Raw genomic sequence first — 71,352 nt, 5'->3', positions numbered from 1 at the left:
AAGATCGACTTGGTGAGGTGGACGATCAAGGTGGTGGACTCCGAAAAAACTTCAGATGCTAAAGATAATGGAGTACGTGTGGCTCAGATGACACCCTTACGACAATTATGCCAATCATCTACCACCAAGCCAGTTATTTCAACAAAACACGTTGAAAGACAAGGGATTTGACGCTGATGCCATTGGAAATCCATTTGCAAAAAGCTAAAGTGCATCGACAAAACGATAATGTCAACTGCGGTATGTTCATGATAGGGTACATTGACGATATTTTGCAATCAGAAAATATCAAAGTTAAGCAGAATATGATTGCAAATATGAGTCGCCAATACACTCTAGAAATTTTCCAACAATTGTGAGAGCAAAACCTGAACATATCGACCCTTGTATGTGCATCATTTTTTTATATATACAATTAATTTTATTAATTTTAATATTCATACATTTTATACATTACTTTACCATTACTTCTTCTTTATCAATTCAAACACAGTGCTTATAAATATTAGAAGCTGATGTAAATTTTAAATTAATACTACAACCACGTGGCGTGTCACCCTATTGGGGCGTGGATTGTCACCCCGCAATACTGTAACAAGTCAGCGTGTCACGCCAGAAATCTGCATGCACTCAGCGTGTCACCACAATTAGGGAGTGGCGTGTCACCCCACAATACTGCAACAAGTCAGCGCGTCATGCAAAAAGTCTACATGCACTCAACGTGTCACCACAATTGGCCCGTGCCGTGTCACCTCACAATACTGCAACAAGTCAGTGTGTCACACTAGAAGTCTACATACACTCAGCATGTCACCACAATTGGCCCGTGCTATGTCACCCCACAATACTGCAACAAGTCAACGTGTCACACCAGAAGTCTGCATGCACTCAGCGTGTCACCACAATTTGGGCATGGCGTGTCACCCCACAATACTGCAACAAGTCAGCGTGTCACACCAGAAGTCTGCATGCACTCAGCGTGTCACCACAATTGGGGCATGGCGTGTCACCCCACAATACTGCAACAAGTCAATGTGTCAAACTAGAAGTTTGCATGCACTCAGCGTGTCACCACAATTGGCACGTGCCATGTCACCCCACAATACTACAACAAGTCAACGTGTCATGCCAAAAGTCTGCATGCACTCAGCGTCTCACCACAAGATGTCATTGACATCTACCAATTACAGCCTAATCTCAACCCCCACACCAAATGATCAAAACTGCCACGTGGCATTTTTTTTATTAGTTTAGCATAATATATTTTAATTTAAATTTGTTAAGTGATTGGCTTAAAGTTTTATATGGTAGTATTAATAAGATAAAGGATAAAATAAACGTTGTAATTAAAAAATTACAAAAAGAATTTGAATATTAGGATTTAGAAAGCTACTAAATTTAGATGAATTAATTTAATTTTATATCTCTTAAGAGATTTGATTGTAAGAGCATAAATGGTTAAATCAAATGAAATAGAAAGGAATTAAATCAAATCATTAATTGTTTAATTCAAGTGGTAATAAAATGTGAGAAAAGGGGTAATAGTATAGGGACTTCACAAGTCTATTTAGTGTTCAAAACTACGAACAAAATGAAATGAATACTCAAATAATATATCTACAAAATTAATAAAAAAAAATAATGACTCATATACAAGAGGAAACTAACAAACACTAAAAAATATGAATGAATGTAAGATACTGCAAGAGGAAATTGTGAAAAAGGTATTGCACATGGGTTACACATTTAGTTAGGCGAACAAGTTATCTTCATCCACAACACACCTTACATTTTCAAACATTATCCTTCGTATTGGACAGTTGTTGCGTGTGTGATCGGTTTGTCTGCAACTTGAACATGCTTTGGGTTGGCGCACTCATGGAGGCACCGATTGACTTGGAGATGGTGCCGGATTTGTGGATGGAACTACAAATAGGGATGGGTAATTTTGTCTGTTATGCCCATATTTCTTGCATTGCAAACATCTTCGTGTTCGACTACTTTCACCAGCCGATGGAATCCTTCTCCTCTTAGGGTTTCCCACTTGGCCTCACCAAGGTGGTGGCAAGACGACAATTTGTTTCACATGAGGGGGGATGTCCCACTCACTAGGATGCCCTACCGGGCGAATGGACCCTGAATAACACTCCATTAAAATAATTGTCTTGTAGTAGTCAACGCAGAATTCAATGGCTTCATGTTTGCATTTACTAAAAAATACAATGAACTCAATCTTCAAGCACAATGTAAATGCTATGTCAATTAGGGTTCAAATAAGAAATAAAGATATTCTGACCTTATTGCTGCAATGGCATGGTTGCATGGCAGTAAATTTGTTTGGAACTCACAACATGAACACGTCTTCCTGGACAAGTTTACAAGTCCGTCTATTTTCCCGTCTTTAACTTTGAACTCCACTCGATTGATAGGCTTAACTACAAAGCAATGTGCATCATTAAATCGTTTGCTCAACTGCTTGGCAACCTAAGGGCTGAGGGATGTGGTCACCTTGATGGCTTCCTCGTACTAATCATGGAACCAACACTGGAACATGTCTCTGATGAACTCGATCAAAACAGTGATTGGCATTTGTCTTGCATGCTTCAAGCATGAGTTAACACATTACGCAATGTTGGATGTCATCATTTGGTATCGCCTTGCCAGTGAACATGCACGTGCCCATCTTTTAGGCCCTATTCTTATAAGGTCAGCGTGGGCTCCCGCATGAATCTACTTGAGCTGGTTCATATGTTTGTTGAAATCAAAAATCTTATAGCAATCTCAAGCAAAGGTGAAAATCATAAAAACATCGTCGCGCTTGAACTTGTTTTTAAAGTTTTTTTTCAAGTGGTAACCACATAAATCGTAGTGCGCTTTTAGGTATGCATTTTGGATTGCTTTCTTAATACCGAGATGCTGATCAGAAGTGAACATAGTGTTTTCAGGACAACCAATCTCATCACGCAGCTTGCTAAGAAACCATGTCCACGTGTCTTCGTCCTCAATATGGTCGATGCCAAACGCAACTGGATATACGCATTTGTTCGCATCTTTGCATACAGGGACAAATAGAACACCCTTGAACCTGTCTTTCAGATGTGTTGCATTAATTGCAACCATAGAACGCATTACATCCCTAAACCCCCGAACACAAGCCCCGTATGATCAGAAATAATAGTTGAATCTTTCTGCCTCATCAATAGCCACTGCAGTCATTGTGCTAGGATTTTCTTGTTCCAACATATAAAAATACGAGAGTAGTAGTTGAAATGACTCATCCAAGGGACCGAAAACAAGCCTCTTCGCATACTCCTTCGATTGTCAAGCCTTACCATACAAGCATTCCAATCCCCACTGAACCCTCATCTCACAAATTATGTCCTTAGGTCTCAATGCTACTCTATTAGCCAGAAGCTTGTGTGATATAAGTTCACCAGTTATCTTCGCACTCGTAGTTGGAAATCACCCTTGCAAACCATCAACAGTACATGTGTGTACTTTTATGGAACGTCCGAACTTGCCAATATTCTCTTCTGTCAAGCAACTTTGTTGCACACTCACTGAACTTGCATGCCTTGTCCTTATAATCAACCTCATAACGAGCTTTAGATGACCTTTCTACTTTTATCCCAAACTATTCTTTTAGAACCAACATGTTCAAAGCTCATTGCAACTCAGTTTTCGAGGAAAACATTATTCCTTTGTATAAGCGATCATCGGCACATGTTGACTCCTCAGTGGTAATTGTTTGAAAGGAGAACCTTTCTGCACCTACAATTAGCCACATATGAGATATCCCTGCATTTCTCCTTTCCTAATAACTGTCATCGAGCAATGTATCAAGGGAACGAATCCCATTCTCACCAGCGATAAGGTTATTGTATATAGGGTCATCACACTGAACATCTCTTACATCAATACCTCCAACAGGTTCCGTTTCGCCTTCAACATTATTACAAATTAGAATGTCACTGTCATAAAGTCAGTCATCGTCTAAACTGTCATCATGCCATTTATCAAGCCCATCATTTGAATTATCATCAAATTTATCTTCACCGGCAGTGAACAAATCCTCATTTCCCTCATCAGATGCAATATTATCCTTCAACGTTGTAGTGTCACCCTCCAACCTCATAGTGTTATCCTCAAGTATCGTATTCTCATTTGATAATGGCATTACACACTCTACCGTTTCACCTGATCGTTGCATTTGTTGGACAAAAACAAATAATTGGTTTGATGCACATCTTGATCAAAATTGTGCAACCAATTGTTCTGTGAATGTCGTCTGTCTACCAGGTTGTACAAACTCTTACGCATACCTCAATTACCATGGTTGTGGGTTATGGATCGAATGTTGTGGTATATGTGAAGCATTGTAAATCTCATTTTGATTGAGCTGATTACCATGTTGTTCAACTTCTTCATGTGACATAACATTTGTTTGGCGTCCCTTAATGATGACATACACAGCCGGAACATTCCTCTGTTCTAGCAGAATTAATGCAACATCCTCATCGTCCTTGATAATTGGCCGTGATAGCTCTCTAGGTGTACTGATCAATGCATGTAACTCAATCTCGTCAATTTCTGAGTTTACCCCAACAACATCTTCAATCAGCTTCATCAAGCCTGCAAACGACAAATCACTCCTAACCCCCTACATTCGTGACTCATCACGCTTATAAATGCCATCCACCCACTGACCACCGTGTCTTATCACAAGTCGCACAATTGGAACCCCACTGAAATTTTGAAAACAAAAAAAATTTGTCAATCATTTTACACAATACATGCCGTGTTCAAAAATTTATCAGTCATGTTGTTACACGCCATTTTTAAAAAATGTTACACACCATGTTTAGAAAATGTTACACGCCATGTTCGAAAATGTTACACGCCATGTTCACAACATGTTACACGCAAGTTCAAAATTTGTTACACGCCATGTTCACAACATGTTACACGCTATGTTAAATAAAAATGTTACACGCCATGTGCTAACACATGTTAATTCAGTATATTTGTTACACGCCATCTGCTTTATAAATGCATGGCATGTAATAAGTTTGTGTAGTGTTTTTAATCCATGTTCTAATTTACACAAAAAGTTTCACAAATTTATGTGTTGCAGCAATAAACCCAATAACATATCTTGCTGTCATCTCCGCTATAGGGTCTGTTTATCGATGACAATATGGCCAGATGCTGAGAGATAAACGACAGCATAAGCATGATGGTGCTCAACAGAGAGTTCACAAAGCTCATACAGTTCAGAGAGGTGAGAGAGCTGAAGATGATGGTGCTTAACAGAAAGTTGACAGAGTTGATACAATTCAAATAGTTGAGAGAAAAAGATAAGCGAGCTCAAATAGCTGAGCATTTATTTCTAACAATTTCCTCTTATTTTTATTTTCTCTATCGCAAGAGGGAGATTTCAGGAACTTAATTTGCCACGATGTTTTTTAAGGGCATTTTCGTCTACTTGTGCTTCTTTTTGGCTAGAAACAGATAACTTTATATGGGTGGTTATTTTTTAAATCACCTTATCGATGTATTTCTCATAATTTCCTCGCATAATTAAGGGTTTAGGGTTATTACGTATTTAATAGTCATGTATTATTATTTTTGAACAATTAATAAATTAAGTCTGTGTTGACTTATTTGATCAAATGTTGTTAATTAATTAAGGCACATATCTAAGATTATTATTGTCACCTGGTTTTATAGATTGTTCTTCTCACATGGAATAATCACCCTAATGCTGTGGTAGCATGTGGGATGAGACTTAAATGATCACAAGTTACCAAGTGTTTTGTGATCTTCTTGTCACATGAGTTGTGAGCAAGGATCTTAGCAATGTCACCTTGACTTAGAGTCAAGATGAGGCTCATAAGAGTCGAACATGGAGATCATCCACACTCCATGGAGCCAATGATAATCGGATTTGAATCTTAGGTGAATCAACTCAATCCTTTTTATAAAGATTAGATTGAGATCTATATGGTGGTTTTGATGTGACAAACCCTAAATGGAAGATCCACCATGACATACATTTGATACTTTATGTGTTATTAGTTGACCAATGGAAGGAAGTGAATGAATAGATCCATGCTTCATCATTATGTGAGCCCTAAGGACTTATGTAGTCAAAATCTTATACCTTTTGAGACTTGGATCTATGATATAAAGTTGAGATCTGGTGTTGCTACTTTAGCATGATTTCCAAAAGTCAAAAATGATATGATCTAGCGGAACATGACTAGGAAAGCAATCAGATCCTAATGGATTGACATGAGTATCCGAGGAAGAGTCATTATCCATCTCACATAAATGGTTTATAACGCAATGCTTGGGTGGTTGTAAAACATTAGTCGTTAGATATAACCATGAGTTTAGACACATAAGGAGATCTTGCATAGCTTTTACATGTATGAGAAATTAAAGATGCAAAATCTTGTGTGATTAAAATGATTTGGGGTATGACGAGAACTTGAGCGATGTTATGTTAGTAAGATGGTAATTTAATATCTCATTGCTCACCGGTACCTTTATTTTCTCGTTGGTTGCATATTCCATTTTCGATGTATGACAATGAATGGAGAAAAGTTAAACTGAGAATGGTATAAGTTGATGCCAATATGTACGAGTGGGAGATGTTTCCTTTCAATGTGGTGCATCCACATGGAATGCAACTTTGTTAATTATTCATAAATAATTAACAAATGTTCAATTAATTAATATTGGATATTATTGTGATATTTTTTAATTCAATAATTAAAAAACGTATGAGATAGGATAGAAATTTAAATTTAATTTGTATAAATTTAAATAAGGATTAATTACATTTAAATTTAATTTGTTTAAATTTAAATGTAATATTTTATCTTTATATCCCTAACACGTTTACAAATAGTGAACAGATGTACTGGTTTTTTACACACACAAGAATGAATGTGAGTTATTCTGTAAATAAAAAAAAAACCAAAAACTCTTTTCTTTTTATTCTTGAGACACCATTAAAGGCTAGAGTGTTTTGAAATGTGTAATTTCTTATGGAAGACTCTAGCAGCCACTCCATGACAACAAGAATGAAGAGATCATTGTGTGCACACAAGAGGATTCTTAAGGTAAGTTTTTTCTATCAAAAAGGGAGTGGAATATTTATTCGAAAAGATATGCCCACTTCCCAACACTAATAAAAAATTTATATACATTCGCCTACACATCAATGGTCAATAATTAGTAGCATTCCTACATTAATAATAATTGAATATCGAGCAATACAATGAACTTTGTTAATTAAGAAGTAATCAATGTAGTATGAAGATAAGGCAAAAAGTAAAAAATAATGATCCATATGGAAAGAGTGTCCCAATTCATATCCAAAAACATATCCCATCGGCAAAATTTAACCTCATAAAGAATAATTAATAATGCTAAATCGGCTGATGACAGTCTGTTCATGCATCCGTAATGTTGACCCACCTAAAGCAAAGAAAAGAAAAGAGAATCAGAAAACCAAATAACAATAAGAGCAAAAAAGATGGAACATGCATAGAAACCAAAGATAGAAAGAGTAAAGGAAGAGTCGAAAATGAAACAAAGTAAGAAGATAATTGTACAATCATGTAAAGAGCAAAGAGACAAAGAAAACAGAGATAGAAATAGTAAAGGAAGAGTCAAAAAAAATGTAGCAAGAAGAAAAATCTATCCGGATGGAAAGACGCAGTTGCCAAATATCGAAATAGCTACCCTGAAATAAATAAAAAAAATTCACCAAAACAATGTAAGTAGAAACAGAAACGAAACAAAAAAGGGAATGGAAATCAGAAAATCAAAGAACAATGAAGAACAATGGAAATGAAAGAGAACAAATAAATAGACAAAATAAAGATAGAAAGAGTAAACAATGAAACCAAGGGAGAAGAAAATTCTAGAATCATGTAAATAACGAAGAAGTGGAGAAAAACATAGATAGAAAGAGTAAAGGAAGCAGTAAAATCTATGATAAGGAACAGACAAAAATATCAAAAAGAGATAAAATGATAAATGGAGTCTTGACTTTTTCAAGAATAGCAAGCATGCGTCAAGGTTTCAATTGGTCATGCCCACGTGACTAGCAATTAACCCTTCAATTATCCTCTTCTTGAAACAACTTTTAATTTATGTAAATAAGATATGATTTGTTTTGATTACAGATAATATTTAACACATACGATCTTAAAAGTTGAATGAATATTTGTAACAGATTAAAAAAAATTAAACATGCTAAATTAAAAATAATACTAATACTCTACATAATTTTGTAATACAGAAAAATGCTATTGACATGGCAAATATTATTGGCCGCGATAACCGAAAAAATTAAAAGACAAGAAAGGCAACCAGGCCATGGCCAATGGACCAGGTTCGACAATAACCGACAAAAGCCCGTGCTAGCATTCTTAAAAAAGAAAAAAAGAAAAAACCATGGAGATGGTATGGAGCTCATTTGCTGTGAATACAAGGGGGATTTTTCATTTTAACCCGTTGAGAAGAGAAGCGTAATATAGACGCCAAGCAAACAGATTCCCTCAGTCCGTGTTTCGGAACATTCACTTCCATTCTCTTCTCTTATTCCCACAACTATAAATACTTCAAGAAAACCCACACTGACAACTAGGCAATCTACTTCTTTAATCCCTTGCTGGTTCTGGAGAGACGAGAGAGAGCAAATGGCCAACCCGCCAAAGCCATGGAAAGCCGAGTATGCCAAGTCGGGTCGATCATCTTGCAAAACTTGCAAGAACACCATCGACAAGGAGGTCTTTAGGCTCGGCAAAATGGTCCCAGCCACTCAGTTCGATGGCTTCATGCCCGTACATTTCCCTCCACTATTTCTTTCTGCACTGATTTCTTCTTGTGGGTATTTCTTTTTTTGGAGAATTCAGGGAATGTTAAGTACATGCAACTGCAATTCTCATTTGGGATTGTGGGATATTGCTTAGTTGTTTGCCTAATCTTTTCTTTTTGTCAATTTCAATCTTTTTGGGCTTAGGCATTAACTTTCACTCCCATGTACTTGTAAAACTCAATGTCTTCATATTTGTATTGTTATTTGTTACCTTTTACATAAATTTTACTCAATGCATTATTATGGATGCTTGCACCTTCTAACTTTATACTTATGTTTGTCTGTCTTGTGAACTAGATGTGGAACCATGCCAATTGTGTGCTAAAGAAAGCAAACCAGATAAAGTCGTACGTATTCTTCCAATTGTCTTTTGTGATTTCCGTAAGATAATCTCTATTAGATGCAGAGTTTAACTCTTTATCTTTTTATTGTGTAGCATTGATGATGTTGAAGGCATAGAATCACTTCGATGGGAAGATCAACAAAGAGTTAGGAACTATGTGGAGGACGGCGGACCTGCAAATACAAAAGCTGTCACTCTTACAGCTATGGAATATGCTATTGAAGTTTCACAAACTTCTCGTGCTACTTGCAAGCATTGCGGCCAAAAGATTATGAAAGAAGAGGTGGATTTTTATGTTTAATGCTTTTCTTTATCTATTTATGCTTTTTATGTACTTGGTTTTGACTTTAGTTACTGAATTGTGGTTTAGTATAATGGATCTATGAATTAATGGCTTAATGTGTGGAAGTGTATAAGGTTGAAAGTCTGCTTCAAGGACCCAGTAAACATACTCTTATTTTGGTTCTTGGCATTGGTAAATATTTCATGGTGATAGAAACTTGCTTCATGTGTGAGGACAGATCGAAGGTTTTTTTCATTTTGGTAGCATGATGAACTATTAGATGTTGGATGAGTAGGATAAAAATGGTTTCACATGGTTGGAGCATTGTTCTGAGATAAGGGCTGGACGAGGTGCATATGTTATTATGCTACTAATGGTTGGGGTGATAGGATAACTCTATTTTTTTTTTCTGCAAGGTCTTTCCAAGAGCATTTAGTTGTGTGCACATTTTTTCATTTTTCATCTTTGGAATCAGCCTGTCTTGTACCCTTGTTTTCTCTCACAAATTGTTTTCAGGGTGGTTTCTTCAAATCAAATCTAATGTGAGATCTATGTGCTTGTAAAGTATCTATCCTTGGCTTCTAAAAAAAAGTTATCTTGTACCCTTCTTTGTTTTCTTGCAAAGGATGGAGTATTTTTTTTTTCCATTTTTCAGACAAATTAGGATTTTTTTTTTAAGTGTATGATGTGATTCCCTTTTTTTAGTATCCCCACTCTAAACATGTAACATTTTTTAATAATTCCATTCTCTTGGGAGTTAGAGAGTTCTTGGTAGCAATATGAAAATTATTTTATCAGTTAATTCCTAATGTTGCAATTGATCTTAAATAAGATTGATATATCAAAGAACGTGGTAGAAGCAAGAGGTAAATTTTGAAATTCATTTGTGGTGTGTACTGATAGCTTTTATGCTGTTGCTTAAGATTTAGGTATTCTTAATATTTTAAGTATTTTTTCAGGACAGCATTGATGATGCTAGTTGTGCACAAATGAGTTTTGACATTTTTGTGCATTGATTTTTCTAATATTGTTAGGTTCGTATATCCACCAAGCCCAAGGGCCAAGGATCCAAGGGATTGGTGTGGAATCATGCCATATGTTTCATGGAACTGTCTCCTGCTACTCAAGTGGAGAAGTTTCCTGGATGGGAAAGCCTTTCCTCTTCTGACCAGGCAACTGTTCGTGCACTGGTTAAGAAGGTTCCTTCCTCTGCTAAGAATGGTATGGGGTTTAACTATCCTTGGTTTTCTCATTTTAATGCCATAGTGGTCTCTAAAGTTTGATTTAGTTTCTTTCTCTTTGAATCATGTTGTCCCTTCAGACAAAGGAACTGAGGTACCAGAGGATAAACAGCTACAATCAACCTCCAGAGCTGGCACAAAACGTAAAAAAAATGTTGGTGATGATCAGAACTCAAAAGTCACTAAGTTGGAAGGTGATGTGCCAACTAGTAGGGTCGGGTCTACAAAGAACACCAGTGACTTGAATAAAAAGCCAAAAGATTCTGATCTGGAAAGTAAAATGGAGGCCCAGACTAAAGAACTGTGGGCTTTGAAGGATGACTTGAAGAAGCATGTGACAACAGGAGAACTGCGTGAGATGCTTGAAGCCAATGGTCAAGATGCAACAGGATCAGAACTTGATTTGCGTGATCATTGGTAAGATCTTTATTATGCGATGATTTTTGATATTGCGTTTTTCCGTTAATATAATCATCTAGTCAAGCAATTTCATGAATGTTTTATGAATGATTTTACTGTAGTGGATGATTTTACAGATTCCTGTGCTTGATCTGTCAATGGATGCAATTACATTTTACCTATATCAAAAACTTGATAGTGGAATCTGTTGTTTCGAATTGTTTTTTGTTTCTTTTTTGTGTATCTAGATGTAATTTTTTTTATGAAATTGCTGAATGATTAACACCATGCTATGAACATAAACTTCTAATTGTCAGCACTGAAATTGAAAGAATTCTTTTTGTGTAATTTTGTCCAGTGCTGATGGGATGATGTTTGGAGCCCTTGGTAAGTGCCCCATGTGTTCTGGCAGTCTTCGATTTTCTGGAGGCATGTACCGTTGCCATGGCTACCTGTCAGCATGGAGCAAGTGTTCTTACTCTAGTTATGAACCTGAACATGTTAAAGGGAAATGGAAAGTCCCAGACGAAACGAATAATGAATTTCTTCGCAAGGTATTCAACTAAGATTCATTGATATAGGTTTATGAAACTGTAACTTTTTCCTGACTCAATTTTTTTCAGTGGTTTAAGTCACAAAAAATAAAAAAACCTGTTCGCATACTGCCTCCATCTGCTTCTTCAAGTCAAGCTGCTAATGGCCAATCCCAAACTTCAAAGGTTGAAAGCTTGGCAGATTTGAAAGTTTCTATCGCTGGATTACCTCAGGAGTCCATGGTAAAATCTCTTGCACTATATTTATAATTTATTGAAGTTATATTCAGTTTGCTTGGAATAAATGTGAACATGTGTTCATATCTTGAGGATATTTGCTTCTCAGGAAGAGTGGAAGGGCAAAATCAAGGGAGCAGGTGGTATTGTTCATGCCAAGATCAAGAAAGGTATGTGCTTACTGGCTGGATTTTTAATAATTGCTTGCTTTAATCGGTTGGTACCTAACAAATCATGTTGCAGATACTAACTGCTTTGTTGTGAGTGGGGAGCTGGATGGTCATGATGCTGAGGTCAGGAAGGCAAGGTAAAGCTGCCTTCATATTTCTGGTCTTGAGTATGTATCTTGTTCCATTCATTTTAGTTCACAAGTGTTTCTGTTTTCAGGAGGATGAAATTGCCAATTGTTAGGGAGGACTACCTTGTTGATTGTTTTAAAAGACAGAAGAAACTTCCCTTTGATTTGTACAAAGTTGAAGCCATTGGTGAGGCCTCTAGCATGGTCACTGTTAAAGTGAAAGGCCGAAGTGCTGTTCATGAAGCTTCTGGTCTGCAGGATTCATGTCACATACTTGAGGATGGGAGAAGTATATATAATACAACTTTGAACATGTCTGACCTATCAACTGGTGTTAACAGGTGCATGTTGCGCATCTGTCTCTTTGGCTGGCTGTTTAATCTGTTATGTTTTGCTGTGACTTTCCTGCTTTGAAATTTGTGCTGAATGCTTTTTCTTGTTGCCTATTGAAAGATACAACGTAATGATTATATGTTCCTTGCTTCTTCAGAGGATAATGAGGGGCATTTTCCCGCCTCCCCTCCTCTTTGAATGCTCTGAGATATTTATTACTTTGGAAACTTAGCTTTTTCACCCATTACTTTTTTGACTCTGTTTTGTATATCAACTTATTGCCACAGAATTTTGCCCCTTTGCTTTTGTAATCTCTTACTTTATGCTTTCTTTTGATTATTTCTCCTCTCAATGAATATTAACTCCTACTTGTTTGGCATATGAAGTTATTACGTCCTCCAAATAATCCAAGAAGATAAGGCGTCAGATTGTTACGTGTTCCGTAAATGGGGTCGCGTTGGGAATGAAAAAATTGGTGGAAACAAACTAGAAGAGATGTCAAAATTGGATGCAATCTCTGAATTTAAACGTTTATTTCTTGAGAAGACTGGAAATACATGGGAGGCATGGGAACAGAAACAAAATTTCCAGAAGCAGCCTGGCAGATTTTTCCCATTGGATATTGTATTGCTTATTTCCTTTCCATCTCTCAGCAAATGTATTATGCCCCTTGCTTGGGTAGTGGATTCTCATTTCTTATAGTTCTCTTTCACATGTTGGAATTTGTAGGATTATGGAGTTAATAAACAGGTGTCAAAAAACAAGCACTCTGATGCGGACAGTCGACTTCCTCCTCCGTTACTTGATTTGATGAAGATGCTTTTTAATGTGGAAACATACAGGAAATGGCCCACTTTCCAAGCATACTCTCCCCTCTCCCCTCTCTCTTACTCTGTCTGAAATTATTTAGATGTCTGAAAGACCCATTCTTGACTGCAGGGCTGCAATGATGGAGTTTGAGATTAATATGTCTGAAATGCCATTGGGAAAGCTTAGCAAAAGTAATATTCAGAAGGGTGCGTAGTTGTAAAAATTTCATTTATTTTTCTGTATTATGCTGAACATCCTTATTTGCTGCCTTATAGGAGTTAAATTTCTGTTGCATATGCAGAGTAAAATTTTAGTAACCATATCTCCTTGGCACAGGTTTTGAGGCATTAACAGAGATACAAAATCTATTGAATAGCAATGCTTATGATCCTTCTGTCAAAGAAAGCTTGATTATTGATGCCAGCAATAGATTTTTTACTGTTATTCCTTCTATCCATCCACATGTCATAAGGGACGAAGATGATTTTAAGTCTAAGGTACAGATTCTCCATCTTGTTTCCTTTTCCTGATTTTTGACCCTGTTGTGTATTCATGCGATTCACTTGTGAATAAGGGTACTGCCTCACTGTAAGTCATATGCTTTCATTTCCTTTGAAATGTTTAGTGCAAATTATAAAATTATGTTACACCTGAAATAAGGCCAATTTATGCTGTATTGAATTGTCTGGGGACTGATTCTCAAATTTTGTATAAAGTGGAGTAGCCTTTTTCATTTACTGGTATGCACCTAGTTGCTTTTACTTGTTTGGTTCCTGTATGTTATGTTTAAACGTTTATTTATTTCAAGCAGTCCCCATTTTGTCTTGTTTTGAACATTGGCATTCACATGTTCAATTCAGAAACAAACTCTCGTGTAGGATCGATACTTAATTGCCTTTTATATTTTTTCCCCCTGAAACACTAAAGGGTGTTATGCTGTTTCCTTAAGACATCTCAACTCTTTGGCTGCAGATTAAGTAATTAGGTTGTAGCTTTTTGTTTAATTTGTGAATTGATTGTCAATAGCAGGGCCTCTAGCTTGTAGCTGGACTTTTTCTCCTTGTGGTTGTAGCATTATGCTGTTGGTAAATAACATTTTCATTTCATAGAACCTACACTTTATCTGGCACTCGATAGTTGGATGTTATTTTGAGCCTCAGAGAATACCATTGCAAATAAAAAGAAGGAAAATAGGAAAAATGTTATTGGCTTCTGGACTTCATGGCTGCTGTGTTCTAAAAGTGTGGGTGTTAGTAAGATATCTATGTTTATTGCACTTGATACATTGTATGCAGAAGACAGGAAGTTGGAGTTGAAACTTGCTCAAAACTCTTGCTGAAAAAGTGTTACTTTTTTTGAAGCGTTAACTGAACTTTGCAGTTTATTTCATCTTTCCATGTAAGGAATAATTTGTGATCCTCCTTTGTGCTTGAGAATGGTAGGTGAAAATGTTGGAAGCTCTTGAAGACATTGAAATAGCCTCAAGAATAGTCGGTTTTGACAATAACAGTGATGATTCCCTTGATGAGAAATATAAGAAACTCAATTGTGATGTTGTTCCCCTTCCTCATGATAGCGAAGAATATCGGTTGATTGAGAAATATCTCCTTACCACTCATGCCCCTACTCATACTGTGAGTCCATTTTCTTGTGTGAGGGTGACAAGCTCCAACTCCACTGGTTATGGGCTTGTTTATTGTTTGTCCTTTCTTTTTCTCACGCTCTAAAATAGGCTCAATTTGCATTAAATATTTACTACAACTATATGTTACTGCCAGGATTGGACTCTTGAGCTGGAAGAAGTATTCTCACTTGAAAGAGAAGGAGAATTTGATAAGTTTGCTCCTTATCGAGAAAAGCTTATAAACAGAATGCTTCTCTGGCATGGTAAGTGGTTATTTATTCCATGGGAGAGATTCATTGCTGTGATGCAAATGGCTATAGTTTGGGACAATTTCCCTGATGCTATTGTTTTTGAGATCTATTGGACCATTATGAGATATTCTCCTATGCAGGTTCTCGATTGACAAATTTTGTAGGAATACTTAGCCAGGGACTAAGAATAGCTCCTCCAGAAGCTCCAGCAACTGGCTACATGGTTCTCTTACATCCTCTTTTCATGAATGCTCATACATCATTGCATATGTGATATATCCACTTCTTTTGCAAGACTAACGGTTGTAATTCTTTTCCATTCCAGTTTGGCAAGGGGATTTACTTTGCTGATTTGGTCAGCAAGAGTGCTCAGTATTGCTATACTCATAAGCAAAGTCCTGTGGGCCTAATGCTTCTCAGCGAAGTTGCCTTGGGGGAAGTCTACGAGCTAACAAAGGCCAAGGTTAGTTTACCCTTTTTTGCCATTGGATAGAGAACTTGGCATTTCTTCAATATTTCTCTGTGCTTACTTTTCCTTATTCACATTTAGTATATAGAAAAGCTACCAAAAGGAAAGCACTCTACAAAAGGCCTTGGCAAGAAAGTACCTCAGGAGTCTGAATTTGTGAAGTGGAAGGATAACATTATTGTTCCTTGTGGCAAACCAGTTTCATCTAGAGTGAAGGCATCTGAGCTGATGTATAATGAATACATTGTTTATAACACAGCTCAAGTAAGTTCTGAGATTTTTGCTGTTAAATTTCTCAAAAGCTTTCCTTGTAGTTAACTAGAGTTGCAGTTTGGACTTGATGTGTTGTCTACCTTTGGGGTATGAAAATGAGTTAGACCTTTGGTTCTTTGCAATGTGCATTAAGCATATCCATCTATGCATGATAAAATATGAAGGTTGTTAGAAAGGCAAATATACGTTTTCCAAATTCTCTCTATTCCCTTTCCCAAAAAATGCCATCATTCTTTTTCTGTTTTTGGTGCTTTGAAGGTTTTTCTTTTCCCTCTTTTCTCTTCTAAAGAAGTGGTTCTAGTTAAATGAACAATGGATTTAATCCTTGGAAATCTAAGGGTTGGAAAATGCCTGAAAAGGTTTGAGGTAAGAATTGTTGGCATTCTTCAGGAGGAAAGACTAAATGGCTTAGTTTGAATTAGCCTCTGACATATATCCTTCTGGATGTAAATAAATGGCCTTTGTTTGAACCTGATTGGACTGTGTTATTATTATTATTATTATTATTACTATCAATCTACCACTGCTGCTGCTCCTGTTTTTACTAGTTATATCATTGTTATTTATTGTTGCACTTGATGTTTTTAATGTGATTTTGCACTTACCATGTACATATTGTTATTATGGACAGGTTAAGATGCAGTTCTTGTTGAAGGTGAGGTTTCATCATAAGAGATGAGGGGAGATGATGGATGTTATATGTACTTTCGGGAAGGTCACAATCTGTAAATGCCAAAAAAATGAAGTTGGTCTTATTTTGGATTTTCTGAAGGAAGGTTGGGTCTTGTTAAGGTCTCTTTTTGGGGTTGGCTTGGAGTTGGAGATCTTTTAACGTGTCTATTATCAATGTGAATGCTGTTTGTAAATTATGGAAAAACACTTGCAACTTCGATCTTGTAAGATTCCATCATCTTTTCGCCCTTCATGGTGGGATTAAATGGTAATGAATCTACCAGCTTATTTCATCCTTACAACATGAGCAAATTCAATGTGCATGACATTTATGGAGTTTAAAAGTGTATTCATATGACAAGCACTGATAGCTTCGCTTTGAAGAGCCTTGAGTTCTATAGCACGTTGTCACAGGTTGAGAATTTAGGCCTATTTCGTGCATCTCTAAATTGACCAGTTTAAGTCGGACTCCACCTTGTATCTATAGTTTGCTAGAACTTACCAAAGACACGAAGAGCATAACAAAAGGGTATTGTTTATCACTCCCAGCTCCTCAACCAGATATGTTATAATCTAGAGATATCTTATTACTGATATAGAAATTGTTAGTTTGCTTGTGCATGTGAGCCATGCGCACGGATGACGCTGTAACTTGTCTTAAAAAGTATAAATGCCGGTAACATTGAGTGGCTAGAAATGATATGCAATTTTCCATGTCAATGCTAAGCCTGGTTATGGCAGAGGGTTGGCGAGGAAGATGAAGTCAGGAGTATGACAGTGGAATGTTCTTTTTGGTGCAAACTGCCATGTTCCTCTGTTAGGGAGTGTAGAACCTTTAACCCAGCTATGCTTTCTTTGTCTCTGTACATGTTTGTTTGGGCTACACGGCAGTTGTGGCAACGCGCCACGCCATTTTTATCCCTGGTTCCAGCAGTTTTGGGTAGATTGATATATTTCCACGTCTGCTGATATCGGATGCAAACATAATAATATCTTTTAAGGTTACCTTTTGTTAGCATATGGATTGATTTGAAATGCAATTGATTGTTATTATACTATATTGTTTTGTGGAATTCAAAAGGATACTTGTGAAGATTGTACAGGTACAATAGGGGAATAACGTATACCGTACCATTTGGCTCTTTTCTTTCTTTATCTTTTGGATGAGATAATCCTTTTACAATCATTTGAACAATCAGTCCTGCTAAAGAGACTCGTGTTTTGATTGCCAGTTTATAAACTGTCATCACAATTAATGATCCATCCAAACTCTGTTTATGTTTTCCAGATAAAATTCCACATTTTTTGCAGCTCCTATTTAGAATGGAGGATAAACTGAGCTCATTAATTAATTGGTAAGAATCTTTAATGGATGGATGGATGGATGGATGGTGATCAGCAGTCAGCCAAGCTAACTTGTATCAGCAATTTGGTCCAACTTTACGTTGGATCAATTTTCCAATTATGGGAATCTATGTTGGATGTACTGCAACTTGGATCTTTGATTGAACAGAGAAATTATTTTGTTGTTATACATGGAGAGTAAACGTGCATTGGCGACAAGAAACATTGAATCAACAGACCTTTGCGATCATGGGGGACAAGAAAAGTTGCAAAGTGTAAAAGGGGTTTCGCAGTTAGGAGGAAATGGCAAAGAGAATGAAGTGAATGTGGTGAGTGTATCAAGTTAAAAGTGATAACTTTCGATGGCTCTGGTCCAGCAATAAATGGTGAAAATAGTGCTGTCCAGAATAATGCCCTGCACGCATAATGGTTTTTGTTATATCATGTGTCTGCGAATCCCACAGAAGATTTGTGCAATTTAACTCAAAAGCCAAAGCCAAAGCCTGCACCTTTTAACTGTTTGATTCTCCAAAAGCCATGATCTTTCCTTTGCACAGGCCTCTAGTAGCATAACGCGTATTCGTTTGTTGGGCTCTCTTCTTTTAGGGTTTCAGGAAAAAATGATGGCCTCGCTAGGAATTAGGTTACCCTTTGTTTTGTTTCCCCGTCTTTTGTATCTCGTGTGATCAATACATGTACACGAGGGTGAACTTTAACTTCATTACTAGTAGGCAGAGGAGCACTAGTTTCACGAACCAGCTAAAATTAAGTCGATGTCTATGTTTCCAAAGTCCAAACAGCACCACAGGCAAAAAGTATCTCCTTTGCTTCACCTTGCCTCAAAGTGAAAGGAGCCATTATGGAGGTGCAAGAAAATTAAAACAAAGAAAGAAGGAAAGAACGAAAGTGTAAACAGTTGTTCAATACAATGTAAAAATCCAATGGATTTGTCATGTTCGAAGTTGAAAGACCCCACAATGTCAATATTCCCATATTACACAAATTAAAATGTAAAACTCGTTTAGAATCATTTATGCAAAACTGAAATTAAAATGATTATCTTTGAAACAAAGGGTGATACCTGATTGTCAAACAATAATACTACAAACAAAAGTGTTTCTCATAACACAGCAACAACATCAACCAAATGCACCAAAAAACACCGTCGTAATTCACCCTAGTGGTTGTCGGTAGGCTTTACCAGCAGGTGGCAGTAGGAGCAGCGCCCACAAAGCGACAAAGAGCGGCAGTTCCAAGGTGCGGCGATCGGCGGAAAAAAAAATAAATTTACAAACTTTTCTTAAAAACCAACCCCAAAAATCAAACTTTGTTGAATTAAAAAACACAACTTCTCATAAATAATATAACTAAAGTTCAAATCATATAACTTGTTCTAACCCATTAAAATACAATCCCCATTTTTGCACAAACCATTAATAAATGTTCCCTCTGAACCGTACACACAGGCCTACAATGTCCCCCATTCACACTTCTTATAAGACCACCCCCTTTTGTTGTGCCCCTCAAGGACCCCCCCCCAACAGCCCCACTCTCTCGCCTACCCAGCCAACCCTCGCCAAACCCATATTTTCTTTTAGCACCATTTCCTAGTGTACTCGTGTGCCTTGAAAATTTTAAGATTATTTCTCCTTGTCCTCCATCTCTAGCTGCTCTCTACATATTTGTTTTTTCCCCTTCCCTCAAAGCTCTTTCTCTTTCTCTCTCTGTACTCTCTGCCATGGCATCATCTGGCTCTGCCACTGCCACTGGCTCCCCTTGTGGTGCATGCAAGTTTCTGAGACGAAAATGCGCCTCTGACTGTATTTTTGCGCCTTATTTTTGTTCGGAACAAGGCCCTGCAAGGTTTGCAGCCATTCATAAAGTTTTTGGTGCTAGCAATGTGTCCAAGTTATTGTTGCATATCCCAGCTCATGATCGTTGTGAGGCGGTTGTCACCATTGCTTATGAGGCTCAAGCAAGGATTAGAGATCCTGTTTATGGTTGCGTTGCTCATATTTTCGCCTTGCAACAACAGGTTAGAAGATTTTTTCCTTTTCAAGGAAGGTTTCATAGTTGGAACAAATATTTTCCCATGTTCTAATTTGAACATTTCTAAAAGTTTTTACTTGTCGGCTAAGATTCATTGTGGAAAGATCAAACTTCTTAAATTCTTTGACTCGAGTTCCGTTTTCCCTTATTCTTGTTTCCTTTTCACCGGTTTTCTTCATTACAGATGAGTTATGGCAATGATACATTTGCTGAAAAAAATTAATGCTACAGATCTTGCATTCGAGAGTTTTTGGTTTTTCCAACCGAATTTCCTTTTGTTTTTGATTGGCTTTACTTTAACAAGAACCAACATACAGATACCATTATGCAACCATTTCCTAATCTTCTTGCATATTCTCTCTTTTTTATTTCATAGGTGGCATGCTTGCAAGCTCAATTAATGCAAGTCAAAGCTCAACTGGCTCAAAATGCTATGAATTCACATAACATAGAGAGTCAGTGGCAAGGAAACCTTTCTGGGCTGCCTTCCATTCCAACTTATCCAAGCTACATGAATCCAATCTCCCCACAAAGCTCACTTGAGTCAGTTGAACTCAACAGTGCCGATAGCATGAATATGCAAGAAATACAAAGCAGAGACGAGTTTTCTTTCCAGGGTTATCCTAAGAAGAGACCATGTAACAGTGATCTGGGTGAGCTTCAAGCACTTGCCCTTAGAATGATGAGGAACTGAACTGAAGCATCCTTTTTCTTTTTTTCTCTATGGAGTATGGTCCTGCTTCTGTTCTGATGGTGATCTTTTTCCAAAAGAATGATGTATATACCGAGCTTGTTCCCAAAAAGAAAACTTAGTATAACTTTGATCATCAGCCTAATGTTGGCATGTTCCTTTTTGTTCAACCAAAATTTTTATTACAACTTGGAATTCAGCTCTATCTTCTGTGCACTCATTCACTCATAGCTGGTGCAATAAATTACTGGGGGTGGTTAATTCCCTTTATAAGGATAAATTTGTCTGTTCTGATATCTGAATGATAATTTGTCCTGGAAACTTATAGTTTACTTGGGGGGTGGTTAATGAGGATAAATTTGTCTGTTCTGGTATCTGATGATAATTTGTCTTGTCCTGGAAACTTATAGTTCACTTGGGGAGGTGGTTAATGCCCTTTATGAGGATAAATTTGTCTGTTCTGGTATCTGAATGATAATTTGTCTTGGAAACTTATACTTTACTTGGAGGTGGTTAAATTTTCTTTTGATAGTCTACTGTTCAGGGAGCCACAATAATGGAGCAACTTCATTTGACAATGTGATAAAGGCCTTGGAATTCGGGTTATCATGAGTTGTTTACTTCCCTTCTTTCACACCTATCAGTTCACGACCAATGATAGATTACACATAAACATACAAATTTGAACCCTATGGTGTCCTTTCCTACAAAGGGATATTAATTAAATTAAGAAAGCAATTGTTAGGGGGTTTCTAGATGACATTCTTATATTATATAAATTATCAGCCTGAAATCACAGCATGCAGGTTCAATCTATTTCTTCCAAGCCAAGCTTGATTGCCTTCAACTATCGTCATCATCGCGTAATGTAAATAATTTTAGCTTGTTATAGGAAAGCTCTACTACACAGCATTGCTTCACTGTGTTTTTCTCTTTTGATTCTCTTTTCATAAGCCTAAATTTTTTACACACACAAAAAAAAAAAAAACATTCATTCTAATAATTAAAATGCTGGGAAAGAGAACTTAAGCAAAAGGTCCCCAAGGATTCCTTCCAACATCCCTTTGGTCCAAATGCAGATCACCGGGAATGACTAGCATTATGACTTTGCTTTGAAAAATTTCGTGTCAATAAATAGGGATCAGGGAAGAGGCTGTGAGTGCTATCATGGTGATTAGAGGCAAGCACACCCTTGGGGAAGTATCCTTGGGACCCACCCACCTAGGGTTTATGTTTTAATTAGTAGGTTTACCTAACATAAGTATTCTTTCTAATTTTAATACCAATAACCTATGGCCTTGTATCCTTATTTATAGACAAAATGTTCCCTTGATTGAATGCACAAGGCTACATTATGAGCTAAGAGCTTTGGCAACTTTTATCTAACCAACTGAGCTAACTGTATACTTAAGCATATTAATCTAATTTGAGGATAAGATTATTTGTTTAAGGCTCAATTTATCATTGAAACAGATAAACTAACCCCTCCTATATTTTGTTAAATATTATTTGTTTCGTAAAGCATAGAGCATAGGCTAGTTAACCCTCATAGATCAAAAAATATTTATCAGATATGATTAAGACACAACAAAAATGATCGTGAATTGAATTCTTGAAGCTTGACCATCGACCAAATTATGGAGAAAAAGAAAAAAAAAAAACAAGTTGTGAGAGCATTTTTAGCTTGATGTTGAAGTAATGAACTATCATTCTCTTTGATAATCAGGCTTTGCTTCTAGATATTCTAATTATTAACTTATCTCCCCTATATAATCAACTAGAGAAAAGCTCCAGCCTTGGGTTGATCTTTATGGTTACAACCTGTCCAACATTGTACGCGTCCTACTTCATGGTTTGCAAGCTTATCTTCTAAATTTTAAGTTTGCATAGATATTTCCATTAATAATTTTATTAATCTGTTTTGTACGAAATATCGAATTGTATGGGTTAATACAATTGCAACTAACCACTATGTTGATATCTACAAAAAAAAAATTATGTTAGAGTTGAGGCGGTTCAACTGTCCTTTTAAGCAACTTGGTTAGAAGGACATGTCACAGAACAGGAGGTTTGGGAAACGATATGTAGTTATGAAAGCAACAAGGCACGAGGTCGAATGGATATAACCTCTAGTTCTTTAAAAACCAATTGTCAATGTTGAAAAAAGATGTGATGGTGAGAATAAGAAGATTCTTTGAGGTTAGGGAATTAGAAAAGGGGGCAAATAATTCTTTGATCACTTTCATACCTAAGGTGACCAATCTTATAGGTATCTCAAAATATAGCCAATTAACTTAGTGGGAAGTCTATACAAGGTGGTCTCGAAGGTTCTTACTAATAGTCTCTGGATGGTCATTGGAGAGGTTATAAGAGAGAAGCAATTTGCCTTTGTCAAGGGAAAACAACTTATGGATTGTGTGCTAATTGCCAACGAGATTTTAGATCTCATCAAAAAAAGGAATGAGGGAGGTTTTATTCTCAAAGTTGATTCTAAGAAAGCTTACGATAGCGTTGACTAGGGGTTTTTGCAATTCATCATGACCAATATGGGATTTGGGGGGAACTAAAGGAGATGGATCATGGGTTGCGTTACCAAGGCTAAAGTCTCGATGCTTGTGAATAGGGTGGCTATGGAGCCTTTTAAAATAGAAAAAAGATTACGGCAAAGGTGTCCACTATCCTCATTCTTCTTCACTATGGTGCTTGAAGCGTTTAGTCAATTGATGGTGAAAGGAGGGGAAAGAAAACTATTTAGGGGTATTTCGATTGGGTCGAATGTACTAGAGATCTCGTTTTTGAAATTTACCAATGATACTATGATATTTTGCAAACTGAAGGTCAAAAATCTTGCTAATGCTAAGAGAATATTAAGGTGTTTCCAAGCTATCTCGAGGCTGAAAATTAACTTTCAAAAAAGTAGCTTTATTAGTCTTGGGGTAAATGTGTAAGTTGTTGAGGAAGGTGCAGAGAGAATTGGTTGTAGGGTGAAGGAACTTCCTTTGGTCTATTTAGGGATGTCGTTGGGTGGAAACCAAGGGTCAATGCAAATGTGGAGGCTTGTGATTGAAAAATTTAAAGATAAGACATTGTCTATCAGAGGTAGGATAACATTTGTTAAAGCTATCTTTAGTCGCCTTCCCATTTTCTTTATATCTATTTTTCAAATGCCAAACGGAGTTATAAAGGAGCTTGAAAAAATTGAGAGAAGATTCTTGTGGTGTGGAAATGATGATAAATACAAAAATTTACTACATAGAGTATAGTAAAGTTTGCAATTACAAAGAGAGTGGAGGATTAGGGATTGTGAGTCTTGAGCTGAAAAATAAAGCATTACTAAAAAAATGGCTCTAGAGATATGGGAATGAGAGAGGAAACTTATGGTAAGAGGTAATTGTGGAAAAAGTATGAAGGAATCTCACTAATCTTTTACCAGAGGCAAACACTAATAGAGGTGTTCTTGAGTGTGGACTAATATTGTATAACCTTTGACTTCTACTAATGAGTTTTCCTTGCAAGTTACTTTTTCAATGCAACTAGTTGTTGGGGATGTAAATTGTTTACTTTTTTGGAAAGATAAGTGAATCGAGGGGATGACTTTGAAGGAAAAATTCCAAAAGATGCATGCACTTGCTTACAATAAGGAAGGGTGCATTCGAGAATACGATAAATGGGAAAGGGAAAGTTGGATATGGAACATTGAATTGAGGTGATAACCTTTTGGATGGGAATATGAGCAGTAGGAACAGTTACTGGAAATAATAGCTGAATACCATTTAAGTAAAACAATGGAGGATAATATAGCTTGGAAAGGTTCTGCTATAGGTCGGTATTGTCGTAACGTGCGGGTCCAAGAACCCGACTGCTAGACGTGGTTTGGTTTGGGAGTCGCCACTAATCTTTTTTCTAGGTGTGATTGGCCACCCTATTTTGTTCTACTCGACAAAATCTTAAATTAATTTTAAGTTTGTCAAAAGAACGATAAACTGGTCTACGTATCTTTTAGATTTGGGTTCAAGAGTACGGTTACGCACGGGGAAGGATTAGCACCCTTGTGACGCCCCGTTCACGAACGGTACCATTTAATCATATATTATCCTAACCCATTAGTTTTATTCTTATGTTTCCTTAATTGCTATTTATTTATTTCATCTTTTATTAGAATATTTTATTTCATTTTTTACGGGTTTAACATGCACATGATGCAATTATGAAATGCGTGGCATAAAATCAGGATAATGCCAAACAAAAATCCTTTATTGAGTGCACTTTCCGAATCCACCCATCGTACTGGTGGGATCCAGAAGTATTCTCTCACCTAGGAAAATACCTTAGTAACTCGCCTTCGCAAGTTTACTTGGTAGATCCCATCATCGGGATAGTCGTTTGTGAGTAAAAAAAACAGTGCTTTCATGAATGCAAATCCTAATAAGGGTAAAAGACTTTTATTAAAGATATTTCTCAAGACCCTCCCATCGTACTGGTGGAGTTCGGAGGTATCTTTTCACCTAAGGAGTTTACCTATGAAACTCGCCTTCGCAGGCTTTCTCGAAAAGTCCCATCATCGAGTTTAGACCCGTATACCAAATATATCTACATGTCATGACATTTAACAATGCGACCATGACGCGTGATGCACTCGTAGGTTCTATGTTCGTTTCTTATTTTTCACAAAATTTACTATTTCTTCTTTGTGTGTGTTTATTATAAATAGACAATTTACGTTTATTATTTTTTTTATAACCATTTCTATGTCGATATGTATTTAACTATATAGGTACTTATTTATTATACAAAACTCAAAAATCAAATTTTTAGACCAAGTATTATTATTTTTTATTATCCGTAATTTGTTATATATTTTTTTGAATATGTATTTTCCGCTTTTGTATTATGATTAGCGAATTTATTATTATTGCTAATTTCCTATTTATTTTGTTTTGTATATTTTGATTAATTGGTGATTGAATAAATAGACTTTTTATTTTATTTAAAATTAGGAACATTGGAATTCCAAATTAAGACCCTCCCATCGTACTGGTGGAGTCTTAATCGAAACCCCTAACCTAGAGAAGTTTACTCAGAATTACGACTTCTAGTGCTCCGAATGGACATCCCATCATCGGTATTAAATTAATCAATTATTTTATTAATAATAATATTCTTTTTTACCTTATCCTATTTTCGATTTCGCCTCATTTGTATTCCTCTTTCTATTTTATATAAAGCTATATTATTATTAGTATTTTTTATTATTTTTTAATCATTATTATTATTATTATTATTATTTTTTAAAAAACTCAACTAAATCAATTACTATAACTATGTTTTATCTTAACATATATTCCCTATTTACATGTATATTTCAACTTACCTAACTTCTCATATTTTTATAAATATATATATTCTTTTAAGTCCCAAATTTTTATGACTAAAAATATTTAAAACATTTTTCATGCTTATACTATTAGCATAATTATTTATATTCTTCTGTTCATTTTATATTTCTACATATTCTTATTCTTGGATCTATTTTTATAATCAAATAACCCTTTTTTTTTACCTAAGTTTGCTATTATTCATTACATAATTAAATATATTCTTGTATTTTTACCTTATCCCATTTCTTGTATATAAAATTTTAATTTTATTTTTTCTAACATAACTAAAATAAGTAAATAAATAAAAAAAAATTACAAATAATTCAAAATAGACATCAAAGATTCAAACCCAATAGTTGTAAAGCCCAAAACATACCAAAGTCGGGCTTGGACTAGCCAAAACTGAACCCACGGATGCCCACAACAGCTTTAGAAGCCCACTTCTCTTCCAGTCAAAGTGCATTGTATAGTGCCTTGCTTCAGCTACCCTTTGTGCACCAAAACGGTGCTGTTTGGAAGGATTAGAAAGGTCTATTGGTGGGTTACAAAACGACGTAGTTTTGAGCCCTCTAAACACTAACTATAAAATCCTATTTTTCTCACCTTTCTCCATTTTCTCTCTTTTGTTTCTCTCTCTAACCGCCGACTGCTCACTCTCTTCCCTCTCTGTCGTCGTCGGCCAGTGGAGCTTCCTACCGTCTGCGACGACGGGACCCCAAATGACTGAATCTCTCCCTTCTCTCTACCAAGCCGCTGGCCTGATCTTCCCTTTTAACCCAATCGGCTCTCTCCCTCTCTCTATATACCGCCGACGATGGGACCCAATGACCGGATCTCTTTCACTCTCCCTAGCCGGCAATCTTTCTTTCCCTTGCACCGGCAGCCACCCGAGCCCAGCTCTCACTTCCTTCCCTGTTGGCGATTCAGATCTAAGGAGCTCGAATCTCTCTCTCTTCCTCCCCAACTAGCAACACAACCCAGAGGACCAGAATTTCTCTCTCTCTGCCTCCCCAGCCGGCAGTTCAGATCTAAAGAACCTAAAGAAAATCAACCAAAAATCCCCCCCAAAAGGAAACCCAACCGTTCTCCCTCTCTCACTATGCATATTTTTTTTGGGTATCTCCTCTTTTGATTTTCTTTGGATTATGGTTTTGTGCTGTTAGAGAACTAGGAATTCTTTCGATTTGTGGGTTATTGTGGCTGCTAGAAAACTAGGACTTTTTTGTTTGCAGGTTTTTGGCTCTCCCCCGAAATTGTTTTCCCCCTTCTTATTTTTAAGAACTAGATTGTCCAAAAATTTGGGTCCAATCCAGAAGTGAAATCATGCTCTTCTGAGTATGATTTCACATATCTCTGGCAAACATGAAGGGTTGGTAGTTGGAGGTGACCAGTCCTCCCCAAATCCGGCTACCTTTCAATGGCATTAATGCCCTATAATGATGGACTAGAGAACGGGCTGAGCACATGCTCAGTCCCTTCCTGTTCATTCATCATCATTTTTTTTATTTTTTATTATTTTTATTTTTTTAAATAGGTGTCTACAGGTATATAGTGGGGTCATATTGTAAACAAAGGCTCAGTTCTAATAGCAATAAAGATAATGTGTGGAGGAAAACATGGTCTAATCTTGCTTTGCACTAGGTGGAGGTTTTTTGCTAGTAAACCCTTCATGAGAAGGTAGTTGTGAAATTTGAACTTGCAAAAAGAAGACTACTAAGTTAAGAAACAATGGATGTGCTCTATGCAACAAAGGTATGGAAACTGTCAAACATTTATTCTTCCATTGTGATGAGGTGTGGAAGATTGAATGTGTTGGAACAATGAGTAAGGAGTGAATTGGGTTGTCTCAAATAGAGTTCAAGATATCTTTAGTTTATGGAATAGAGCCTCTATTAAGGAAAGAGATGGACATATTTGGGACATTGCGTTCTTTGTTATCACTTGGTTTATGTGGCTTCCAAGAAATGAAGTAACTTTTAGAGGTGCAACTTGGGATGTTATTCAAGTATGGGAAGCAAGTAAACTAAGAGTAGTGGTGTGGGATAAAGCAAGATGGCCAAACAAGTATAGGGCTATTCTTGATACTTATAGAGACCCAAATCTTGGTGGTAGCAAGACAACGAATAAAATACAAAAAAGTGGAAGGGTGGACTAAATCACCATCGAGGACGATCAAGTTTAATGTCAATTAGGTTGCTAAAAGGAGCCCTAGTGAAGTGAGGATTGGTGGAGTATTGAGAGATGAGAATGGGCATGTGAAAGTCCTATTTTCAAAGTCCATCAGGGTAAGGGATGCCACTTGGCAAAAATTTGAGCTGTGAGAGAGGCTCTAATCCTTTTTATAGATTCAAAATTGGGACAGACACATTCCTTAGTAATCAAAAGCAATTCAAGCAATGTCGTTAAATGGGTGAATAATCCAACTGAAGGGCCATGAAGACTACATAAGTGGATCCTTCATATTGAAAGGTTGAAAAAAGATGTGATAGGGTGAGAGGTCAAGTGTACGTTTAAGGAAAACAACCAATTAGCTAACAGATTGGCTAAGGTCAAGGTCTAAAGAGCTCAAGATCTTATAAATGTTTTAGAATAGTTTGGCATAAGTTTATTCTCAGTTTGTGTAAAGGTTTTTGCTGAGTTTTGTTTTTTTTAGTGATGAGGAGCAATTCTGAATTTGGACCTTATCTTCTTGGTTTGTGGGTTATCAACCTTTTCTGGTGAGTTATTGTAAAAGGAAAGTGCATTTTGTAGGGTGGAATGTCCTTTGGTGGACTCTAACAAATGTCCTTAGTGATATCTTGTGGTGTTTTTCTATCATTTATGTTCATGGAATGATGTTGAGGTGTCTTCATATGATGTTTTTTACATGGGGCAAAGAATGTGTGATGTTATTGGTGTGGTGGTGCCTGGTACAGAGATATGATTTTGAGTCTGTAAGTAGGAAGGGTTACTGGCAATTAATAAAGAGTCTAGGGAACCTTGCTATTTTGTATAGATTTTTTGGTTTTGTTTGTTGTGCCTTGATTCAAGAAAGTTACTTCAGATGTGAAAGTAACAGCCGTGAATCTTGTTTTTGTCCCAGCCTTGGGGCTGAACTATCCGTCGGTTGCTTGTTCCTTCTCTCACCATTTTAATTGCTCGATCCCTTTACCCATTTAATTTCACAAGCTCCAATCAATGCACTAGACCGCACAAGAACACCATCGATGTCAAACTCAGGCCCTCCGTCGGTTGCTTGTTCCTTTTCCTATCATTTCAATTGCTTGATTCCTCCACCTATTTGATTCCCCAAGCTTTAGCTGGCGTCCTCTTCTCTATTGTTGCTCCAATCGATAAGACTTTTGAGGCATATATTTGAAACCTATTCTTGTATTTTAAAATTATTTATTAGAGTATGAAAATTTTTGAATCTAGCCATACAGTTACCAAATCTTAGTAAGTTGGTAACTAAGATACATTAATTAGGAGCCACTAGATGGTAGATTTGTGTGGACTTCAAATATACGTTGTTACTGCCCCCATTTTGTTTTAACTTTTGCTGTGAAATTGTGAAATTGTTGCTATCCCAATATCGTAGATTTTATGATTAATATATTAAATTGTGGTTGTTATTTGTGTGAAATTATTGTTATTATTTGAATGTTGTTTTGAACAGTCTATTGTTTGCTTTGATGAAAAATTTGAGAATAATTTAAACAATTATTAGAATTATGCAAAATAAATTAGGGTTTAGTTGTTAATCAATTGAAAAAACGTTTTATTTAATTAAGCATTTAAATAAATTAGTAATAGGATTTAATTTAAAATATATTTAAATTAATCAAGGTGTTAATAGTGGTGGATTCAGAATTTTGTATGAAGGGTGGCTAAAGAGCAATCAAGGTCATGGATTGAGTTAATGATTCGATTCAGAGTAAAAAAAATTAATCAATTTTGAAATAAAATTAAATTATAACATAAAATTTCGTTAACAATTTAAATATAAGTTTTAAACCATAAGAAAAAAAAGTAAAATAGAAAAAAAAAAAACTAAATTTGTGTCAATGGTCTTGGTAATCTTTTTCTCAAATAATTCTAGAAAAAAAGGGGGAAAAAGGGAAAACAAGTTTTAAACCCCAAGAAAAAAAAAGACAAGGAAAAAATAAAAAACAAAAAAAACAAGAAAACAAAATCTAAAATTTGGGCTTTGAATGGATTGAACCCAAGTCCTCTAAAATTTAGCTAAAAAAACTTACCACTATTCCAAAGCAATATAGTTTTTTTTGTTTAAGGGTGGAAAAACTTTACATTTGCTATTTTATAAACAAAAATATAAAAAATAAAAACTGAGGGGTGGCGGCCACCACCCGTCTGCCTCCACTACTGGGTGTTAATGAGTTAATTAAATAATTTAATTAATAAAGAATCATGTAATGTATTATAAGTAATTAAGAAATAAATTAGCAAAATAATATTAGATAATATTTTATTTATTTAAATTAATTAAGGATTTAGGGAAGTAATTACATAATTTAACTAATTATGAATAATTATGTATTGATAATTGAGCAATTAACTAAATTAGTAGTATTATATTATTTTTAAATATATACATAAATTAAGATGTTAATTAATGAGTTAATTAAATAATTTATCTAATTAAGTAATGTAATGTGTTATAAGTAATTAAGCAATTACATGTGTTATAAGTTGGATTTTGTTGTCAATTGGTATTTGTGTTAACATCTGTTAACGTATAATTTAATTATATAATTAAATTTAGGATTTAGTTATACAAATTAGTTAACTAAATTAGTAATTTAAGTTTAAAAATATTTACAGTTTAGTATTATAAGTAATTAAGCAATTAGTTAAATAGTAACATTATATAATATTATATTTATTTCATGTATTCTTTCGACTTCTGATAAATTAAAGTTTCGTATGACAAAGAGGTGGTTACGTGACTTGGTTTACAACTGAAAGTTATGTGGTACACAAATTAGTTAATTAAAAATTAGATTAACAATCTAAGCTTTGGTTTTAATATAAAGTAATACTCTGCAAAAGCTAAAGCTATATGGCTTCCTATGGTCGCCAGATAGATGAGCATCAAGCAGCCTCATCAACTTTACATCCAAAAAACTCTTTTTTTTTTAAAGTAATTATAAGGAATGCTATTGATTACGTAAACCTAGCGAGTGATCTTTTCTAAATTATCTTGAAAAAATGGGGTTGTCTAGATCTAAAGTTGAGATTGCCATGATTTCTTTGGCCATTGTAGGAAACCATAACTTTGGCTTTTACAAATCATTTCTCAAATATAAAAGCCAAAGTTTATATTGTTAATATAAGTTTTAATTTGAGAAAAACAATTTACCGACGAAAATTTACTTTAGTAATATTGACGAATTTCTCTCATTATCAACTAAAACTCGACCGATGGATCGAACCCATTACCGATCTAATTGCCGACAAAATACTTCGTGGGTAAGTTACTGATGAAATATTCCATCATCGATAGATTTCTCATTACCGGTCACGTTATTACCAATGGAATTTTGATGAAAATTTTTGTCGATAATGCCTTGTTTTTTTGTAGTGTTGGGAGGTGCTGGTAGGTACAATAGGCCAAGATTTGGATCTCTATAAAGATGTAAATCATAAAGGGTTGTTTTGTCAAAGTTAACATGGATTTGTGCCCTATTGATCTCATTTTCATTATTTGAATTTGGAAACTCATCTTCATCCTCATTCTTAGCTTTAACTTGCTCTGGTTCAGGTTCCCCCTCAGCCTCAACTTGTTATGGTTCAGGTTTCCCCTCAACTTCAACTTGTTGTGATTTAGGCTCCCCCTCAACTTTAGCTTGCTATGGTTCAAGCTCACCCTCAACTTAAACTTGTTGTCGTTCACTCTCATCTCGAGAATATCTTGTTGCAAATAGAAACTCTTTAATCCTTGTGACTTTCTACTATAGCTTGCTAATTTATGCCATCAACCTTCATCATCAAATTGTAAAGTATCTCCATGAAGGGTGATGCCTGACTGACTTTTGAGGGAGGATTGGAAGAAGTTTCTACCCTTGCAGTGTTGGTTCCTTAAATTCCTTTTTTAAGTTGGTTCCTTAATTAAAATTTTTTTAATTATTTTTGTTATTATTTTAATTATGACACCACTCAGAAAATTTTCTAAACTTGCCCCTACACATGGATATGATAAAAGCTAAACAAATTGGTAGTTTTATAATACGTACCTTCAATGCTTGACTAATAAAAAATTAAAATAAATTAAATGGTTGTTTATGTATGTTATTATCTGTTGTTTGAAGCAAGTTTATTGTGTTAATATTTGATAACTTTATTCTAAAACAAAATAAGTGTATGCCTATCTTCCAATGGTCTTCTTTGATGCCTAATGTAATGATCAGCATGAGTTTTCAACTTCATTGCCCTCGGTTCTCATAGTACTTGTATGGTTGTTTATCCATTTTGATTACATTGAAAGGAATGGTCTTTTCGATGTAACCATATTTGATTGGGTATTCTAACTCTAAAGCTCCCTTATAAAAAATGATTACATTGAAAAGACCATTCCCTTCAATGTAATCATAATGGATAAAAATACATATAAATACAATGAGAACAAAAGGCAATGAAGTTGAAGACTCATGCTAATCACTAGGTTAAGCGTCGATTCTCTAGAAAATTTCAAGATCTAAAAGGCATTAAAGGAAAATGTGCACCAGATGGAGAATTGTTTAATAAACTTAGAGTCGAGCGTCCAACAGATCCTCCAATGCATGATGCAGTCAGTTGCCCATATCAAATCTTCATCAAAGTAGTTAGCAGGCCCATCTAATAATGGGGTTGTGCGACCATGAAATGATACTAGTAGATAGATTTGTATTCTTAATAAAGTTGTACCTTTTTATTTGTATTTTTTTATTGATTGTAATAAAAATAATACTCTTTGTATTCTTACTTTCTTTTTCGAATTTTGAATTCTTACTTTTATTAATTAAAAAATTAATTATGTTGCAATATTTAAAATTATTCATTATTTGTATTTGTATTTGTTTTTTTCATTTTTTAAAATTTTATTTCGTATTTCATGTCATTATCGAAAACTTAACACTGTACGAAACTCTCAATTCCATCGACAATTCTGTTGGAAAATCCGTCGAAATAATACCAACGAAATTCACTAACAAATGTCACCCAATATCGACCATAACAAGCTCTACCAGAGTCAATGCTTTATCGACTAAACATACTGACTGAATATTCAAATATTGACAAAGTGGCCTTTATCGATGAAATTTTTCATTGATAATTCATCGATATTTAAATTTACCGATGAAATTTGCACCTTTATCGATGAAAAATTTCATCGATAAAAGTGTCAAATTTAATAATGATTCTTGATAGCCTCACGTATAATTAAAATAAGTAAGGTATTTTTAAAATATTTTAATAAAAATGATCAAAATGCTTTTAAAACTTTTAAAGAAAAGCACCTTTATAAGTTTGCCAGCTCAAATGAATTGAATTACAAACCTTAAATTGTATTATTCGCTATGTTTGGAAAATCCTACCTATTATAGTTGGTCGTACTTGTCCTTTTGGATAATCAAAAGTAAAAAAAAAAAAAATCAATTTCAATTGCTCCTTTGTTACTTACATTTTCCTAGGAAAAGATTTTAAATTTTTATTTAAGATTTATAACTAATTGGGTGAGGAAGGTATCAATTTTGTTACTGTTTATACCTTCTAATTAACTTTCAAGTTAGCAAGGTGTAGAGTGGGTGAGTGGACTTGTTGGTATGTTGTGGGGCAACATGCAATACAACCTCTTTGTACTGATTCTTATCATCAAGAGAGTGCATACCGTCACAAGAGAGCGACCTAGTTCCTAGGGGCGGAGGGTAAGCCAACACGGGCCCCCCAAAATTTTTAAAAATATTTATTTTTTATATATATTTTATCAAAGGCTCTTCAAAATTTTTGAAAATTTTTATTTATTATATATTATTAATAACCCACTCAAAATAAATTTTTTATTTAATAATTAATATAAATAAAAAAATAAAATAACCTCACAAACTTACTTAACTTTATCCTAATTTAAATTTTTCTACACCTCTTTCTCTTTTTCTTTTTCTCTTTTCTTGTGTGTCTTTTTATTTTTATTTTTCTTTTCTTGTAACTTACCATTAAAACATACCTTATTCTTCAAAAGAGATTCATGAGCTTGTGAGTTTGGATAAAGAAAGACAAAAATCACCCACCACTATTGTGTAAAATTAAGAAGAGGTAAAGTTTTCTTTTACCTTTTTTCTATTTATATTATTTAACTATTATGTGAAATTTTATATTTCGTATTTAATTATTTACATTTTATTCATTATAGTTTTATGTTTTATTTTTTAAGTTTAAATATAAATATAATTATTTTTAGCAACGAAAATTATGAAAACAAGACTCCGAAACAAAATAGATGATTAGTTTATTGCAGAAAATTTAGTTGTTTACATTAAAAAAGACATTGCTAGTATTTTTACTACAGAGTCAATAATTGATGAATTTGAATCTAATTAACATCGTCGAACACAACTTTTTTAGATAACTATTATAAGTTTTTTTTATTTACATGTTATATAAAATTATTATTTATTATGAATCTTTTGATCGTTGGTTAAATTCAACATATTAGTTTTAAAAATTTTTAACTTTTATTTCTTTTCGTCTTTGACCCCCCCAACAAAAATTGACTAACTTCGCCCCTGCTAGTTCCCGTCTCATGCTCCATCACCCTATTTTCACTAGCATACTATTTGTGACAATTTAGCAATAATAAATTGGTCTTCTAATCCTCCTTTGAGATTCTGTTGTGTAACATTTTCCAACAATATCCGGCTTGGTTGTTGCTACCATTGAAGCCATAATTGCCAGAGTTGTCATTGAACCAACTTAAAACCTAAAACAACGCCCAAAAAAAATAAAAAATAAAAAGCATGTAAGAGAATAAATAATTTGAGCAATCAGGCTACACATTGGGGGATTAATCAAATGTCAAGCTCTTCGAGCCCATTACCCTGCCATAAAAATCTTTACCATTAATTAATTAATCAAACCCAGTCAAGCGGCAGTAGTCACTTTCATACTTTTGTCTATTCTTGCGTTAGAAAAAAAAAAAAAAAAAACCAAGAATATTAAGGTCTAGAATGCATTTGTTGGACTCCATTACTCGCACTAAGAAAAAGTTAAATTATTCCAAAGACTGAATAATTAAATTGGAGGTGAGTGATGATTAGTTGAATGTGAGCTCAAGGAAGTGGAAAAAGCTGTCACATTAAAGAAACACAAGGAAAAACACAACTTTAGTACGAAACAATATAAATTATTACATATAAAATATGCTTAAAAGAGTTGAAAAGATACAAAGAGAGTATGGTCTGTTTCTTTGACAGAGTCTAATTCTTAAAGGACAGGAACCCCATGTTATAAATATTTAAGTGGCAAAGTTAGAACCGTGACAAACACTTCCAACTCCAATCTTTGTCAAAAGTGTGTAGATTATTAAGGTATGGTCAAGGATGTATAATGAGGATTTAGAAATTTAATTTTTATTCACATGACATGGGACTGTTGATGACGTGTTTATTTAATACTAGAGATAAACACGAATGATTGTCTTATATGGGGATTAAACAATTCGAAACAAAACACAAAAAACGAAAGGAACGGTTTGGAGTTTGGAGTTTGGACTCAGCATAAGAAAAGCAACGAGGGTCACATACACGTCTTCTTGGAGTTATGAATCTATTTTCAAACTCAAATTTTGACTACTAAATTTGCACACACACACACGTGGGCGTAATCATAACCGTTGATTGTGGGGTCCAGTAATGGATGATATCAGTTGGAGAGTTTTGTCTTTACAAGCAGCTCCATATAATCATGCTTCCTTGTAGATAGTATATGATCATGTTGTGAACAATTAATAAACTTGGATCGGATAATGAAAGAAAGTTGACCATCCAGCCTCTGACTTATATTAGAGGTGAAATAAGCACTAGGCATCCAATCATCAGGATTCAGGAGGTGTAGAGCTGTTTTTAAATTCATTTCAGATAAATTACGAGTTCATAGCTTGAGACAATCACAAGGTTGCTAAGACCAATTTAGAGTCTGTTTCGTAGCAAAACCAGATTAATTAATAGTTTTAAGCCATTTAGAAACGGCCCAATCTTTAATTACCTAGTTATAATTTTAGTTGGGCCTGCTGCAGTTCTTGTGAGATGGGGGAAAAGAAACCCAAAAGTAATATGGAGATCAATCATATTTGTACTGGATGTCATGTGCAAGCTTTTGGAAATCATAAAATATATATATATATATATATATATATATATATAATAAGGTACAAGATTACTTGATAAAGTATATTGATGTGTTAATATGTGCAGCAATGCTTTACCCTCGTGTAAATGTGCATTTTTTTTATTTTTTTTGTATTATACAATTGTAAATGAAACACTAATAGAAGGAATAGATTTTATTTTTTAAGTAAAATAGTAATCATTCACTTAGAATATGTAGTAGCTTTTCCAAATAACATTAACCCATGTTTTTGAATACTTCATTATGATTTCTAAGGTAATATATACAAAAAAGTAATGCAATATTAAAATTTAATAATATCCGTAATGATTATATATTTCTATTTTAAAGTGTTTTTAATTATAATTTTTTGAAATTAAAAATTCATATACGTTGATGTCTCATGCATTGCACAAGATCAAAGTTAGTTAATATATAGTTTTCTAGCGTTTTTGGGCAATGCAATTCCTAAAATTGCTTTTTTTTTTTTAATTACATAATGCGCTTGATGCATTTGCAATTTTTAAAGAAATTTCAACTATATATACAAATCGGGTTTGACTAATAAATTAAAATTAAAAGTTGGTATCCCTTCAAATTTCAATAAATTTGGTTTCTGTTCCAGTATAAATAGAAGGCATATTGGCATTGTCAAATTTGGTGTTATGAGCTCAAAAACATACGGACTCAAGGGGTGGTGCAGGCATGATAAAATAGATAAATTGCCAGTGTTTTGTACATACCCTCAACAAAGCCTTTCGAGCTACTTGAAAGGCCAGGTCATTAATTAATTAATTGTAGTGACATTTTTTGTTAATGTATCTACTTCTCTTGGCTTGTAGAAACCTGATTGAATACCTAATCAGTACCACTCTTGTTTCCGCGGTGTTAGCCAATTCAAACAATATTGCAAAAGAAAGAGGAGGAAATCAATCCAAGAAATGGCAAACACTCCTTTCCTTTGTGATCATGTGGCAACAAGAGAGTTGAACCTTGTATTAAAAGGGTAACAATATAAATTATTGATCCTGAGTCACTACAATGCTTCTTCAACAACATATATGAATGGTGTCTACAATTAGATCATTTAAGAAGAAAAAATAAATATATAAAATGACATCAGCATCTTGATGAACACTGAATTCTATCAATGAAAATCTACACAAAAATATGATATAGGCCCCGGTCATGCTTTCCAAAAATGGAAAATATTAAAACAAAAGGATATATATATACATATATATATATGATCTGCTAATAATTATGATGTTGTTGTTTAGTGTATGGTGAGCAAGAAAACAAGTGGTCAGGTCTACTTCGTTCAAGATTTGCAATTCAAATGCAGTATAATACTCTAGCCATTTTATCATATATTTCATCATAATCAAAATTTTGGTAAACATCAGACTTGCACTGACTGATCATATCTCTGATTTTGGCCAAATGCTTTCCTGATAAGTAATATGGAAATAAGGACTTTACAGTGCATTTAGCAAGAGACTTCCTAAATGATTTGACAACCGAAATTTGTCTTCATATTCCTTCACCCTTCAACTCAAACACTGCTTTCTGGTAGAATGCGAATTACTTTCTTTGCATTCTCCCCAACAAGGGACACTATACTCACCAAAAATGTCAGTATGGCAACCTGCAAGTTTAAGTAATTCCATGAAGTAATTAATAAGCTTAGATATTTTTCACACTTCTACCTTCTCTCTTCATCCTGCTATAATGATAGAAAGGAAATTTCAAGTAAACTATAGTAGAAGAAGAATCAGATAAATTGCACTCATTGCTTAATTTATTCCATATGACAAGTCAAAAAAATCTGCTTTGCCCTGAAAAATGCATTTGCAAACAATATAAATATTGTAAATCCACACAGAAAGGTTAAGATATGGAGTAAACAACCTCACGTATAACAACGCTAATATTATTGGTCATGAGTCATAAGTAAGATTTAAAGCATTAGTTAAGAGATTCAGATAATATAGCATATGCACCAGAAGCTATAATCATCATTCTTTTTTTTTTTTTTTTTGGGAGGGGGGGAACAATGTGAGTTCAGATTGTGAAATGTTTCCTAAGAATCACCAAATCAAATATTGGGAAAAGCAGGGAATTAAGAATTGAAAGTGAAACAACCTGGGGTGGAGACCAAAGTTAGGTTCCATTAATAATCTAAAATTTCTCTTGGGATCATAATCGGGAGTATTTTAATGAAAATGAGGTATTTCGTTATGCTTATTCTCCTAACACAAATACAATTTCAGACCTTCTAATCTTTGATAAAATTTGTTGTCTCTTGAGCTCTATAGTACTATTCTTGAAAGGGAAAAGGGAGTTTTAATTTCCTTGATACTAGAATCAAGCTGCAAAAATTCCAAGTTATATGACAGTATACACGAGGTAATAAACAAGTCAAGTTGCACCGTTCAGTCTATAGCTTCAACAAAAGAAATAGCCCTTTTATTTGACCCCCAAAAAAAAAAAAAAGAAATACCTATATCTCTGCACCTCAGTGATTTTCTTGCAAATAAACAGAGTAAATAATTAAACTTAAGCTAAATGATAAACATTTTAACGTGTAGGATACTTAGATCAAATGCTTTAATCTTGAATCAAATCCATTAAATAGACCAATTGGTAAATTGTTCTGAACCAACAAATAAGAAGGTTCATAAAGGACAAGTGTGTAAAAAGGATCTAGGTAACTGTAATTTATTAGGTCAAAAATTGAGGCCCTTACTAGGTCATTAAACAAGGTAAATTAGCTCAAACAAAACCAGAATTTCTCCAGTTCTGTAAGAGAGAGAAATACACTATAATTCTATCAATATCCAAGGTTGCACTAGATTATGGAAAACAATAGTAGGGTAGATTTTAGGGTTTCCGATTGTATGAACATTTCCTAGGGTTCCTAGCTTTTATTTATAGCAACAAAAGTGCATGTTTTCAAGATATGCAACATCAATTCAAAACTGGAAGGTCGAATGTCGTCTTCACCGGTTTATAAATCTCTTTTGCTGAGTACTCTTGATCCCCTCATCTCATGATTGTTGAGCATAGCCGAAGGCCATTGATTGAAGATCATCGACATCCTGGAATGTCCATTGTCTGTTGTTTGTTTGCATGTCAAAGGAAGACATTGAATGAGGAGTCTCCCCGAAAGTAGTTGTGGTAAATGAGGCATCTTCTCCTGATGAGATGACTGAATTTTCATAATTCCCTAAAGAGGTTGGATCCAAAAACCCAGTCTCACAGTACGAATTTGCGTTGGGATGATTGGAGAGGTTGGGATTAAATTGTGGTGCCATGCTTGGATTATCTGGGTGAAACCAACTTTGAACATCTTGGAGGTGAGAAGGAATCTTTCCATAGTATTTGCCATTAGGGTTTTCACTAACAGAGCCATTAAGAATGCTCTGAGCTGCTTGTTCCTTAAGGGAAGCAAGTTGTGCCTGTAGATTGACAACCTGTAGAATTTGAAACCAAGAAAGCAATGGTAGATTGATATCAGATCTCTATCTAAACGCAAATTAGGGTTTCAAATCATCGATTTACTTAAACAAGGTCAAAGGGGTCACAAAACCTGCTGTTGAAGAGCAAAGATATGTGAAACACAGCCATAAATGGGGTCTTGAAGCCTAGCTTGAGCTTCATAAGAGATTGTGACCGCAGCTTCACAGCGGTCACTGACAGGGAGGTGAGCAAGCAGCTTTGAGACATTGCTTGCACCAAAAACCTTGTGGATGGCTGCAAAATGGGTTGCACCTTGTTCATGGCAGAAATAAGGTGCGAAAACACAGCCTCTAACACATTTTCTTCTCAAGAACTTGCAGGCACCACAAGGGGAACCAGAACCTGTCATCTTTTTTTTTGTTTTGTTTGGGAGGGGTATTTTAGTGGTTTATTTTCCTTCTGTTCTTAGAGAGAACTTTAAGCAAGCATTACCACCAGGGGCTTATAAACACCAGAGGAAGAGGGAGGTGGATCATTTAATAATCAATTCTTTATTACATTTGGTCCCCTTATTGGGCTACATATATTTTTATTTTTCCTTTTAAAACCCCTCTTGCGCCCCTTTCATCCAATTTTTATACCCTCAAATGAGATTCCATTTCGTATCCTTATACGACAAAAGAGCTAGCATAAACCAAAGCCATTTTGTTTTGCAATTGATGATCGGATTTATTACTAGTTATTTTATGGTTTTGTTTGGTTCTTCTCTGATAACTGCAAGTGCTTTTGTTGGGTGTACCCTGATCACCTATGAGTGAAAGAAGATTTAAGCATTCCAGGGTAATTAACAGGTTAAAAAAGCAATTAATTAAAGGGGAAAACATACAGTTTAAAGCACTTGCCATTAATTGTTTTCCCTGAGTGATTTCAATTTGTTTCCTTTGTAATATAACAACAGGCGGAGAATTACCGTAGACGAACTTGTCAAGTAATTTAATTTGTTTGTTTTTGCGTCTTGACTTTTCCTTTCAGCTATATGGTGTTTTAAGTTTAACTGGGAGACACATTGTAGGAGCAGCTCAGATTAATTGTCGTGTATATAAAGATAGAGCTGGCAATGGGTCAGATGCGATTAAATTGAGCATTGAGATAAACATTCCATCCATCACCCAACTTGTTACTTCATTGCGTGTATTATTCTCACTTGTAGACCTTCATCTTCTCTTCCCTTGCTTGAATTTCTTTAATTAAGCTATGAAATAGGTCGAAAATTACTGGACAATAAATTAATAATATGCCAACAGCATACCCATGTCACAGAAACAAATACTACTGACAATATTAAAATACTTGGGTTTCGAATTTGAAAACTCTTCTTCTTTTAATTCGTAATTCGGGGGATAAGATTCTGTTTTAGTATTAACTTTTTAGTTTTTAGGGGGCCTTCTGGAGGCTTATCCTCTGAGTCTACACCATAAAATATATGCTATTGCTGTGAATGTTATATGTGATCGAGAACAACTCAATTTCAGCAACTATCCTGACATTCTGCATGCTACAGAGATATATATATATAGGTCCTGAACCCTGATCTCATCTAAATTAAGCTTGTCTTGGGATTTAAAACTTTATACTAGTTTTACTCTCTGTCTCTGATCTCAAGCATGGTCATGCTGGCTTTGAATTGAATTATCCAGATTCCCATTATCACTGTAAACTGTGCACACTCAAAGGTTACAATTTAATTCATAGGAAGAAAAAGAATTGAAAATGGGGCAAACAATATCTAGGACAAATAAGAACCAATTGGTATTGGCAGTTTAACTGAACCCTTCTAACATGTGGAGATCACTTTTTAATAATATGATCTCAAATTTGCAGCACGCATGAGTGGCTCATTAGTTAAATATGCCAATCAGAGGAAGGTTCAGTCAGAGGTAGTTGATCAGGTAGCTGATGACAGTAGCACAAATATCAACTTGATTGGAGATTAAATATAGTCACACTCCTTTCTATCCCAAAAACAAAATGAATAAGAAATTCTTAGGAGGGAATTGTCTCATTTTGGTGATTTGAAAGATTTTATATATGGCATTAATTAGAGGTCCCTGCCCTACTCCTACTCCTACTCCTACTCCAGATATGATTACAATCTATAGGTTTGAAATAAGGGTCCCTCTCCTTTGCTATGATCCACATGGAAATGGACTTAGGTGTTTCCTATGATTAGAAACATCCCATGGTTAAAAATATCATATATATTCCTAATTTGATGCTAGGAATTTATTTACGTGGATAAATCTTGAAGACTTACTTACATATAAATATTTTAAATTTAATAAAAATAATACAATGAATATACTTATTTATTCATTCGACCAGATATCATATAATATATATAACTTTTTTAATTATGCTTGTTTAGAAGTCAAAATTACCATCCAATTAAGTTTGATGTGGATTTCTAGTGGCACAAACTAGTATGATATGGGGTTCTTTTACCAAAATTAACAAAGAAATTAAACAATATATAGTAATATATATAGTATCTGTTCTGTTCCATCTTTGTTGGCAAAAATCAAAAGTCCATGATTATGTTAATACTGTTGATTACGGACAAATATATTGTAAATTTCAGACATGAAATGGTGGATTACTTCTTAAATACTGGTCAAGTACAGATAATGAGAGAGCAAAAGGAAAAGAAAGCATATATTCCAAAAATGAATGAAACAAAAGATAGTGACACTGGAATACAACAATTGAGGAAGGGGAAGAACGAATAGGAGGGAGGGAGAGAGAGGGGCTTCATTTTCTCCTTTCTAGTGTTTGATTAGTTTAAGTATAGCAGGTCAGGGCTTGTCGAGCAATACAGTATTATCATCATTAACTAATCTTAATATATAATCATTAATCACTTTCCCCTGTCACACATAGGCAACAACATGTAGACCTTGCCCATTTGTGCACCTTAGGCCCCACACCCAACCCCTAATAATGACATCCATCCCCAACTTGGCATCTTCAATTCCACACCCCCTCTTCTCTCTGTCGTTTCTTGGTGAACCCCTCATTAAAACAAAATTGTTGCTTTTCATCTTTTAAGACTTTAGAAATCTTGGAGATGAGCTTGAAATATTGCTTAGATTATATATTTCCTTGTCACGGAGGTTATAAAGGTTACTAATTAATGTTCATAAAGTTGAAGACCAAAACCATGTTTTTTACTTGAAAGTGAAATTATCCCAACTATTCTCTCTTATTCTCCCAACTTAATTAAAATTAGGAATAGTTGTAAAGTTCCTTTGATTGTCTAAAATATGAAACATATTGACTAGTTATTTCCTGTCAACAAATAGAATTCATTTCATTGTCTAAAATATCAAGTATTTCATATAGCATTTTTCTTTGATCAAATAATATTTGGAATAATTGATTTGACATTTATATCTCGATATACATGTGAAACTTAAACTCTATCACTTATAATTAAATTATCAAGAAAAAGAAGATATCTGACAGTAAAGGTGTGGGCTACTATCATAAAACAAACTCTTAATTAAGTTTCCAATCACAATACCCCAAAAAAAAAAAAGAAAAAAAAAGAAGGAAAGATTTTAATAAAATAAGATAGGATTATGACAAGGCTAATCTAATAAGCAGAATTGGAGAACAGAAGTGGACGTATAGACAGGGGTTTGTGCATGGCATCGACCTGATTGGCAGCCATTATCCCACCATCGGAAATTAATGGCTTTTTAAGACATGTGTACTTGTTGGCCACTTAACCAGGAAAAAGGAGGAGTTATCCTTGGGGACAAGAAGGCATGTTTTAATTGATTTTATGGGGATTATTAAAATATTAATCTCCTTTAGACAATAATGTAGGAGGGTTCAACTAATCTCAAAAGCAGCAATAAAACAACAAAAAAAACCCCTCATCTGTTGGTAAATTTTGTTACGGCTTTGAAATTATAGTATTTAAAATGGCAAATGATCGAAAGAAATCCCCTCCTCATAAGGCCCTTTTGGGGTTTCAAAGAGACTTTTTTATTTTATTTTATTTCTTTCTAGAATAATCAGGCCAACCCAAATACTTCATCTTCCATTGCCTGCTTGTAGAGCTGTTGTAATTATAGGCATTACTCTTAGTAAATACTAATTATTTAAGAGACATTCAGATTATTTTCTTCCTTATCTTATTTACATTTTAGAAGAAAAGTAATGATTTTATACCTTCCAACTAATGAGAATTATATTATATGACATATAATTTTGGTTGATTTTAATTTTTGTAAGTAGTCATTTATTACACTTAAAAACTTGTGATGATATTACGTTACTTTCCAATGACGACTCAAGTCTGTAAGGGCATTACTGTTGAATAGAATATATGTACAATAATCTATAAATTATATGTGTTAATTGGTGTATTTATATATATATCTTAATAAATTTAAGTAGAAAATATTTGTAAACCTGAATATTCCATTAGTTTAATAAGTTTGCTGAATCAACAGGACTTGTATAATTGGCGGCCGCTGGAAATGGAATCATCAAGACCTAGTCTTTAATGAGCATTATTAATTCTTCTCTGTATATATAAATCTTTTTTTGTTTTTGTTTTTTTTGCTTTTGTGTGATTAAAACGTTAGTTATTTACCAACTTACTTTTGTTTACCGACTTTGCATCTCATCGTGTTTAAAAATATGGAGACATTTAGCATTGAACCATGTTTGGGTGTCGGAAAGTATTATAAGTAGTACCACATTCAAAGACATGTATGTAGTCGACAGTCTACAAAAGTTGAGGGATACACATTTTATTCAAGTGTTTCTTAATTAATTTTCCTTGGTTTTCTCTTTTCCATGAGCTATCACATGATTCAAAGGGATTGCCATTTGCCATGTAATACATAGCACTTTAATTAATCAGTGCTTTGTTTAGGTTACCAAGATCAGTACTCATCATTAAAGTTCTACGAGGAACGGCCTCTTTGTTCGAAGACAATGAAATCAAGAATATATATCGAAACGATCCACACTACTTTCAACTGTCTTCTTGTCATTCCAACGCACTGATCTCAGGTCAGGTGGATTACAATGTCATTAAGCCTTTAAATAATGTACATTATTCCATAATCCAAAGTCACTGGTTAACCTCTAATTTTCTGCATATATTAAACCAATCTTTCATTTACTTTTTCGATTTTGTTTGGTTGAGTTTATATAAATTAATTCTCGTGAAATTAAATTCAATATATAAAATAATGAAACAACACATTCCCTAGCTAGCTGTAATGAAACACTCACAGATGGCATGGCATGGCATGGTACAGAAAAAATGTATATTCCCTTGGGAGACCATGGGAAAAAGGCCAATGATATTAAAGGAAAATGGGAGGAGTTAAAGAGACGCCGCGTGGATGAATGTCTGTGGCGTACACGTACATGCCCCCACCATGCATCTTCCAATGTGCGACCCATGTTCCATACACAAATCCGTACCCTTCACCAACTTTTCTTTTTTAAACAAGAGAGGAGAGGAGAAGAGAAGAGAGCATCTGCCTAATTCCAAATCTTGTTCCTAGATTTTGCACTGTGTTGAACTCCCCTTTTTATTGCAAAATGATTCATCACATTCGCCAATACATTTTGCACTCTTTTTTACACACACCAAATTATCATTTATTTTCTCAATCACTCCATCTACTCATTAGTGAATTTCAGGACCAACATATTTTTCTTTTCTTCAAATAGTCATTTTTATTAATACGAAAAGTCTATACAACAACAAAGTTCACAACAATGAATTAAATTTTTTTTTTTAAACAACACTTAATACGAAAATATCTTCCATAATATAAAATAAATTACGCTAACTCCTTTGTTCATGAAACCACAAAAACACAAACATTCTGCAAATTACTTCTATATATCAAGTATATCAATGTCGATTTTTGCTACATATATCCGATCACTAGCAACACGCACCGAACAGATTAAGTCAATCTACTTCCATTTTTGCAAACACATTAGCTAAATAATTAAAAGATTTAATTACTTGTATATAACTTCGCCAATCATTTTCTATAATCTGTTAATATCAGTAAAAACTTTTTACAAAGATCATATAATGAGATAATTCAAGATAAGGGCTAATCAAGAGAGAGATCGTCACTAATAAAACTAGAATCCAAAATCACTTCTTGTCTAATAAACATACTTATCAATCGATTCAAGCGACAAAATTATATACATATATATTTACGAGGTCTACTTACACATTTTATTGTGAAAAAGATACACACACACTCACACGATGGTTTGATAAAGAGCAATCTCCTTTTGCTTTGAGAGGAAAAAAGAAAGATAAAAGAGCAATGAGAGTAAGCAGCGTAATATATTAAGCACACAAAGCTGGCAATACACTTTAATTAAACTTTGGTAGTAATATTTTATATTTTCACCAAAGATTTCACCATCAAAGAAGCTTCTGATCGATCAACTATCCGTGTGAAAAAGAAACCCTTAAATATCTGCTTTATCTGACAACAACTCTGCAGCAATATAAGATAAAGAAATGATTAATTTCTCGGGCAGTGTTGCTGCAACCAATTATTTGCTACCACCTATCTGATTAAATGGAATCTCTATAATGCATGCTTGTCAGCCTAAAAGTAATAACAAGAATGTGATAAGGTCGTTCAAATTCTTAGAAGCAAATTACTTATAATACTAAACCTTTGCCCAACATATGTTTTCTTTATTGGGCTATATATGTAGTTAATATATTTCATGTTTTATAAGACTGAGTTTGAATCATTATTTTTAAAATATAAAATCTCATTTTTAGTAAAATTTATGAATAATTATTGAATAAAAATTAAGTTAGGTATGATTTTAAAATAATTTATAAAATTTCATATTTAATTGATTTGCATCAATAAATACTCAATCAGTCATCCTTTTTTTTTAAAAAAATTTAATGGGTCAATATGAATTTATTTTAATTAAATAAAAAACGATCTAATTGAAAAAGCGATTCGTATCAAAAATCAAATCAATTCATCTAATCATCAAGGTGTTTCGGGTATGATAACTATGCTTTCATGCTCTTTCCTTCTTTTAACCTTTGCATTTCTGCGTAAATGAAAATTTAGTCATATTGAGAGAAGCACATTGTATGATTAAAAAAGATGGTTCTATATTTTTTTTCTTTATTGTTATGAAGCATGAAAATTGTAGTAGCCAACTGATTCGGCAAAATGCTATTTTGTTTAAATCCAAATTGCTTTTATCTAAACCCATCATCTAAAATCATCATATTGAAATTAATTAAAGTGACATAAGCATTCATATTTTCCTTTATTTTTCCCTTTCATAATTGGTCTATTAAAATTTCGCATAAAAAAAATAAAAGTGCTAGGTGTAGGTGGCTAGCAGGGTCAAATCCCATACAGAAATTAAAACAAAGAAAACAAATTTATTTACTGAATTAAGGAACAATAAACAAAAAGGGCGGGGGCGGGGGGGTTGCAAAGCATAAACAATTGAAAAAGTAATTGATAAAATGCAAACAAAAATGTAAAGGCCGAAAAGAGGTGAGAGAAAAGGGCAGGCAAAGCCGTTACAATTTACAACTCCTCGGGATTGCGGTGCACGTGCACATTTAACAAAAAAAAGCACACACACTTCGATCAGTTGATTCTGACGTTGACACGCCACACGAGTGGAAGTCAGGGCACTGTTTTTTACAAGTGCGGGCCCCACTCTTCACGTCACCTCCACTCGCTAACGTTAAATTAAGGGTCCTCCCCATAAAGCAAATTTATTTTAAGAAAGAAAAAAACACACAGAATTTGTTGGCAAATTGAACCAAAATGTTAGAAGAACAACCAGGAAAGATGCAAGGCTCGCTCTGTTCAAACTAATTAAATTATTCTTGGGTTTTACTATTGATTTTTTTTTATTATTAAGTACGAATTTTATTTTGTTTTATTGCAATCTTGGGTGATGTGATGATGTATAGTAAAATTAATGTTCCATATTTTGATTTGAAGTGACTTGAGCTATTTCTTGGAGATTAGAATAAGAAGAAGCAAAGGCGGTGAAAAGTTTATAATTAAAATGATTGTGTAATCATTATTAATTATAGATGTTAATGACTATTTTGTAATCTATAACTATATATTGTATGACTCGATTAAATAAGATTAAAATACTTTATAATCAAATTTGAATTAAAACACTTAAAAAATAACAAATACTTTATCTGTTGATATTTTTATAATATTAATTTGTCTAAATAATAAAATTTTTAAAACACAAATAAAAAGCTGTGTAATAATAGTGTCGATAAGGATGTTTCTTTTATTATATTTGTAGTGTGAGCTTAAACTTAAAAAAATGATTAAACAGAAGACAATAATAAGTGCTCATTATTTGATAAAATCTTCTACCTTTGCAAACAATATATCCCAATAATTTAATATATTAAACAAAAGCTTGAACTCCATACTATATAAATGAATATATATATATATATATTAGAAAAAAAGATAGATAACTTTTTATCCATCTCTTCACCAGCCTCGAGTCAAGTTAAAACTCAGAACAAGCATTTCAAACTTTAGGAATGAATCACTAGGTATTAGGCTGCTATTTACTATATTCAGTGCTTTTTCCAACCTACAACCTTTTAATGGAGACAACAAAGGTCTATGTCATCTTAGTAATTAAGGGTTTTGTTTTTTTGGGTGCATTAAATATTTTCTGTGGGAGGCCAAGACTCGAGACTAGAACTATTTTTGCCTCATCAAACAATACAAAGGCTAAGCTGCATTGAAATGTTGCAATGTTATTCCAACAATTAGCAACATCCATGCATTATTATGTCTCAACTGTTTTGGGAAAATTTTCCACGATTTTGGAGCGGCGCTTTGCTCCCTGAATTTTCTCTCTATCCTTTCAAATCAAAATTGAGTGATCCATCCCTTCTTGTCTTCCCCGAATGACAAGTGGTTTGAATGCCAACATTTTTCAAATGACCAATACAGGAACAAAATAAAAAAATATTAGAAAAACTACAAGCTTAAGTTTTATGTAGCTCTCAATGCAAAACTTTGGTGGAGGAAAGGCAAGTTTTGGTTGATGGACAAAGACCATGTTGGAGAATGATGCTAACATTTGCATCCCTGTAAAGACCAGTCAAGCCGACACACACGTTGCATATGGGGCCATTCTACCTGTTAATGGATGCATTGCAAGAAAACTAGGGTTTCTTTATTCCAATTAGTGTTTAATTTCTACATACTTGTCTCAAAATTAATAGAAACCTTATCTTCCATAATTTAATCACAAAATTCCCTCGAGTATCTAACACATTTATAATATCTCTCTTTTTTTTTTAAAGTTTGTGTTCTGTTGATGGAAAAAGCTAGAATGCCATGTTGAGTCTTAAACTTAATGTAGTAAAAGACTCCTTTCGACATAGAAGCTAGCTTTGCAGGAGTCGGAACTGTATAATTACAACCCAAACCAAGCTGCTCAAAAGTATTTGGTAGCATCCTCAGAAAAAGTGAAACAGCCCCTATACAAAAAGTTTTAGCTGTATCCTATAATGTCTTAAGAGAATGTGGCCTCTCTATATGTATATATCATCTCTTATTAAAATAGCAAGAATCGGACAAAAAACCACGCTTAAATATAATTCATTTGATCTAAATTCCTACACCATGGATTAGGTCCCTATCAAAGCTTTGATTTAATAGGGGTTATTAAGATGTTAACTTTCATGTGAGTTATGACTTACTCTAGACGTTCAAACATCAATTTCGATCCCAAACATTTTAAGTAGCGACGAAAATGTCGTTGCATGATGATTGAGAAACACAAGCAGAAAGCTTCATTTTCACAATTATATATATAAGTCTTGTTGTGTTTTTTTTTTTTCTTTCCCTTTTTAAAGTGTAATTAGGAGGCCCGGTTTAAGTCATTCAAGTTTTATAAAAGTTTTGGATGTACTTTGAATAGGGAGCAAGATTTCAAAGTCCAAACCATAAAATAGGGGCCAATAGTCTCTAGGTAGCTTAACAGTTAGGGCCACGAATCGTCATTGCAAGAGGGGCTAGCCACAAGGAAGAAAAAAAGAAAGAAAGAAATTTGAAAGTGAAAGAGATGGTTTTGTTGTTGTCTAATGTCTATGCAAGGAAGCTAATGGAGAGGGTTTTATTTTGCCTTGACCATGGACTGATTAAACTTTATAGCTAAGAAAGTTAATCACAGGTGGAGACAACCTGGAGAAGGTAATGAGATGTAGTCTAAGACACAAGTTAATAACTTATTTGACCGAAAAAAGTAACCTGTCATAATGGGATAAATCTGGTCCTACAGCTTTGTCTGAATGTGTATAATAGTTGGTTTCTAGTTTCATTTTTAAAATTTAAACAGGTTATGGTTTTGCTTCAAAGCTGAGAAATTATTTCTGGGTATATTGACTAATGAAGAATGGAAAGCCCCACCACAACTCTTATCTTCACTGCTTCTTATATGAATTTTCCAGCATTTTTTCTTTGGATCTTGGCCTTTGAAGTACACACAACTTTCTTCCGACCAGAATATATATATAAGTTAATTTATCCCAATGCTTTGTTAATAATACATACTTTCGGGATGATTCTGAAATGGGTTGGCAATGTGTCCAAAAGTGCAGTCCTTGACAAACCTGTTGCTTAATGAACATGATAAAATATGTATATAATAATGTTCAAGTCTGATTCCCTAACGTTTCCTTCCACATAACAAATCCTCACTCTTTGTCCAGAAAAGTCGATCCAGCATTTGCTCTAAAAAATATCAGAGAAAAGCACAGAAATTTTGTTGGGGTGCAAACAAGTGACCCAACTCAAGTAAGAAGAAAAATGTCATTCTTTGAAGATGAAGACAAGCAACAAACGCGGAAGGGCCAGTTTGGAGTTGAACGTCTCTTTTCTCACAATAAGGAACAAATAGGACGCTTCCAAAAGTGTAGTCAATACTACTTAAATTTTTATCCAGGCCCTTTTTTTTTTTTAAATTACTGTTTGGTACATTGAGGAAAATGTGTCCTTTAAGCAAAAATTGTTTACTGCACCCAAGCTTTTTTTTATATAGATATTCATGCGTATCAGGCGTGGTTTTCTACTTTACCTTGGATGCTACACCACCCTAGGATATAGCCTAAGGTGCAATTGACTACCGCCAATTTCTGCTCAGCCATACCTTTTTTCAGGTAGGTAATGGTGGGGAACCTTGTGATCATTATGTATGAAATATACTATCATATATTGGATAGCTTACGTTCCATTATAAAAGAAATTTCCATGCTAACATTCGAATTCGTTTCAGGCTAGGCAAGCGCAACTGCTAGGATATTTCTGGAAGAATTTCTCAACTTCACTGCAGCGCAGAAAGGGCAGGGCTTTTTGATAAAGCAGGGGATACACTGGGGTTGTAACCTTAGAGGCAGCCCCCAGTAACAAATATTGGCCAGGTCACAAACCCGCTTTCAAGCACACATTACAACTTCTTGATTGTACCTATAAAAGCATTTCTCCAAGAACCAGTATCCCCTGAAGCAAAGAGAGAGGAGCAGGCTGTTGCAACCTGCAGTAGCCATCCCTTCGCCAAACAGTACGGCTACTAGCAAGGGTGTCGCATTTGAGGAAATTTAAGCACTTGGCAGCACGCCCTTCCGTAAGGGCATATGACTCGAAAAATTTTCATAGAAAACAGAAAAAGAGAATTCTTTTTTTAGATTTTCCCTCAGAAATATGTTTTTCCACTACTAAAGATCAATTGGATAATGATTTTAGTTCTACCAAATTTAGGAACATGAACACATTACAAGCGGTATAATTGCACCTGCACTATACCTTTCTCTGCAAAAATGCATAGAACTGCCTCAATATGAACATATGATTATTAACAATTTACAGAACGTTAAAGTTAAAACTTTTAGCATGATCCTATCTAAATGCCTCCATCATGGGACATAGGCAAACCTTTCAGAACATCTCGTAAAGCATAATAGTGGCTATCACATCTGTGGTCAGAGAGTAAGTTGCTTGAGAGCACTATCCTCTGGAAATGTTCACCTGGATGTCTCCTCCAAAGACTGAAATATTCCCTGCCCCTGTTATTGCTGCTTTCAGCATGATTATCTACATTCCTCTTCAGATAGTAAACAGTCCCTGGAACAAATAACTCCTCTGGCACTGCATGGGCACCTTCATCTTTTTTAAGTTCAGCAACATTATTTGCTTTCGATTTAGAGGCCAAAAGGACCAAAGTTGATTCCTCCTCGATGGGACTGTCTGTTCAAATAGATTGAAACAGCATATGTTAAAGAAAGACACAAATTTCGCAAATTAAAGCTTGTTCTTTTATACATGCCTTCTCCAAGGTGACTACTCACCTTCCCAGAAACCTATTAAGTATGAAAAGAAGTATGGGCAAGAGAATGCAGTCAACTATGATAACAATATTGAAGGCACATATAGCAGGTTAGAAAACCTACCAGATTGACAGCAGTTGTCAAATAAGGAAGATTTCAAAGTAACAAAACATACAATTTATAGTTGGGTGCTACAACTAGATTATGGGCGCTACACTTACCAGAAGATTCTTTCTTGCTTTTGAAATTTGCATAATCAGCAAGTTTCCGAGCTACATCTTGTACAGAGGATACAACCTGTTTTGCATTTGTAACCAGATCTATTAAGTTTTTCCAGTCTGCTTTCTCCACCACACTCATCCTGTAAAGACAGATGAATAAAATTAAACTTCTCATTGTCACAATTTCCATGTGCATCTAATTTCCAGCTTGAAACACCAAAACCGACAAAGAATAACCACTTCTATACAAGACATAATAATTATTAAAATATATAAGAAAACGATCAGTTGCTTGAGGCAGCTTATTGTATCATCTCCTCTAGATACTATTTTACATTCATGCACAAATAAACCAGTAACTTTGAATAACTGGAAAACACTTGATAAAACAAACAGGTTAAGTTCACCCCATAAAGTACTCCTACGCGGTCAGTACAAGTGCTTTCTGAACATGAAAGTTCCCTGATCTTACTCAGATACAAAAGGCTAAGAACTCAAACTCCACTTCTCAATAAAAGCACTAATGTTAACAGTGTCTTTTGTTGAGGAAACTGAAATAAAAAATATTCAACAAATCCTCTTGTTTAGATAACATAAGGAGGAGAGCTCTACAAAACTGGAAATAAAGAAATGAGAATATCATTCTAATTTTTGCGGCTCTATAATTATAAGCATCAAGTTTATGAACATTGAGTGGATAGAAACTTCTATCATCATAGAATCACTGCATCACTTCTTTTAACTCCAAAAATTTGGAAAGAACTTTAATTTGCATCAAACTCATTTCTCTTAATTTCTCTCTTACTCTTCACTTCTATTACAACTTATATTGCCAAACAAACTGTTCAATAGCCCCCAATTCCCTCATATGGTTCATAAAACCTATAAAAGAACTTTTAATAGCAAAGAACCAATGCAACACGGTTCAATATACTGTAGCAGATTTTATTTGTAAGGATTTTTGTCTTTTTAGCTTTCTTTTTTGGTCAGAAAAGAAAAATTCATTCAAAGCAAAAACAGTTGGGGAATATCCTCTGGGTCATCAGCCCTTAGGAAAAGAAACACCAATCCTCAGCTAAAACATTTAACAAAATGCAGTCAGGGGCAGCTCAAAAACAGCAACATTTTCCTCTTAATTGACTCCATTCTTTGCAAGCTGGTCAGCGCATTGTAATCATTATGTATTATAAGGGCTAGGATTGATTTTTATTGGGTAGGGATAACAATGATAGCCAAGAACAAGCCATTCTTTCTAATTCGTGGCCTTAGAAACCATGAGACTGAGCCCCTTTCAGCTGCATATTGATTTTTTATTCTTTTCAGTCTCTCTATCACTCTCCACCTTTTTTTCATAAATCAACTCTAGAAACAAGAATGATAAATTTTGCTTCTCTTGACATCACTTGAACCACTCATAATGTATGTTATAAAAAAATTTAACAGCAGGATAATAAGTTTCCTTTTTCTTAACCAGATTACCTTCACATAACAAGGCAATTGGCCTATATTTCAGACATTGATATAATTCCAAGGAATTAGGCACATGGAAGAAAACATAAAAAATTGGGCATATCAATTAAAAAATGATCATCACTGTAACATTTTGTTATTTTAAACTGACAAATTATTTAAAATTAAAAGCAAAGCATATAAGGGTAATCAATTATTTTAGAGAACCAGGATTAGGTTGGCTATTAAAGGTTTATCCGAAGAGAATTAAAAGAAAAACAAAATGATTTTGCTTTTCAACATCATCAAAATGACAAAAAAAAAAAAAAAAAGAAAAAACTTTAAATCCTAAATAAGCGAGTTAAAAGTTAGCTAATATTCAAGCCGTTCGAAATTTAAATGCAAGCTGTTTTGTTGTGAAAATGATCCCCTGACATCAATGATAAATTCGGTTTGTAGGATTTCTGCTACTCACAATGCTTTTATCCAATAAGTAAGCATCTACTTTCATGAGGTTCTTTTGTTTCAAGTCTCATAAATTAAACATCAGGAGAAAAATACAAATGTTAATTAGACAACATTTGCATGCTTACCAGTCTGTTTGAAGAATTTCATTCCTCAGCCTTGCTAGAGATGATGTACTTAGTCTAGGCACAATGTCATCCTGTATGCAAGGAAAAACATAAAGCATTGAGAAAAAGAAGTCAAAAGATATACAACAAGGAAAACTACTAAACTGGGATACTCCAATTTGATAGAAGAACATTTTTCAATAAAAGAAGCTTCTACAATGTATAAGTAGATGAATTGGGCTTACCTGCATTACAATAGTTGTAACGAAATCAGAGCAATTTTCAGCAAGTTCTTTGGAAACACAAGGAGGAGTTGCATATCCAACAGCAGAGACAATGTCAGGGCTAAACCCCAGCTCCATTTGTGACTTTTTACGTAGCATTATTGCTAGTAAAGAAGCTGTTGCAGCTCCAAGAGAATGCCCCACCAGCCTTAACCTAAATCCCTGTAAATGAATTAGGCTCACTACAACTATGAAAACAAAACTTTGGGTTTAAAATTAGCAAGTACAGTAGAAGGGGAGGAGCAGGGCAGGAATGAAGAGGGCAGGGGAAGGGGTAGGGGTATTCAGAAAAGCCTAAAACAGAATTAAAATATTGCAAAACAGACACAACAAAATTTAACCACCTCATATTTCTCCAAGCACTTTCTTATCGTTCCCATTTCATGGTGAAGAAACCAACGAGCAGCTTCAGCTGTGCCAAAGTGAGTTGAATAGCCTTCAAATGTGACCTCTCCATCACTTGAAGAAACAATATCAGTTATAAGGTCATAAACAGTATGAGTTCCACGGATTCCAAATATTACAAGTTTCTTTCGTGGATCAATTCCTATATAATAACCAGGCCTCATTACACTGGAGTTCTTTACAAATTTCAAAACATTGCATTCTCTAAGCATGCTGGTCCTTGCGAGGATGGCAGCATTATCCTTATAACATCCTTTTGCTAATTCAATATGGTATATCAGATCTTGGACCTACATCACAAAACCATCTTAATAAGGTTCTTTGTCATACCTATCTGAAAAATAAAAAACTCTTTGCAGAGGCACTTAAAACAAGGGTTCAGTAATTACAATTGAATCCGATGTGATCTTTACACCCTTAACATCCTCAAATGGATTCAAAGACGCCTGACGAAGGTAAATAAGATATAGGCCTATGGTAAGATCACTCAAGCTCCAACCTTCAATTCCAATTTTACTACGCTGAATGCTTGATATAATTTCTGAAACAGATCGAGTGCTAGGCGGGGGTTTATCCCCTAACTCATTTCCTGCAATATACGAATTAAATTCAATCAACCCTCTTAACCACAAAGCCAGATTGGAAAAGACTAGAGTGACAAATGGCTATTCCAAATGCAATGAAACTTTATAACTAGTTATTAAATAAGTATATTCATGATCTCAAGTTTCCAATCAAAAAACACGGTAATCAATTTAGCTAACAAGATTATGGGACATGAATCAACATAAAACAGACCTATTGGCAGAGCCCACCTACACAATTGAAGAGCTGGCTCAAGAGCCTTTGTGAGCCAAGCAAGCTCTAATTTCCACTTGGTATCACCAATATAATCTTCATCACCGGAACTATATTTGAATAATCTGGTATCATAACCTGCTTTCTCATTAACTTCAGGCTTCAAAGAAACTTGAGCCTCATCTTTTGCCTCTTTCTCTTTATTTAGTTCTTTTATTCCGTCTGCTTTTGACCATTGTGACTGACACCGGTTAAGAATACCGTACACAAATCTACCATAAAGTTTCTGTCTTTTAATCAAAATGTTGGTATAGTCTGCATCCGAGCCACCAAAAAAACAAAACCCAATATTAAAAAAAAAAAAAACCAAAACAAGAAAGATTGAATGTTTCCTCGTAAAGCTTCAAGAATTCTTACTCTGTTGCCATCAAAACTGCACAAAAGTTCAGATTTTTACTAACAGTTTGGTTTTCATTCAAAAACCCAAAAAGCAATTGCATTAGAAATGAGAATGCGTGAAATTTAAGTTCTTAAAAATATAAAGGGGTGGATTAAAAAAAGAGCTGAAGCAAAATACTTACAGAGATTGCGTAAGAAGCGTTTGACAAATTGGTTAGCCATTACCAAAGACAGAAGATAACAGAAAAAGTAGAAGTAGCAGATATAAGCGGCGGTTCTTAAAGAGCCTGACACGTGGCGCTCGGCCCATTCTCCATGGCGGCGAAAACTCTGGCAGAGTGAAGGCGAAGGTTGTTTGGAAGAGGGTATTACGGTCATTCCATTAGTGGGTTTTGGGCCATAATCTTTTTATGCTTTTGGGCCTAAATCTAAGTCCGCCAGATTGTCTCATGGTATTATTTCCACGCACTTGCTATAAATTCGTCGTTGTTGCTAGGGTTTTATGCCCAAGACTGAAGAAGTCGCAACAAGCCGTTTTGTTCGTAGTTTTACTTGGGTTGTTTCTTTTAGTTTATGTTTTTAGCTCTGGTAACATATTTGGTGTGATTTTAAGGTGTTTGGAGAATGAGATGATGAACTGAATTGTTTCCCTATTGGTTTGATTGCCGTGATGATGGCAACTACAATGTATTAGCTCTATCTGATCATTCTCTTAACCTTTGCAAAATTTTGGTTTCACCACCCCCCCCCCCCCCCCCCCCCCTGTTTTTTTGTATGCAAGCATTCGATATTCGCTGGTGTTCTTGACAGTTTTGAAACGTTGCTATTTTACTCTCTGGTTGTAAGGTTTTTCCGCTTGCTTTCTGGATCTCCTAACAAAACTTTGTTACCCATTTCATTGATATACGTTTGAGAAGGACTTATGGTTTTGGGAGAATGAAATGATGATTGTGATATTGTTTCCCTATTGGTTTGATAGCCGTAATGATGGCATCTTAGTATTAGCTCTATCTGATCATTCTCTTCAAAAAGCAAAATGGTTTTTGTTTTTCTCAAAAAGAGGACAGCATGTATTGCAAGTTATATCAGGGTGTTGGATTCATCATTTGTTTCAATATGATGGGTTTCTTTCAGTTGTGTGTTCGTGAAAGTAGCCTGACCTTAGGTACAGTACAGTGTTTCTCACTTACCTCAAACACTTGTTCAATATGGCCTTGTCTTTTTTGTGTTTTTCATTTCCTCAATTACTTCCATCTAGCCCCTGGTTTCTTTGCATTTGATTGAGAAATTGTTAATAATGGATGGTATCTTCAACTCTAATGTATTACACTATGTAATCACCGCCCATTTTTGTTTCCTTCTGCACTTTCTTTCTAGTCCCTTGTAAGAAGCTCATTATTCAATAGGTTGCTTTGGAAGTCGAGATGAACATGCTCCTGATGATGCATGTTTGCTCTGAAATGATGTCGAGGATGAAGAACGAGGAGTTAATGTTCTTTTTCAGATTCCTAAACTTGTAACAGGCAGGGTAAAAGAAATTCTTAAATTCTGGTTCCAGGATTTAGAAATCAGGTATTGCCATATTGGAAATTTAGCGAAACAAAATTAAGTCAAATGTCACTTAAAAGTGTTACGAACCAGGGATGGTTTCCAAGCATTTACAAGCCGGAACCCTCTTATTTAAGCAAAACAGTGACAGAATAGGAAACCAATAGTTTTCCTTCCCTTGACAAGAGTTATGGCGAGAGCTTGAAATGAGGAAGGGATGCTGATGCGGTTGGCCCTTTTGACCTGTGATAAGCTACATATTCTTCAACACTAGTTACCCTGTGTATGGGTGGATCTTTCCCAGACAGGAGCTCCTTAATTGGTCCATATGGTTTCGCCTGGTTAGCGGTACTTGGAAAGAAGAAAGATGCAACTGTCTCCTTAAGTCGCATCGCATCACACACTTGGCGTACTCATTAACAGTCTCTCTGGAAACAAAGAAATTAAAAACAATCTTCCTAGTAATATTAATCATGATTAATACTAGTACATCTTTTAAGTTTTAACTGGAAAGTTTCCCTACAAACTTGAGGAACTTGGTTCTTTCTCGAGTTGTTGTGCTTCAAGAAAGATAAAAAGTGTCCTTCCAATATGCCGCCGTGGATGCAGTGAAATATCCATTGCCATAGACCCTGACTTTTCTTGTTCCATCATCCGAGTACCATTCCTCTTTCACCTCCAAGGGTTGCTAGTGAAACTGACGCACGCTATCCAACAGTTTATCCATTGTGGCATGTGGAACTCCACGGTCGACCATTTGGAAGAGGCCCCATGTTGATGCCGCTTCACGTATGTCCTTCACAATCTCCATTCGCTTCCCATTTTCTAACCCTTCAAAATCGATTATTGGGACTGGGAGACAACTTTCACTGCCGCCTTCCGATGTTGATTTCGGTCGGTTCTCTGGTGGATGGATGAAGATTTTAGGTCGCTCCAGAGTCTACAACCCCTTTCACTCCAGCCTTCATCTCAAGGAATTCCTTAAATTGTTTTGCATAGTCACCTTCACCTAGACGGCTGTAGACTCACTGCAGGGATGGTTTCCATTTGATTGACTGATTGATCAAGAACTTTACAATAGAATTATTGGAGAGGAGTAGACTTCCGGGGTTAAGAATCTCAGCCCATGTTAGAATCTTTATCAAACACTATTTACCATTTGCTTCAAAGACACATTACATCTTTTGTAAGCACCACGTTATTTCCTTGTGTATCCCTCATTCCAAGGAGGTAGGCACTCCCTCGTTGAATTTCCCAAAGTTTTTTCTATTGTCTTCTTGCGTGGTGCAATGGTAGCTACCCACGTTTATTTGTGTGATACACAAGGTATGATGCAATATGTGATACATAAAGGTGTTTCTTTTATTTTGTACAAAAAAAAGAAAAAGGTTGTCCTGTAATATGATGATATTGTGCGACTTTCAACAGTCAGATTTACACAAACAAAGCCTTCCCATAATAACAAGGGAAAAATTTTACCAGTCGAGCAAGGTACAGTTATGGCCTTATGATATTTTATAAAAATCTTGAAAGTTCAATGATACTTGATTAAAGTTGAATTATGAATTAAAAAAAATGAACAAGCTAAGCCAAGAGAGTTTGACTTTTGGAATTACCACTTTGCAAAGCAGCTAAGCAAGAACGCAATGCGGATGAAATCGCGGAAACAGTACTAGGATTTATGTCTGATCTACTTCAAGCATGTAAACAGTCAAGGCTCATTATATGTTTCTCAAATAGGAAGTCTGCCACAATTCTTCATGTCTGGTGTTTAAAAATGACCAGCAGATACAGTTTATCCAAGCTCAGTGAAGCATCCAACTATACAGTCATCTTTTCATGATATTAACCAAGGGACCATACTCTCTGAACACCAGAATCATCTTTTGGTTTAACTTCCAGCAGAGGACTTAATTTGCATGACCTGCATTTTACTCATTTATCAGCTCGTTATCTTCTGGTCTCCGTTTTCAATTGTATTCCAAGCACCAAATCTGACCTTCCATCCCATTTCCTACTCTCTACAAGAAACTGCTTATGGGAGAAAAAGGAATGTGTAAATCCCAGCATCAACCGTACTTAGTTATTCCACCAGTCATATGTTATTAACAGTCAACCAAAAATGGATAGTCTGATTACGTCTTTTCAAGAGCTTACCAGTACACAAGCCCTTCCAACTACATCTTTTTCCGGCTAGCTTGACTCTGCTTCACTAGAGCCCTATTTAGAGCCTTTCTTTGCAAAGCGTCAATCATATGCATATGGCATGTGAACTTTCACAATCTGCAGTTTGTTTTAGATGTCATTTCCTCTCATGAAGATTAAACTTCTAATATATAGACCCCAGTTCATCAGAAACATAGCCAGCTAGCTTCAGTTGTAAATCTAATTCGGCCAGAATCGAGTAGATCTCATCTGAAGCCAGGTGGGATTTATCAGATGCTGCAAACTGATGAATTTCGCTTTCCATTTCAATCCAACTGGATCCAGGACATCCCTTTTTAACACCTAATTCTCTCATCATCTGCCTGATCTTTGTAACCTGGGCCCATCGATTGACTTCAGCATACAAGTTAAGTAAAAGGGTGTAGTAGCCACTATCGTGTGGATCCAAAACCATCAGTTCATTCACAGCAAACTGAGCAATCTCCAAATTCCTATGAAGCTTACACCCACCTAATAATGCACCCCAAATAACAGGATTTGGTTCCAACTTCATGCTTCTTATCAAGAATAGTGCATCTTCAAGCAACCCAGCTTTGCTTAATAGATCAACCATACATCCATAATGTTCAACTTCAGGGGGGATTGAATAATCACGAGTCATGCTTAAAAACCTCTGACGGCCCACCTCGACAAGTCCTGCATGAGTGCAGGCACTAAGAACACTAACAAAAGTAACCCCATTTGGTTTGACATGATGCCTCTCCATACTGTCAAACATTGCCAGTGCTTCCTGTGCATAACCATGAACAGCAAGCCCTTCAATTACTGAATTCCAACAAAACAGATTTTTCTCTCTTAATTTAAAGAACGCCAAAAGTGACCTCTCTAAACTTCCACATTTAGCATACATATCAACCAATGCAGACCCTATATAAACATCAAGATAAAATCCATTTTGCATCACATAGTGATGTATTTCTTTTCCCGTATTAAGCGCTCCGAGATGGGCACAAGCTGAAATAACACTTGCCATGGTCACTTCATCTGGACTAACCTTATTTCTCCTCATTTCCTCAAAAACAGCTAATGCTTCTCTGAATTGCTTGTTCTTGGAATAACAGTTGATCATAGTAGTCCAAGAAATGATATCCTTTACAGGCATTTGATTAAAAAATAACTCAGCTGACTCCACATCCCCTACTCTTGCATACCCATCAATCATTGCATTCCACGTGGCGGTATTCCTTTCAGGCATCTCATCAAACAGCCTCCTCGAAGAAACCAAATCCCCGGCCTTTAAAAAACCCGAAACCATCGTAGTCCATGCAAATACATCTCTATCGGGCATTTCGTCAAACACCCTTTTGGATTCAGCAAATTTTCCAACATTCGCATAAAAATCAACCAAAGCAGTTTGGACAAAGACATGTGACTCAAAACCATGTTTCCAAACTTGGCCATGGACACTTTCTCCAAACCCCAATTCAGAAACCAAACCACAAGCCTTAACTAACGAAGAAAACGTGAAACTTGAGGGCCAAACTCCAGCTCTCAGCATATGTTTGTGATAATCTAAAGCTTGGAACGGGTTATGACAATGCACAAGGCCTTTAATTAATGCATTATACACAAAAACATTGGGTTTTTGCATTTGGGTAAAGGCTAAAATTGCATAATCCATACGGCAAAAAGTGGCGCATGCACTGACGAATTGGTTCGTTAAGAAGCAGTCTTGGTTTGCATTTGTTTTGATCATGGTGGCATATATTGTTTCTAGTTGGTTTAAGTTGGAACATTTTTTTATTTGATCAACTATGGTTTGGATTTGTTGAGATAGTGTTTGAGGTTGTACAAAAGGTCTTGGCTGTATGTATAATCGGTTGAGGTTAGTTATGGTATTGAGGGACATTGGCCTGCTTGCAAATCCAAGACTAGCTGTGGGTGTGGGGCAATTTACGGTCAACATAGTATTATCCCTCGCATTTTTACTTGCCTTTTGTTTTTCACTAATTTGGTCCTAGAGTGTCTACTACTATTTGATTTGTTCATTACGTTAAATCACATGAAACAACAAACAAACATGACAAATTCTATTTAGCAAAGAATGTGACAATTATGCTTCCATTTATTGAAAAGTCAATTACAAAAATTTTAGAGTATACTTTGAATTTAATTCTTTTCAAATTAAATAACAAAATAGTATAGGTCTTTCCACTATGACAATGAATTGAAAAGTGCATAGGGATGTAAATGGATTGGTGTTATATGGTTATTCGTGGGTACCCAACTCGATAACATAGGGTTTGTTTATTCGGATAACGTTTTTAACATCCGACTTGGGTTTGGGTAAATTTTGAATATCACCTTTAGGATATCCTAAATCCAAATCATATTATACATACATACATACATCTATACAGGAGTAGATGTATACATAGTATAGTGGTGTCATTATTCACTGAAATGTCAAAAATTTTTACTTGTTGTACTAATTACATTAAAGTTTTATGTAGTCAATGATGCTAATGAACTGACTAATCTTTTTGCAATTTTATAAGAAGTTTGGTCAAAGATTTCAAGTCAAAAGTAGATTTATTATGTAGCTTTTGTATGCTTCCAAACAAGGGTCAAGGCTCAGAAAGCCATCCAACACTTTCATGGAGTTTGATTTTTCAATCTAAACATTGGAGCTTTTCTAGCGAAACACAATTCCAAAGTACTTTATTCGAAAGGTAAGATGATCAGTGGATAGTTAACCAACTAAGGCCTCGGTTGGTAACTAAACAAAGAAGCACAAGTCAAGCCCCTGCTTTTAATAAAATGGCCACAATAGAAAATGCCAAAACGATCATATCTTCAAGCGTTTATTAAAGTTGACGCTATAATCGAAGCATGGAGGAGAACCACCTTCCACTGCCACTAGATATAAAAAGCCACAAGCTTTGCAATGGCTACATCAATAATGAAGCTCTGCACTGGTTGAAAAGATGTTTGGTAGGTGTTAGTTGTAATTCCCTAGAGCCTTAAACTATTGTTTTTTTTTGCTAAAAAAAAAAAGGGACACGTTGATGTCAGTATAAGGAAAATCAAAAGCTCTCAATTTTTAAAAGTTTTGCTTAATGAATCGATGTTTGTTGAAGGTAAGGAAAGATGGTTAGATATGGCTTGATGAATGGTTTGATAACATTGAACCTTGGAGCACAAATATTAGCTTGAGCAATCGTAGATGCTGGCTCTCTTGTTCAATGATTCCTATACATGCTTGGAACATGCAGACATATTAAAATATTGCTAAGCTATGGAGTGAGTTTGTCTATCTAGGGGATGAAACCACAAAAATGCACTCATTTGAAAGAGGTTTGATGTTGGTCATGACTAATGCAAAGCACAAAATTATTGAAGTTATACATTTGGTAATAGGTAACCAAGTGCATTTAGTCAATGTTCAAGAATTTGAGTTGGATAGTGTCCTCGATTTTTCAGTTTAGTCACGTGGGGACGAGGGGCTTAGTGATTTTTTTCATTGTCTAAATCCTCTACCGTGGGTAACCTACAGCTTGAAGATGGAGAAACGGAGGTGGGTGGTTCTATTCTAATAGTTGAGAAAAGAGGAATATCAAAATTAAATAAAGGGAAGGATATAGCCCACTCATCAGAACCCACCAATTATAATTCAATGGGCTCAAACACCTCAAGCCTAGATGAATAGAGGTCTCTAATGAATGAAAACAGTGTTGGGCTATCCAAAAGGTTGATTGAATCAAATATAGGAGTGCTAAGCCCACTAGACTTACCAAGTTCAATTTAAGCCCATCTTGCACCAAAGAATGATGAACACTTAAACTCTCAAACATCTAAAGTTTATAAAGATGAAGTCCATGAAAATTTAACTTAACAGTAAAATCTCAACAATAAAAAATCCCCCAACTAAAGCAACAAAAAATTCTACAATCTAAGTGTTTTTGCTACAACTTGGCTCCTTCAAGCCGTGACACAATCGCCACTCCTACCTATCAAACCAAAAGCCAAACACACCAATCAACCTGAGTGAGCAAATCCAAAGTAGCTCTAGCCAATTTTAGCAATAAAAAGTTTTTCCATCCCACAACCAACTTTCAGGCAACCTTAATTGTCATGAAGAGAGCCTGCAAGATGATAAGGGAATCGAAGATGAAAGTGACCATTTAAATGTACATGATGGTGATTGCACTCTAGTGAGGAGTTTGAATGGATCATGAAGTCAAAAGAGTTTAAGAAATTATGAAAGAAATAGATCCAAAGCATGTTCTATAAATTCCTCCCAAACAATTCGGATAACCTAATGGCTGGTGTTTCACTGTCAAATAAAGACATCTCCAACAATAATGATGTGATTCATGTTGGTCCCGTTGATATATGCTAGAAGGGGGGTGAATAACACAATTTGGCTCTTGACAAGGTGTGGAACTAATTTTCAGAACAAAAAAAATAAAAACAGAGTAAACAATGGACAGCAATTTATAGTGGTTCAGTCCAAGACCTACATCCACTACCTTGATTATCCAACCAAGGATTTTCCAAACCAAATCACTAAAATAGTGAAATTCACAAGCTTCCACCAAGCTTTTACAGTGGCTTTTCACAGGCTCAGCCATAACCTTTACATTAGTTTTTCCCGGGCTAAACTAAAACCCAAAGTGGTTTTCCAAGGCTCAACCACAACCTATAACATTCAAGCTTTCCCATGCTTAAACAACCCCTTAGAGTGACTCTCTCACTCTAAGTATACAAGAAGAAGTGGTAAAAGAAAGTACCTATGATCATTGGATGATCTGATTGGTACAAGATTGAGTGCTAATCACAGATGCAAAGAGTAGGCGTTAAAGTTTAGACAAGTGTAATAAAGCTTTTCTGGTTTTTCAACTTTTTATAGCTCAAATCTCATTCAAGGCTTCAAAAGAACTTGTTTCTCATTGTTGGAAGACCCTTTTATACTTGGAGATGCAACTTTAATGGTAGTTTGGCAATTTATATCTGTTGGAAACAATTGAAGATGAGTTCTAATCGTTAATCTATCTTGTAGTGCTCTGGTTCAAATTACAGACAGAAAGCTCTTAGTCGACTAACTTGGTTGACTAAGTTGATTTTATTTTTGGTTTACAGATTCTGGTAGAGGACACTTAGTCGACTGACTTGGTTGACTAAGTTGGTTCTGTTTCTCAAACTCTTCAGCCTGTCATTTCTCCAATTTGAAATTTAGTCAATCAATGTTCTTCTTTGTTTCACCAATAAGCTTCCTCATTATTATTCAGTTACATTTTGTTGATTTTATCCCTCTTTTTCTTTCAAAAATACTCTTTGAAGATTTAAGAAATTAATTTCATATATTAATTTCTTGCACACTCAAATAAAGGAATTAGACACAAATAAATAGGAATGTTTTATTATCATCAAAAACTAATGGAGCCAACAATCTCCTCATTTTTTATGATGACAAAACACTCCTTGATTAACAGTATAGTATCATTTTAAATTCTTTTTAGTTTTCTGCAAGAATTAAGGATTGCTCCCCCTAAGTATAAGCTCCCTCTTAGTGTGTGCATATTTTGCTTATTTTGTTTCAGCCAATTTTATTCTTGTCAAATAGAAATGACATTGTACATTTAGAGTATACATATGTGCATCAATGTAGAGTGATTTGCAGCAAGTAAGTATTAACAAATTTGTCATTAAATTTTCAGCACTAAGTGTTGTTAAATTTTTAGCAAAGTTCCAACAGCTATCAATCAGCTTATTGATTTCAGATTTTGTATACATTATTCATATTTCAATTGATATGCTATATGCTTCATCTATAACTTATTCTCATAAGACATTATATAAACATCATCTATCAGCATGTAAATCCATATCAGCATATTAGCAGCAGATTTTGTTTATGATAGTCAACATATCAAAACATCAGCAAACTTTAGTTTACAGCAGTTAAATATCATAAACATATCAGCATTCATGTTTCACAAACATCCACATAAATAACAAAATTAGAGTTGAATGTTTAAGTGCCACAAAGGCACAAATAACAGTTGATTAAAAAGTATTTCGAAAATGTCCCTGAACTAGTTTTGCTTCCTATCTCCTCTTTCTCTAATTTCATGCACTCTTGGTTCTGCTTTCTTTCCTTTCCTAGGTTCTTGGTTCTTCTAGCCTAACATTTTTTTTTTATTTTTTAAACATTATTCTTTGGTTCTTGCTCCCCTAGTACCATACTACTCCCCCTTTTTGTCGGCATCAAAGGAGGGGGATTCTACTTATCGGATGAAGTAGAAGGTGAAGATTTAGTTCCATAAAAAGGGTTAAGAGGAAACAGAGAGGGTTCTCGAAGATGAGATGGCATTCTAAGAGAGGATTCTAGAAAAGATTTGTTTGAAACATGAACTGGACTGTGAGGAGAAGAGGCTGAAATTGGTTTGGACTTCTCTGCCAATCTGGAAGACTTTTTTCTTTTGAGAAAAGCTGTCTTGGTTGCCATAGTCTTCCTTCCTTTGGTTGGCTGTTTTGCTTTAGTTGGTGGTGCTGTGGTGGCTTATAGTTTCCTTGTTTTTTCCTTTAGTCTGGGAGTTAAAGCAAGTTTCTTTCCTTTTCTTACATTTGCACCATCCTTTTGAGTTGCTATTTTGACAGTGTCTTTTTCAGCTTGTTCCTCTCTGACCATTTGATGAAAAATGTCCATAATGGAAACTTCCTCTGAATTTGGAGAAGAGGCATGATGTTTCTCAATTTCTGCACTAACTACTTCAGTCCCTTGTTTTGAGTCATTTTTGCTTAGAGGTTCAGGGAAGGGTGATTTGGCTAGTTGTTCAACTCTTTGTGGGGAGTCCTTAGTTTGCAAAACAGGACTGGTAGACTTGTAGATAGAGCCTTCAGCTTGAGTGCCAGAACTTGCAAACTTCTCTGCTGGCTTTGCTGAACCTTCAGCACCTTGCTGTGCAGGTGCAGTGCTGGATGTGGCAGAACTGTCTGCAGCCACAGGTTTAGACGCCATGTTTTCTTTCTCCTTCAGCTTGTTTTTCAACTCAGTGATTTTAGCTTCCATTTTATGTAGCTTCACTCCTTGGTCAGTCAGCTTACCATCAATCCTCACAAGCAAATTAAAAATCATCTCATTCAAAAATCTGAAAGGAGCTTCTTCAGGTTGAGCAGGCAGATTGTGATTTTTTCTTGGGCCAATTTTGGAGTTTTTGATAAACGTCTCTCCATCGAGCACATACCCCATCTTAACTAAGCTACCATAATAAATGGCTTGGTTTCGGGTTATCACTAAGTCCATATCATACTGTTTAGCCCATATTATTTTCTTCTGCACAAGGGATGTAATCACATTCCCATATGACAGATTGACCTTATCAAGTCTGCAGGCACTTCTTATTTTCTCAATCATAAATCTCTCCAGATTTAGAGACACTCCATTAAAAGCATGCTCCATCAACCAAAGATCCTGAAGGCTGATGTAGCTAAGACTTCCACTCCTCCCTTGAATATTTGCTGCTATAAAGTAATGCAGTATCTTAATTTGTGGATTGATTATCAGACCTGAATTACTTTTAAATGAGTATTTTTCTTTCCTTTCAGTGATGATCTCCCACAGTGAGGATGGATCATATTTTTCTGGAAGTTCAAATTCACCTATTTCACTCTCTATTTCCAACAAGTTTCCTAAATCTCCAACAGTCACAACAAACCCTTTTCCATTTAGATAGACATTAAAGCCATCTTCTACATAGTTATCAGAATCTACTAATTCCTTTTCTTTTAGAGCAATGCTAGAGTAAAATTCTTTAACCAGACTTGGACTATATGATCTATTCTTAAAGGTGCTGTAACCTTTAGGTTTAAGCTCATCAAAGTACTCAAATAGACTGGTCTGGATTTTTACATTTTCCTTAAAACTCTTTCAATCAATAAACTTTTCGTAGGAGATTGGTGCATTTTCTATATTTTTGAATCTATACTCATACAGCTTATTTCTAAATTTTGAAGAAGAAGAGGAACTGATACCTTTCTAGAGTGAGAGTTTTGTATATTTCTTCTTGTATTTTTTCTGCTTTTTTTCTCTTGGTTTCTTGGCCATTTCCTTCACTAAAGCAGGCACGATTTTCTGTTTCTTCTTCTGACTTTCTGTTCCAATTTCTTCCTCTATTGGCCTTTTTCCTTTCTTCTTTCCTGATACTTCTTTACTTTGAGATGTTCTAGCCATTTTGGTTCTAGAAATTTTTGAAGGTCTTAGTCGGTTTTAGAGGCAACTAGGAAGATTTAGGTTTTTGTTTGTAAAGCAACGGGTTACAGAGGAGAGGGAAGAAGAGGTTGGCAGCAGTTATTGCTCAAAAAACTTCTCATCTTCATTTAAGAACTGCCCTACTTTTATTTCTTTATATTTTTAAATCTCCCTCTAAAATTTTGATTATTTACCTTTGGTAGCTTTGCTCTATTTCTCTTTACACTCGGTAAATCAAATTTTTACCACAATTTACTCCTATTTCTTTAAACTCACTAAGTCTTGTTATTTAAAGATGTCAGACTACTCTCAGTTGACTAAGAATTCCTTAGTCGACTGAATGCATTCTGTTTTCAGTGTGAGAGCCAAAGATTTTCTTGTAATTCCTTCACATTAACCATCTCCAAATTTCTTCTAATCTCACAAAATCTATCTTCACTCAATGGTTTGGTAAGAATGTCTGCTAATTGATGTAGAGTATTCACAAATTCTATTTTAATGTCATTTTTCACTACATGGTCTCTAATAAAATGGTGTCTAATTTCAATGTGCTTTGTCCTAGAATGTTGCATAGGATTTTTTGATATATTGATTACACTTGTGTTATCACAGTATATTGGTACATTATGCATAATTATTCCATAGTCTTTTAATTATTGCTTGATCCAAAGGATTTGTGCACAGCAACTACCTAATGAAACATATTCAGCCTCTGCTGTAGATAGTGCTACTGAGTTTTGCTTCTTGCTGGACCAAGACACAAGCATCCTTCCTAAAAATTGGCATGTTCCACTAGTACTTTTCCTATCAGTTTTGCTGCCAGCAAAGTCAGCATCTGAATATCCAACTAAGTTAAGTGTTGAGTTTTTAGAGTACCATATTCCTAGTTCTTGAGTGTTTATGAGGTATCTAAAAATTCTATTAGGTGTGATTCTTTAGGCTGTGACTGAAATCTAGCACACAAACACACACAAAACTGAATATTTGGTCTACTTGCTATTAAGTAAAGAAGAGAGCCGATCATACCTCTATAGAGCTTTTGATCTACATCTTTACCTTTTTCATCTAAATCGAGTTTGGTGGATGGACTTATTGGTGTGGAAATTGATTTCAGCTTTAGTATATCGAATTTCTTGAGCATATCACAAGTATATTTTTCTTGGTCGATGAAGATTTCTTTCTCACTTCGTTTGATTTGAAGACCAAGGAAGTACTTCAACTCTCCCATCATGCTCATCTCAAATTCACCCTGCATTTCCTTTACAAAGTTCTTGCATAAAGCTTCATTAGTTGCACCAAATATAATATCATCCACATATATTTGCACAACAATTAAATCATTTAGATATCTTTTAGTGAACAATGTAGTATCGATGCTGCCTTTATCATATCCTTTTTCAACTAGAAATTTTGAAAGCCTCTCATACCAAGCTCTAGGAGCTTGTTTCAATCCATACAATGTTTTGTGAAGCTTAAAAACATGATTAGATTTTTCAAAATCTTCAAAACCAGGTAGTTGTTCTACAAAAACTTCCTCTTGAATTAATCCATTTAAGAATGCACTTTTTACATCCATTTGGTACAACTTAAAATTCATGAAGTATGCAAAAGCTAGCAACAACCTTATGGCTTCAATCCTAGCTACGGGAGCAAAGGTTTCATCATAATCTATTCCTTTTTCTTGGTTTTATCCTTTTGCTACCATCCTAGCTTTGTTTCTAACTACATTTCCTTGCTCATCTACTTTATTTCTAAATACCCATTTAATACCAACAATAGGATGATTTGAAGGTCTAGGTACCAATGACCATACATGATTCCTAGTGAATTGATCAAGTTCTTCTTGCATGGCCATTATCCAACTTTCCTCATTTTTAGCTTTTTCAAAGTTTTTCGGTTCAATTTGAGATATAAAAGCTGAAAATTCACAAGTTTCTCTAGTTATTTTTCTAGTTTTAACTCTTTATGAAATGTCACCTATTATTTGGTCTTGTGGGTGATCTCTTACAAATCTCTAACTCCTTGGTAGATCATCATGCTGGTTTTTTGCTCTTTATAGATTTCCTAGAAATGGAGTTTCATTTTCTCTTCTAGATGAGCTTTCTTCATTATTTTTATTGTTCTCTAAGCTCATTTTCTCCATTTGTTTTTCTAAGATTTCTATATCATCATCATCATCATGAACTTCTTTTTGTAATGCATTTGACTCGTCAAAAACTACATGGACTGATTCTTCAACGGTTAGGGTCTTTTTGTTAAAAACTTTATAGGCCTTTGAGTTTAATGCATATCCTAAAAATATTGTTTTATCACTCTTTGCATCAAACTTCCCTAGGGGCTGTTTTCCATTGTTCAATATAAAGCATTTACAACCAAAACTCCTAAGGTGAGAAATATTTGATTTCCTACCTTTGTAAATTTCATATGGAGTCTTTGAAATCAAGGGTCTTATTGAGACTCTATTAAGAATATAAGCCGTTGTATTTACTGCCTCAACCCAAAGATATTTAGGTAGGTTGTTCTCACATAACATGGTCCTAGCCATTTCTTTTAATATTTTGTTTTTCCTCTCTACAACTCCATTTTGCTGGGGTGTTCTAGGTGCAGAAAAATTGTGATCCAACCCTTTTTCATTGCAAAATTTTTCAAACTTATCATTCTCAAATTCTCCTCCATGATCACTCCTTATGCTAACTATGGCTAGTCCTTTTTCATTTTCTACTTTCTTACAATAACTTAAGAATGCTTGTAAAGCATCATTCTTATGAGCAAGGAAGGATACCCAAGTATATATAGAATAGTCATCAACTATTATAAGGCCATAAGATTTACCTCATAAACTAGTTGTGCTTATTGGACCAAATAGATCAAT

The 71,352-nt window shown here is 34.9% G+C and overlaps 5 protein-coding genes, 2 non-coding genes and 1 pseudogene across 8 annotated transcripts; 4 read left to right on the top strand and 4 right to left on the bottom strand.

Annotated features, from left to right (window-relative positions):
* The first annotated feature begins 8,467 nt into the window (after positions 1–8,467).
* Positions 8,468–16,964, top strand: PARP1 (poly(ADP-ribose) polymerase 2). Its single transcript, XM_088802887.1, has 20 exons — positions 8,468–8,861; positions 9,194–9,243; positions 9,333–9,522; positions 10,557–10,743; positions 10,844–11,180; positions 11,521–11,716; positions 11,786–11,938; positions 12,042–12,102; positions 12,176–12,239; positions 12,320–12,571; positions 12,950–13,187; positions 13,293–13,406; positions 13,504–13,579; positions 13,710–13,870; positions 14,816–15,007; positions 15,152–15,260; positions 15,389–15,471; positions 15,574–15,711; positions 15,799–15,981; positions 16,622–16,964. Exons 1-20 carry the CDS (start codon positions 8,718–8,720, stop codon positions 16,667–16,669), a joined length of 2,976 nt encoding a protein of 991 aa, XP_088659013.1. The 5' UTR covers positions 8,468–8,717; the 3' UTR covers positions 16,670–16,964.
* Positions 16,965–19,544: 2,580 nt separating this feature from the next.
* Positions 19,545–20,949, top strand: LBD16 (lateral organ boundaries-domain 16). Its single transcript, XM_007050284.3, has 2 exons — positions 19,545–20,041; positions 20,432–20,949. Exons 1-2 carry the CDS (start codon positions 19,745–19,747, stop codon positions 20,747–20,749), a joined length of 615 nt encoding a protein of 204 aa, XP_007050346.1. The 5' UTR covers positions 19,545–19,744; the 3' UTR covers positions 20,750–20,949.
* A 16,920-nt stretch (positions 20,950–37,869) lies between these two features.
* Positions 37,870–40,409, bottom strand: LOC18613179 (LOB domain-containing protein 29-like). Of its 2 annotated transcripts, XM_088810040.1 has the most exons (3): positions 40,079–40,409; positions 39,493–39,962; positions 37,870–38,134 (listed from the first exon to the last, which is right to left on the bottom strand). In XM_088810040.1, the coding sequence occupies exons 1-2, from the start codon at positions 40,355–40,357 to the stop codon at positions 39,537–39,539; spliced, it is 705 nt and encodes a 234-aa protein (XP_088666166.1). In that variant the 5' UTR covers positions 40,358–40,409; the 3' UTR covers positions 37,870–38,134; positions 39,493–39,536. The 2 variants fall into 2 exon arrangements, with proteins under 2 accessions (XP_088666166.1, XP_017973502.1); XM_018118013.2 differs by lacking the exon at positions 37,870–38,134 and having other exon boundaries at positions 39,132–39,962.
* An 11,434-nt stretch (positions 40,410–51,843) lies between these two features.
* LOC18613178 (alpha/beta-Hydrolases superfamily protein) lies at positions 51,844–56,840 on the bottom strand. The gene is made up of 8 exons (XM_007050281.3): positions 56,695–56,840; positions 56,114–56,428; positions 55,705–55,904; positions 55,255–55,605; positions 54,872–55,072; positions 54,648–54,718; positions 52,606–52,745; positions 51,844–52,304 (listed from the first exon to the last, which is right to left on the bottom strand). The coding sequence occupies exons 1-8, from the start codon at positions 56,732–56,734 to the stop codon at positions 51,961–51,963; spliced, it is 1,662 nt and encodes a 553-aa protein (XP_007050343.3). The 5' UTR covers positions 56,735–56,840; the 3' UTR covers positions 51,844–51,960.
* A 294-nt stretch (positions 56,841–57,134) lies between these two features.
* LOC148764751 (small nucleolar RNA Z102/R77) lies at positions 57,135–57,222 on the top strand. Its single transcript, XR_016024327.1, has one exon. It is a non-coding gene; the product is annotated as a small nucleolar RNA Z102/R77 (small nucleolar RNA).
* A 224-nt stretch (positions 57,223–57,446) lies between these two features.
* LOC148764750 (small nucleolar RNA Z102/R77) lies at positions 57,447–57,533 on the top strand. Its single transcript, XR_016024328.1, has one exon. It is a non-coding gene; the product is annotated as a small nucleolar RNA Z102/R77 (small nucleolar RNA).
* Positions 57,534–58,169: 636 nt separating this feature from the next.
* LOC148764749 (deacetoxyvindoline 4-hydroxylase-like) lies at positions 58,170–60,066 on the bottom strand (annotated as a pseudogene).
* Positions 59,627–62,186, bottom strand: LOC18613176 (basic helix loop helix DNA-binding superfamily protein). Its single transcript, XM_007050279.3, has one exon. It carries the CDS (start codon positions 62,133–62,135, stop codon positions 60,390–60,392), a length of 1,746 nt encoding a protein of 581 aa, XP_007050341.3. The 5' UTR covers positions 62,136–62,186; the 3' UTR covers positions 59,627–60,389.
* Positions 62,187–71,352: the final 9,166 nt, after the last annotated feature.

Source organism: Theobroma cacao, chromosome 1, assembly GCF_053813885.1.
Source record: "Theobroma cacao isolate CCN51 chromosome 1, ASM5381388v1, whole genome shotgun sequence".
Lineage (NCBI taxonomy): Eukaryota > Viridiplantae > Streptophyta > Magnoliopsida > Malvales > Malvaceae > Theobroma > Theobroma cacao.
The sequence above is the reverse complement of the archived record's forward strand: the minus strand, read 5'-3'. Positions and strand labels throughout refer to the sequence as shown.

What these genes read in the sequence shown, in the direction of transcription:
- PARP1 (XM_088802887.1), top strand. Translation starts at nt 8,718, where the DNA reads ATGGCCAACCCGCCAAAGCCATGGAAAGCCGAGTATGCCAAGTCGGGT. An exon ending in CTTGATTTGCGTGATCATTG is followed by an intron (nt 11,181 to 11,520) that starts GTAAGATCTTTA and finishes AATTTTGTCCAG; the next exon opens with TGCTGATGGGATGATGTTTG. An exon ending in TTAATGTGGAAACATACAGG is followed by an intron (nt 13,407 to 13,503) that starts AAATGGCCCACT and finishes CTTGACTGCAGG; the next exon opens with GCTGCAATGATGGAGTTTGA.
- LOC18613179 (XM_088810040.1), bottom strand. Translation starts at nt 40,357, where the DNA reads ATGACAGGTTCTGGTTCCCCTTGTGGTGCCTGCAAGTTCTTGAGAAGA. An exon ending in TCTTTGCTCTTCAACAGCAG is followed by an intron (nt 39,963 to 40,078) that starts GTTTTGTGACCC and finishes CAAATTCTACAG; the next exon opens with GTTGTCAATCTACAGGCACA.
- LOC18613176 (XM_007050279.3), bottom strand. Translation starts at nt 62,135, where the DNA reads ATGTCCCTCAATACCATAACTAACCTCAACCGATTATACATACAGCCA.
- LBD16 (XM_007050284.3), top strand. Translation starts at nt 19,745, where the DNA reads ATGGCATCATCTGGCTCTGCCACTGCCACTGGCTCCCCTTGTGGTGCA. An exon ending in TTTTCGCCTTGCAACAACAG is followed by an intron (nt 20,042 to 20,431) that starts GTTAGAAGATTT and finishes TTTATTTCATAG; the next exon opens with GTGGCATGCTTGCAAGCTCA.
- LOC18613178 (XM_007050281.3), bottom strand. Translation starts at nt 56,734, where the DNA reads ATGGCTAACCAATTTGTCAAACGCTTCTTACGCAATCTCT. An exon ending in ACGCTTCTTACGCAATCTCT is followed by an intron (nt 56,429 to 56,694) that starts GTAAGTATTTTG and finishes GCTCGGATGCAG; the next exon opens with ACTATACCAACATTTTGATT. An exon ending in AGTGCTTGGAGAAATATGAG is followed by an intron (nt 55,073 to 55,254) that starts GTGGTTAAATTT and finishes ATTCATTTACAG; the next exon opens with GGATTTAGGTTAAGGCTGGT.